Source organism: Oncorhynchus tshawytscha, linkage group LG01, assembly GCF_018296145.1.
Source record: "Oncorhynchus tshawytscha isolate Ot180627B linkage group LG01, Otsh_v2.0, whole genome shotgun sequence".
Taxonomy (NCBI): Eukaryota; Metazoa; Chordata; class Actinopteri; order Salmoniformes; family Salmonidae; genus Oncorhynchus; species Oncorhynchus tshawytscha.
Window position 1 is genome coordinate 80,768,639 of NC_056429.1, and position 72,089 is coordinate 80,840,727.

Here is a 72,089-nt window from a genome sequence, read left to right on the forward strand (position 1 = left end):
TTGAGGATCTGATCAAATTCAGTATAAAAAATATGCTAAAGTAGAGAAAATTAGAAAGGGGGAAAATACTTTTTCACAGCACTATAGCTATATAAAGTTTAATATAGCAGCCAGAGAAAACATGCTGATCATTTATCACACATAGCCATACTCAGATACCGCAGTAAAGTAATACAATGCTGTAATACAGTATGCATAATTACATAATTGACTACAGTTCCCACAATCCTTTCGCCCAAGCAGTTAGAACGTTTGTAAAACAGGCCAATGGTTCTTGATATCGGGAATCCTTGTGACGTCACTACCCCCCTTTGAAGTTGGCATTTAAATGGTTAAAGTAAGGATTAAGTTTAAGCAATGGTTAGGGTAGGGACGTCCCAATGATCCCCCATAGCACAAACCACAGGCCAATGGCTCACACCAAAGATGGTGGACAAATGAAGATAGTTCACTCAGGCATTTTACCATTGAAAAAAACTGTCAGTGCCGGTCTACATAACATGGTGCGTCTCAGCTGGGTCTGGTCTACTTAGTTCATCGACTTTCATTGAACAAAAAAAAAACAGCGAGTGGTATGTCTCGCTTCCTCTTCCGTCGCTGGCTCGCACTGTCTGATCGAAATTAGTAGCTTTCAGCTGCCAGCCGTAGCCCATTATTTAAGTGCCGCTGAGAATTCTTTGCAATACAATTGCAAAATTACCAATTTCCAGACCGTTTTGCAAGGTGTGCAATTGTAATATTGCTCTTTGCACGGACACACACGGTTCAAACGCAAAAAGGCTCCAAGTGCATAAAGATCGCTGCTTGTATTTTGCGTCTTTATTGCAAAGCAAGCCGCTGAAGCAAGCTCCCGTGCGAGGGCGATGGAGGGAGGGAGTGAGAAAGAAGGCAAAGTCTTTTGTGCTTCCCCTCCCCCCGATCAAAGTAAAGGGGAAATGTCTCAGCCAAAGGGAGGTAAGAATATTACATGCGATCTGTGCAAAAATACTGATATGCAATCAGCTCTGCATTGTCTGCAGGTTGGATATATAGTCAATGCATTTTAAAGTTTGATACGTTAAAAGGGTCAGCATTTCCTGTTTAGATATTTTCTTTTGCAGAGTTCCTGGTAAGACGATGCTGTCTAACAATCATTGCTAATTTTTACGGTATTTGCAGTCCTCTTGTACCAGAGATGTTATAGCTTAGATATAACTGTCATAGTCAGCAACATGTCATAGTCAGCAACACACTGCAGACTTAACATTGCAACGCCTTTAAATCATGCACTATCCATACACATTTCGACGAGATGTTGCATGTGCAAGGTAATGCATCAAATACATGTATTGCACTGCATTTGCACTTTCACACAAGGTGCATCCATTAACTGCGAACTGTGCGTACAGTATTGTGCATGCGTTGTAGCCAGGTCAAGTTCAGTTCAAACGGATTTTTGAAAATCACACAAGTTACTCTGACCATTTTCTTCTTGTTGCGGTTTTGTTTTCACTGTCAGTGGTGCGCAATGGCAAATTATTGGGACGCCTCGTCCTAGTGACTGAGCTTTGTTCCTGCAGTAATAAATTATGTAGACATTTCAACAAATAAAAAGCTAAATTTAGATCTGCTGTGTGAACGTCTACTGATGCAAACAGCCAAAGGAACAGGGCAATATGCTATTAAAATACGAGTCTCCAAGCAAAAATGTCCTTGTCACAGTCAGTAAGTAGCTAGTAGAATATTTTATGTCAGCTCTAACAGCTTTCCCTTACGAAAACAGATTGCATTATGCTGCAAATACTGCTTCCAAAATACGTTTTTTGTTATTGCAGTAATTTTACAGTGTTACGCCATAGCAACAATTACTGTGTCCAAAATATCAGTTGACTGCAGTTACTGCACTTTTACTAGTTTCAAAACAGCTCTTTTTTTGTAAGGGAATTCTCTCAAGACCACTGCACAAGAGTATGCCTAGAGACAATAATCAGAACCAACTTCTATAACCCTCTGGAATGCATTTCTACTGACCTAATGAATCCACAGGTGTCAAATGTATTCAATGGAGGGATGAGTGTCTGCAGGTGTGCGCTGCTCCCTTGTACTTGGTTAATGAATGATTACTGATTTAATGATTACTGGTCACTGATTAATTAGGAGTTCCCCTCACCTGGTTGTCTTGGTCTCCATTGGACACACATTAAAAGAGAAACCAGCAGACTCTGGGCACTCCATGGAATTAGTTTTACACCCCTGATCTAATCTTTTCAGACAGCATTTGCATCTTTGAAAGTCTTGGAGTGTTTTCACACCACATGCCTAATTGTTTTATTACTTCTATAAATCCAGAAGTTTTTATGAGTCGGCCTTCCCTCATTAGCCTCCACTGCTGGGGTGAACAATGAATTTTGATATGAACCAAATAAGATTAGCATAGCCAGGAGTACAATTATCCGATGTGTCACAAAGGGCACCATATTCCTTCTAGTTAGGGCCATTACATTTTTCTGGGGGGACCAGTATTTCCAGCATTATTCACTAGGTTTGCTGCAGGTAGAAATTCCTGGGAGATGTTATTTAACTTCTTTGGGACAGGGGGCAGTATTTTCACTTCCGGATGAAAAGCGTGTCCAAAGTAAACGGCCTGCTACTCTGGCTCAGAAGCCAGGATATGCATATTATTAGTAGATTTGGATCGAAAACACCCTCAAGTTTCTAAAACTGTTTGAATGTTGTCTGTGAGTATAACACAACTTATTTGGCACTCTTTTCAATGAGGTTTCATTGGGAATCTAGAATTCTAAGGCAGGGGCTTGCAGTTCCCATCGCTTCCACTGGATGTCAACAGTCTTTAGAAATTGGTTGAGGTTTTTCCTTTGTGTAATGAGGAAGTACGGCCATCCAGAACGAGGGTAACTTGAAGTGTACTGTTAGATAGAGGCGCGTGACCAGAAATGCTCGCTACACTTTGTTATCATCTTGTATTGAACGTTGTTTATCCCGTCTTCAATTTTATCGATTATTTACATAAAAAAATACCTAAAGTTGATTTACAAAAGTAGTGTTAGGGAAGATTCAGAATTTGTTGGTAACATTTGTAAGATGTTTAATATTCATCAAATGTGTGTAAGTTACTTCTCATCAGAATGGTATTTTTGATAATACTGTGGCGAGGTTGCAGTTATCTGTTCTATGTCAAGACTAAGTTGCATGGGCCGCTGAGAGGGGAGAGGTCAAAGTGTCATCATGTGTAAACATGTCTTTCACTCCCTACCCTTTTCTAGTGGAGAAAGGAGGGTGGCAGTGTCTGGAATCATTCTATGCTCCCTCTAATGTTGTTTCTATCTTAACCTATAGCCTCATTCTCCTCTCCGTGAGTTTGTCCAGGAATTTGTATTTAGAGTGGGTTGTATCTAAATGACAATTTGATATATGCCTGTTGATTTGGAGGATTGGTTTATGGTTTGGGAAAGGAGACAAAGCTGAACGATGAATTATGTCTAAAAATCAAATTCAAATTGCTGTCTGACTGTGTGATCTTTGCTATAAAGGATCCCATTTTGCCATTGTGTGGGGACTCTCAACTTTTCATTTAGAGTTACTGAACTGTTGAAAGTCAAAATGCTATAGAGCTTATATGATTAAAGATGGACTTTTATAACTAACTCTGACTTGTGTGTGTGGTCTGCTCCCATGATTTGGTAAATGGAGGAAATTTCCACGACAGTAGTTTGAAATGTTTGGACAATGCTTACAGGTAACTTTTGAGATATTTTGTAGTCACGTTGCGCAAGTTGGATCAAACGCGCCAAATAAATGTACATTTTGGATATATATCGACATAATTAATTGAACAAAAGGACCATTTGTGATGTTTAACGATGCAGTTGAGGAAGCCAATAGCTGAAGTGGTGTACTCCTCAATGCCATCGGAGGAAACCTGGAAGATATTAGAGTCTGTGATAGTGAAACAGTCCTGTAGCTTAGCATCTGCTTCATCTGACCACTTTTTTTATTGATCTAGTCACTGATGCTTCCTGCTTTATTTTTTTGCTTGTAAGCCGGAATCAGGAGGATAGAATTATGGTCAGATTTAGCAAATGGAGGGCGAGGGAGAGGTATGTTTGCGTCTCTGTGTGTGCAGTAAAGGTGGAGTTTTTTCCCTCTGATTGCACATTTAACACGCTGATAGAAATTTGGTAAAACGGATTTATGTTTCCCTACATTTAAAGTCCCCTGCTTCTAGGAGCGCCGCCTCTGGGTGAGTGTTTTCTTGCTTGCTTATGGCAGAATACAGCTCATTCAATGCTGTCTTAGTGCCAACCTCTGACTATGGTGGTATGTAAACAGCTACGAAGAACACAGATGAAAACTCTCTAGGTAGATAGTGTGGTCTACAGCTTATCATGAGATACTCTACCTCTGGTGAGCAATAGCTCGAGACTTCCTTAGATATCGTGCACCAGCTGTTGTTTACAAAAATACATAGACCGCCACCCCTTGTCTTACCAGATGTCGCTGTTCTATCCTGCCGGTACATCATATAACCAGCCAACTGTATGTTGATGTTGTCGTCGTCCATCAGTTTTAATGTCCTGTTGGTAGTTTAATCTTCCGCGTAACTTGTCGATTTTATTGTCCAAAGATTGCAGGTTTGCTAGCAGAATGGAGGGAAGTGGGGGTTTATTCGATCGCCTACGAATTCTCAGAAGGCAGCCCGACCTTCGCCCTTCTTTCTCTGCCTCTTCACGCAGATCTTGGGGATCGGGGCCTGTTCCCGAGGAAGCAGTGTATCCTTCATGTCGGGCTCGTCAAAGTCATGAAAGGAGAAAGAGGATTCTGCTAGTCCGTAGTGAGTAATCGCAGTCCTGATGCCTAGAAGTTATTTTTCAGTCATAAAAGACAGTACCCGCAACATTATGTACAAAATAAGTTACAAACAACGCAAATGAACAAACAAAAAAATACAACCGGTTGGGGACACGTAAAACGTCAGCCTTCATCTGCTGCGCCATTTTAATGATATACAGGATAATGTTGATAATTTAATAATGAGGAATCACTTTTGCGAGGCGCATTAATGGCCAAAGCTGGAGGAGAAAATGAGCTCACTAAACTTCTAAATGTTTAAAAAACCATTTGATTTTGCGATGGGGGTGGAATCCAAACTTCTGCTATATATTCATTGCAACAAAAAAAACAGGCTACATTGCACCCCCCCCCCTGCCTACCTTATTCACACAAACACACACACATAGTACTTACACCCTAGACATGCAGAATTTACACTCATACATACAGAAGTCAGCTCAGACAGATCCAGTTCAGAGGCCCAGCTCATGAACTTCATCGGCAGCAGATTTGATTTTAATTTAGAATGGAAAATTAATGTGTTTATGCATTGAATGTTAGTGTATCATATCACATTGAACAGAATCGCATAGATTCATTCTCTAATCAAACGGAATCATTTCAAACTTAAAGGTTTTGTTCCTATATCAGAGCTAGGGTTGCACATTTTGGGGAAAATTCAGAAGTGGAAACTTTCTGTGGGAATTATCAGAAATATATGCAAATTAATATTGATAGCGTTTAAATGTAGATGTTTTTTAATTGGATATATTTACCATATATGGAGACAGAAACATTTTACCCTATCATAAATAGACATAACTGCAAATGATTCAATCCTTCCAATATAAATAAAAAACTAAACAATTTAGTTCCAAATTTAACTTGAATTAAATGAGTTGACCCTTCACATGGGATGATTTCACTGAACAACAAAAGGGAATATGATCCATCGCATCTCCCAAAAATGTTTTCAACATACATCTGTAAAAGTATAGTCTAGAAACTAAAGCTTTGGTTGGCTTCCATGTCTTCTCCCTGGACCTCCTCAATATCCACGTCTTGAACATCAGACTGAGGCCTCATCTTCACTGTCACTTTCCAACCTTGTTGAGGATGGCTTGTTGTCAGGCTCAAAAAGCCTCAGATTTGCCCAGATGGCCACCAATATTTCAACCCTTGTATTGGTCAGCCTGTTTTGTACTTTGGTGTGTGTGTGTTTTCCCAAACAGGAACCAGTTGGCTCTGAGGCGGCTGATGTTGGTGGGATTTGGAGGATGATGGATGCAACAGGGGAAAGAGCCTCAGATCCACAAAGTCCCTTCCACCAGGTGGCTGATGACATTTTTTGGCACGATTGCCATATTGCATCTCCATCCCAAAGCCCTTGCTTGGAAGTGTACTTTGCCAGACTGCCAAGAACCTTGCCCTCATCCAGGCGAAGGTAGCGAGACACAGTAGTGATGACACCATAGGCCTTGTTGATCTCTGCACCAGACAGGATGCTCTTGCCAGCATACTTGGGGTCCAACATGCACGCTGCAGTGTGTATGGGCTTCAGACAGAAGTCTTCACGCTTTTTGATATATTTCAGAACTGCAGTTTCCTCTGCTTGGAGAAACAGTGAAGTGGGCAGGGCAGTACGGACTTCTTCTCTTACATCTGCAAGCAGAGTCTGAAAATCAGACAGCATGACATAGTCTCCCTAAATCCGTGCATGCAATGGCTACCACTAGATGTTTCAGGCTGCTTACCACTCTCCCAAAATACATAATTCAGGAGGATCCTCTTGATGGGGCTGTCCATATCGGCAGACTGTGATATGGCCATTTCTTGGAGAGACTCCTTCCCCTCCAGGAGACTGTCAAACATGATGACAACACCACCCTAATGGGTGTTGCTGGGCAGCTTCAATGTGGTGCTCTTATTCTTTTCACTTTAATTGGTGAGAACTTGATGACCCTTCACATACCTAACCATTTCCTTGGCTCTCTTGTAGAGTGTATCCATTGTTTTCAGTGCCATGATGTCATTGAGGAGCAGATTCAATGCATGAGCAGCACAGACAATGGGTGTGATGTGAGGGTCGGACTCCTCCACTTTAGACCAAGCAGCCTTCATGTTCGCAGCATTGTCTGTCATAAGTGCAAATATCTTCTGTGGTCCAAGGTCATTGATGACTACCTTCAGCTCATCTGCAATGTGGAGACCGGTGTGTCTTTTGTCCCTTGTGTCTGTGCTCTTGTAGAGTACTGGTTGAGGGGTGGAGATGATGTAGTTAATTATTCCTTGCCCACGAACATTCGACCACCCATCAGAGATGATTGCAATACAGTCTGCATTCTCTATGATATGCTTGACGTTCACTTGAAAGCTGTTAAACTGGAGGATGACCCTTTGCAACCCTACCCGCAACATAATTTTTTGGGGTGGACCCGAACAAGCACACCTGATTCTACTTGTCAACTAATCATCAAGCCCTTGACAAATTGAATCGGGTGTTTTTGCCCGGGGGTCCAACAAAAATGTGTGCTGTTGGGGGTAGGGCTGTGACATAATGGTATTTCGGACGATGTAATTGGCCAGCTAAATGATCGCGGTGTCATTTTCTCCGCTCCTGTGAATGTACAGCCATTGGTGGACTTTCAGCCATTGCAAGTGTACCCATAGGTGCAAAGCATGAAATAAAACCAGGTAGTAGTAAAAGCAGGAAGTGTACCCATCAACATGTGCTGTGATTTGTTGATTCAACTGATCAATAACAACAAAAACATTCCACTGCATGAGCCACATCTGAGATGCGTTCAACAAGGGAAAAGTTTGCGAACCCTAGCTAACATATAAAAAAGTTTGCGAACCCTAGCTAACATATAAAAAAGTTTGCGAACCCTAGCTAACATATAAAAAAGTTTGCGAACCCTAGCTAACATATAAAAAAGTTTGCGAACCCTAGCTAACATAAAAAAGTTTGCGAACCCTAGCTAACATATAAAAAAAGTTTGAAAAGGTAGTGTGTGGCAAATTAAAATGTAGAAGATGAAGAACAGCGGAAGCACTATGGGTGAGTAAAGGCACTATTTGTCAATTAACTTGCAATTGAACAAATGTTGAACTTTGTTAATTTACTTTATTTGTTTTTAGCAGTGTAACTAGCTTGGTTACTTAGCTAACTAGAAACTCAAGCAGCCTCGTCTTAGCAAGTTTAGCTGGCTAACATTAGCTAGCTTACTCACTAACCTTTAGCTAGGCAAACTGTTGAAGTTTGTTTTGTTCTATTTCAGGATTTAACTAGACCTACTCATCTGTAATGCTTCTGATCAATACATGAGAGCCCCGTTACCAAGAAGAGTGAGGCCTGGGAAAATTGTAGCTCTAATGCTTCAAGAGAAGAATTTATACTGTGACATAGGAGACGTGCGATGCGAAGTGTGTGTGTTGTTATGTAGCTACCTCTTTGTCTTTGTCTTCTTTCTTTCCTTTTGCTAGCTTGTTCTCTCACTTTCAGAGAGAGAGAGAGACTGCCTTAGTGTGGCTCAGTTGGTAGCGTTGCAACACATTCCCACGGGGGACCAGTATATAAATGTATGCTCCCTTTTGACTGAAATGGAAATGTTGTTGATGTTCACTCATGATGCCAAAATATTGTGTCACACAGGTACAAGGCCATCATTGATGGACATCAGAAGACTGGTCAGGGGAGAAGAAAGTGGGAGTTCTAGTTCATGGAGGATGCTGTGACCCCCTGCAGTCATTATATCATCTTTTCCCACACGGTCACCCACAGTAGCACACCTACGGTCACCCACACCTACAGTAGCACTGACACCCTGTCACCCTCTCTCTCTAATACAACACCTTATAAACCTCATACCAACACCACTCCCTACAAACAATCCAAAAATAATACCAGAAGAGATGCTCGAGGGCAAAACTGGACAGTATCATTGCACTTCAAGAAACAAAACAAACACTTCAAGCACAGAGTGAGAGAAACTATTTTCTTAAACAATTTACCGCTGCTCTCCAGAATTTCAAAGAACAGTAGCCTGAATGTATTTATTTATTGTTTATTTGTCAACTAATAACATTCTCCTGAGATTTTCCTTGATTGTATGTTTAACTGAAATTGTTAATAACTCATTGTTTTGGAACATGTTTTATTAAAATGGAAACATAAATAACTGGCTTTGTTAATTAACTTGTGCTTACACACAAACACACACAAAAAATTCTCATGAAATCCAATAATAATTTAAGAGGAATATAGTGTCAAAATAAACTGGTGTGAGTGTAAATGTGTTTTGGAGCTTAGTTCTCCTTCTTCAGCTAGGCTAGTTCGGGATCTCTCTCTTCAGATAGGCTAGTTCGGGATCTCTCTCTTCAGATAGGCTAGTTCGGGATCTCTCTCTTCAGATAGGCTAGTTCGGGATCTCTCTCTTCAAGTGCAGCCGCCTCCTCCACTTGAGTAGCCCAAACGCCCTCTCAATGTGTCAAAATGTGGACCTGATTTTGAAACGCTTTTGTTCATCTTGAAGGTGGCAGCTGTTTCTGAATGGGACAATTAAGTCCACACTCAGGGTATGCAAACTCCCTGAGCAGATGATAGTGCTCGGGTAGTGGGTTGTTCTCCAGGTGGGTCTTGAGTTCGCTGGTCATGTACATTCTGGCATCGTGCACTGAACCAGCATTCGCTGTGTAGATGTTTGTTAACATGAGCTGGCTGTTGCATACTTCCTGGAGTTGAAAGGTGGAATGGCCATTTCTGTTTATGTAGTCATCTCTATTGTTGAAAGGTCCCCTGATGGTAATATGGGTGGCATCTATACACCCAATCACCCCAGGGAACCTTGTCTTTTTCTCGAACGCGGTCTGCACTGCTGATAGTTGCTATACAGAAGACCACTTCACAGTCAAGCACCAGCTGTGTGAGGCCTGTGACCACTTGAACGAGGTGGTGATGCAATGTTCCTTTGTTGAGATTGAACTGGTCTGCCACTCCCCTGAAACTTTCCTGGTTGGACATCAGCCAAAGGGAGGCCAACACCCTATTTTTAATGAGTCTACCTCTGATGCACCATAGCAGCCAGGTCCTCGCACAGTATCTGGAACAAAACAAAATAACAATCTGTTAGCTCTGTCTTTGAGCTAAAAACACTCAATGTTGAGTAATCTGTTACTCATTGTTGCATTACTGCAAAGTCTGCCAGTAGCCTATTGATAGGCAGCTTACATAGGTTTACAGTACAGAGTACTTTAATAGTATAACTTATGAGGATGGTGTTACTAAATTAATTAATTAGGCCTATTAAATTATTGGTAAATCATTAGCCTACTTTTTACATACAGTGGGGAGAACAGGTATTTGATACACTGCAGATTTTGCAGGTTTTCCTACTTACAAAGCATGTAGAGGTCTTCAATTTTTTTATCATAGGTTCACTTCAACTGTGAGAGACGGAATCTAAAACAAAAATCCAGAAAATCACATTTGTATGATTTTTAAGTAATTAATTTGCATTTTATTGCATGACATAAGTATTTGATCACCTACCAACCAGTAAGAATTCCGGCTCTCACAGACCTGTTAGTTTTTCTTTAAGAAGCCCTCCTGTTCTCCACTCATTAACTGCACCTGTTTGAACTCGTTACCTGTATAAAAGACACCTGTCCACACACTCAATCAAACAGACTCCAACCTCTCCACAATGGCCAAGACCAGAGAGCTGTGTAAGGACATCAGGGCTAAAATTGTAGACCTGCACAAGGCTGGTATGGGCTACAGGACAATAGACAAGCAGCTTGGTGAGAAGGCAACAACTGTTGGAGCAATTATTAGAAAATGGAAGAAGTTCAAGATGACGGTCAGTCACCCTCGGTCTGGGGCTCCATGCAAGACCTTACCTCGTGGGGCATCAATGATCATGAGGAAGGTGAGGGATCAGCCCAGAACTACACGGCAGGATCTGGTCAATGACCTGAAGAGAGCTGGGACCACAGTCTCAAAGAAAACCATTAGTAACACACTACGACGTCATGGATTAAAATCCTGCAGCGCACGCAAGGTCCTCCTGCTCATGCCAGCGCATGTCCAGGCCCGTCTGAAGTTTGCCAATGACCATCTGGATGATCCAGAGGAGGAATTGGTGAAGGTCATGTGGTCTGATGAGACAAAAATAGAGCTTTTTGGTCTAAACTCCACTCGCTGTGTTTGTTTGGAAGAAGGATACAACCCCAAGAACACCATCTCAACCGTGAAGCTTGGAGGTGGAAACATCATTCTTTGGGGATGCTTTTCTGCAAAGGGGAGAGGACGACTTCACCGTATTGAGGGGAGGATGGATGGGGCCATGTATTGCGAGATCTTGGCTTCCCTCAGTAAGAGCATTGGGTCGTGGCTGGGTCTTCCAGCATGACAACGACCCGAAACGCACAGCCAGGGCAATTATGTTAGCAAAACACCAGTCTCAACGTCGAAAGTGAAGAGGCGACTCCGGGATGCTGACATTCTAGGCAGAGTTGCAAAGAGAAAGCCATATCTCAGACTGGCCAATAAAAATACAAGATTAAGATGTGCAAAGGAGGAAAGACACTGGACAGAGGAACTCTGCCTAGAAGATTGGGAGAATGTCATTTGGTCAGATGAAACCAAAATATAACTTTTTGGTAAAAACTCAACTCGTTGTGTTTGGAGGACAAAGAATGTTGAGTTGCATCCAAAGAACACCATACCTACTGTGAAGCATGGGGGTGGAAACATCATGCTTTGGGGCTGTTTTTCTGCAATGGGACCAGAACGACAGATCCGTGTAAAGGAAAGAATGAATGGGGCCATGTATCGTGAGCTTTTGAGTGAAAACCTCCTTCCATCAGCAAGGGCATTGAAGATGAAACGTGGCTGGGTCTTTCTGCATGACAATGATCCCAAACACACCGCCCGGGCAACGAAGGAGTGGCTTCGTAAGAAGCATTTCAAGGTCCTGGAGTGGCCTAGAAGTCTCCAGATCTCAACCCCATAGGAAATCTTTGGAGGGAGTTGAAAGTCCGTGTTGCCCAGCAACAGCCCCAAAACATCACTGCTCTAGAGGAGATCTGCATGGAGGAATGGGCCAAAATACCAGCAACAGTGTGTGAAAACCTTGTGAAGACTTACAGAAAACGTTTGACCTCTGTCATCGCCAACAAAGGGTATATAACAAAGTATTGAGAAACTTTTGTTATCGACAAAATACTTATTTTCCACCATAATTTGCAAATAAATTCATTAAAAATCCTACATTGAGATTTTCTGGATTTTTTTTGTGCTCATTTTGTCTGTCATAGTTGAAGTGTACCTATGCTGAAAGTGACATGCCTCTCTCATCTTTTTAAGTGGGAGAACTTGCACAATTGGTGGCTGACTAAATACTTTGTTTGCCCCACTGTATATGTATATTTAATCACATTTTACTTAAGTATTCAGGCCCTTTACACAGTACTTTGTTGAAGCACATTGAGTCTTCTTGGGTATGACCATACAAGCTTGGCACACCTGTATTTGGGGAGTTTCTCCCATTCTGCTCTGCAGATTCTCTCAAGCTCTGTCAGGTTGGATGGGGAGCGTCGCTGCACAGGTATTTTCAGGTCTCTCCAGAGAAATCCGGGCTCTGGCTGGGCCACTCAAGGACATTCAGATACTTGTCCCGAAGCCACTCCTGCGTTGTCTTGGCTGTGTGCTTATGGTCGTTGTCCTTTTGGAAGGCGAACCTTCACCCCAGTCTGAGGTCCTGAGCGCTCTGGAGCAGGTTTTTTCAGGGATCTCTCTGTACTTTGCTTCGTTCATCTTTCCTTCGATCCTGACTAGTCTCCCAGTCCCTGCCGCTGAAAAACATCCTCACAGCATGATGCTGCCACCACCATGTTTCACCGTAGGGATGGTCCAGGTTTCCTCAACGTTATGCTTGGCATTCAGGCCAAAGGGTTCAGTCTTGGTTTTATCAGACCAGACAGACCAATCTTGTTTCTCATGGTCTGAGATTCCTTTAGGTGCCTTTTGCAAACTCCAAGTGGGCTGTCATACATTTTACTGAGGAGTGGCTTCCGTCTGGCCACTCTACCATATAAAGGCCTGATTGTTGGAGTGCTGCAGAGATGGGTGTCCTTCTGGAAGGTTTTCCCATCTCCACAGAGTACCTCTTCATTTCTGTCAGAGTGATCATCGGGTTCTTGGCCACCTCCCTGACCAAGGCCCTTCTCCTCCTTTTGCTCAGTTTGGAAGATTATTGGGTGGTTTCTAACTTCTTCCATTTAAGAATGACGGAGGCCGCTGTGTTCTTGGGGACCTTCAATGCTAAAGACATTTTTTTGTTCCCTTTTCCCGTTCTGTGCCTCAACACAATCCTGTTTCGGAACTTTACGGGCAATTCCTTTCGACATAATAACTTGGTTTTTGCTCTGACATGAACTGGCAACTGTGGGATGTTATATAGACAGGCGCATGCCTTTCCAAATCATGTCCAATGAATTTACCACAGGTGGACTCCAATCAAGGATGATCAATGGAAATAGGATGCACCTGAGCTCAATTTTGAGTCACACAGCAAAGTGTCTGAATACTTATACGTTTAAAAAAAAAACATTTGCAAACATTTCTTAACAATTTTTTCGCTTTGTCATTATGGGGTGTTATGTGTAGATTGATGAGCAATTGTTTTTTATTTAATCCATTTTAGAATAAGGCTGTAATGTCACAATGTGGACAAAGTGAAGGTCTGAATACTTTCCGAATGCACTGCAGAATTATAAATTTTTCTGCTTTTAATTCTGTTGCATGAGATGCAATACTAGATAATTGAGACTGGGCTTGTTTTATTATTATTGATTTTATTAAGGAATTTGGACAGCGTTCAGATGTTATTGAAGAGGGGCACATATCATACGTAATACATCCGATACATTATGCAATTTACCTGGAAGGTCTCCCAACCCATTCCGAAAGTGAGCCCGAAAGGAGAGGTCACTGTATGTCGGGATCACTTCATCTTCAATCCCATCAATGGCGACTGCGAGTAGGGGAAGCAGTGCTTCAAAAAAATCGGGACCAAAATAAAAATAATCATCCACAATTGCTATAGCTGCAGCAAGCATATCTACTATTCTTGTTGCATCCATTTTTTGTTTTGCCAAAAACTAACAAATGGAACATGTTTGTTACAAACGTTCAACAAACTGTTTAAAATAAACAGTTTGCCACGAGCGTTGTTTGCTGCTACTGCATTCCGGGTGGCGTTGCTCAGGCAACTTAGGACTTGTTTGCTACAGCACCTTGCTTGTTTCAGCAAGGAGCAACAAAGTTTCATCACATTGTTAAGAGTCAATATTGCCGCAGAAATGTACTCAAGCGCATGAATGCCCGGCCATCCCGTCTTCAGTCAGCTGTTCGTCCCTCCCCAAGTTAAATAAACGGTTATGACTACATCCATAACTGTAATTTATATGGTATTTGTGCCAGCCAGGGTTTCCTTTATGAAAATGTGGCGCCGAACATTTGACCGGCAGCATTTGAATTTACTGGACCCATGTCCATTGGGTGTGCAACCTGATTGGGGCGTCCACCCACGGTGCTCAGAATGACAGAAAGCACTTTTCGATTAGTGTAATTAATCCTAACCTAACATGTAAGTCGAGGATGCAATGACCTGTGTCCTTACCGCACACTTTGTAGATGGCGTCTGAGGAAAGGTAAATATTATGCTAACAAGACGCGTTTCAAGTTTGGGGAAGAACATTTTCAGCATAAAAATTCACCTATATAATAAAGCATTCCATGCATCATCATTTGCAGACTTATGTAAGATAGCCTACTATTCATAATGTGATGAGTAGATTGAATAGTCATACTGCTAGCCTAAATTATAACTCAATCACTGTTAGCAAAAAAGCCTGTTCAATGCATAACTGAACGCCTATAGTGTAGAGACCTGGGCTATAGGCTATATCACATATGTTTCTTCTTTCTTTTCACGGGAAAAATACATTTTATGCATTTTTGCTAAACTTGACATGACTGGTGACATTGGCACAATCTTTTTTAATAAGACAAATGACAGGGTAGCCTACTCTGCTGACAGTGACAAACGGATCAGTAAAAATGACGTTTATAATAAGCCTCTGAGAAGGGGAAACACACATTGAATGTCACGTCCATCTAAACTGGAGAAGGAAATTATTATCCAAAAACAAACTTGTGGCACTGACCCAACAATGATAAGAGTGAATATGCGCAGTGCGCACTCACTGTGGATATGGCCTATGCTCTCCACTGGTACCAATAAGATTGTCTATATGCCTACTGTTGTTGTCTAAATTAAGTTGAGAATTTTATAACTAAAAGACAGATTAAGAGTATTTTCAGTGTCTTCTCTTTACAGCAAAAGCCATTTGCTTTCCAAACTAGGTTTTCCTGTGATTATATTTAGAAATTTTGCGATATTCCTGGCTGGGCCTCTACTTTTCACTGACAGTCACAACTCAACAATCATGTATTTAGTATTTGCAGCGTGCGCTGCCCAAATTGCACATTTTGCCTTTCCTTCCGAATGTAGGCAATGCAATTTAAAACAATCCACAATATTTTTTTTGAAGACTAGAGGAAACTAATGATCCTCTGTGGTCAAATCATGCTTTAGTAGCCTATTTTGAATCATTTTATTTATTTATGTAAAGACCGGAGTAGGCTAATTAGGCTATATCATTCAATTTACTTAGGGAAAGCGTCCCCTAGTCTAATGAACATGCCCCCTATGCACCCAAGTCAATCTACTACCCCCCATGGTAGAAAAGTTAACTATTTCTATTGGTCAGCTTGTCGAGAAAGAAATAGCCCAAACAGACTCTAGGACAGTTGTGGGACGATAGATCCCAAATTCATACAACCAGTAGGCCTAGGCTAAATAAAATATATATTTTTAAATATTAATCTGATGCAACAGATCAGAACGTTTTGCTTAAAATGTTGATAAACTATTATTTCTTAACATTATCAGCGCACAAGGCAGTAGGCTACCCACGAATGTTCATTTGGCTACCGGACAATGAAAGAAAGTTGAGACCAATCAAATATGAGAGAAATAGGCTACTGGTTTCAATGGCATATGGTTGTCTTTATATAATAATTGCCTCCAGGGATATGGTCGGATTTTGCCTTGGCTGCTTTGAAGCAATGTAAAACATGCCTCATAATATGTAGTAAAATGTTCAAGTTTCAAACAATTAAGTAGCTAAATGTTTTCAAAATGCATACAGCCTCCAGCTCATTGCAAAGTGGTGTGTGACACGCTGATGTAGCCTTCCTTTCGTTACCTATGCATTTGAAGGGCGAATGGGAAGCGTGCTTCAATTACCAGTTGAGAAATAAAAAATAAATAAATAAAAAGCTATTTTTAAACGTGGCCCAAAAAGATTTTTGTTTTACACACAATTGCATTTCAAATAATTTAACAATGATATGGTTTATAAAAGCGCTGTCTGACAGATTTTGCGCTCAAAGGCTCTGTATCTGTATGAAATTCCATGAAACTATGCAAATTAACCCATGGTCCGATAAGCATGACTGGTCAAATATATTTACATCAACTGGTATTTCTATCAATGAATAGGCTAAAAAGCATTATTTTGCTATGGGATTTTATTTATTCTCCTGGACAATTGGCCGGTGCCAATTGAATTTTTGGGCTTTTCAACAAAAGAAAATGGCCAAAAGCCGGCTATTAGCGGCTAACGGAAAACCCTGGTGCCAGCCCTAGTTGGGGGTCCTCGAGCACCGGAGTTGGGAAACACTGCTCTACAGTGCATGTTTGCAGGAATAGTTCAGATTAATATCCATACATTACAACATAATAAGACCACCAACCAAGCCATCTGTGTATTGAGCTTGATGCATCAGTACAATAGTTGGGTGCATTGGGTTTGATGCATCAGGACAATAGTTGGGTGCATTGAGCTTGATGCATCAGGACAATAGTTGGGTGCATTGGGTTTGATGCATCAGGACAATAGTTGGGTGCATTGGGTTTGATGCATCAGGACAATAGTTGGGTGCATTGGGTTTGATGCATCATTACAATAGTTTGATGTATTATGAGGACAGTAGTCATCAAATAAATGAACACAGTCACAAAGTACAACATAATCAGTTTAGATAACAGACCACCACAGTAGGGCTGGGAATTGCCAGGGACCTCACGATACAATATTATCACGATACTTAGGTGTAGATACGATATGTATTGCAATTCGAAACTGTGATTTTATTGCTATTTGATGTTCAAAACATATTGCTCACCATGTCTTCTGTGGAGAGATGAGAGAGAGCAAGGGAGCCTGAATTTAGATCAGACATGGAAATAAAAGTGCTGAAAACACGTTGGCTCACTAATTAAAAACAAGACTGGGAACAAGCTATAGGATGAATAATACAAGAGTTATTTTTAAATCTAAAAATCAATACTTGGAGTCAAAGTATCGATATGATATTGGCCAAAATAATATTGTGTTTCGTAACTATTGATTCCCACCCATCATTAGTAACCTTTCTGTGCATTGAGCTTGATACATCAGGACAGTAAGCGTCACGACAGTTAGGCCTAACATGACACATTCATCTGAACAAGCTTTGAGGTCTCTGTGTGCTGGAGCTCTGTGTGAAGTAGAGTGTGTGCCGTGCAGCTGAAAATGAGAGGAGCATAAATTCAGGCTTGTTTCACCCTCCGAGGAGTAACCGCCCTGCGATGCATGCCATCACAGCAGATCTCGAACACCGTTTTCTCCTTCCCTGCTCTCAAAGGGCAAGGGAAGGAGGGCATCTTAAATGCCACCCTATTCCCTATAATAGTGCACTACTTTTGACCAGGGCCCATAGAGAATAGGCTGCCATTTGGGATGCAACGGGCCTCTGCTCAGTAGCGCAGTCCTCCTAGTGCATGTCAAGCACGCCAAAATAATAAAATCAATGGATCACAGCTGACTCTTAACGATGATCTTGAAGTTTCCTGAGTAAGCAATCAATGTTTTCAATACACATCATTGGCGGGGTTGACGCCTTTTGCAATGCTTTTCTCTTTGTATAAGCTCCCTCCCTGCAACCATCCTATTTTTGTAAATTATTTTTTATTCAGTGTTTATTTGACAGGAGGACCGTTTTTAGTAAATCCATGTCATGTATCTAATGAAATTACAGGCCGACCAATTCTAGTCTTTTGCCCAATTATTGGAAAAAGATCTGATCGAACAAAATAACATTTAGTGGAAAAAGATTGGCCTGCCTGTGTAAACGCAGCTTGTCAGGATAGAGGGTGAACTTTGGCTGCCCGGCTCAGCTGGAGGCAAAACAGCACTTGTCATCATGGCTGGATTAAATGTGCACTTAGCTGTCCCCTGTCTGATTACCAGTTACATAAAACCTCCAGCTAGCACACGGAGGAAAGGAAAACATGTCATGCCGCTCCTCTTGCAAATTACTGCACTCTGGTTCCCACCGAGAGAGTGCATCGCATTGCATGGCATGCTATTTGACAGTGGCTACATCCCAAATGGCACCCTATTTCCTACATAGTGCATTACTTTTGACTAGAACCCTATAGGCCCTTTTCAAAAGTAGTGCACTATGTAGGGAATATGGTGCCATTTGGGACACACAGTGACAGTCCTCTGGATGTGTGACAGACAGACTGTCTGGAGGTAAATACACTTGAATTAATTCCAGATAGACATTTTGTTCCATATTTAAGTACTGCTTATTAGGAAAGTTAGTTTAGCTACTCTTGCAATTTGTTCTTCCTAAATTTTGAATGAAAAGTGCTTGAATTATGTGAAACCCAGCTAAGAGGAATCGTGGATTTTATTTTAGCAACACACCTGTTAGGGTTTTGTAAACAGATCTCTCTCCTGTGTGTGTGTGTGTGTGTGTGTGTGTGTTGAATAAAACGTAGCAGGTCACCTGGTCCCAGCAGTCAATAATATTTCATCTAATCTCGGGGGCCAATTTTATTTTTTCCTTCTTTCTGTTCTGTAACAGCCTCTCACCTCCAGCCAAATCTCCAGGCCGAAGCCTGGCCAAATCAAACAGCCCGGTAGGCCTACATCCTGTGAAAATCTGCTATGAGAGAGTTAGCAGGCTGCCACGCTTGGACTCGTAAATAATGCTAGCTCATGTTAGGCTGCTACCAGACCAGCAACTGTTATGGCTGCTTGTTACGAATACAAGTATCCTGAGTGTGTATCCTGTGTGTATTTATTTTCTATCCTTCTCCCCTCACAGGTGACAATCATCATTCCCCAATCAGTCGCTAATCAGAAGACACCTGCTCCTTTTCTCTTACCCTATCACATCCCCTTTCCCTTGGTTTATAAACCCAGTCAGTTGTATTCTCTGGAGATTGATCTCTTTGTGTTTTAATCTCTGTGTCTCAATCTCTCGCAATATTGCTCTCACTCGTTATTGAGTTATTTTTTTGTTTTTGTTCCTACATGTCACATTTGCCCGGAATTATGTGAATATGTATTGTTGTGCTTCATGGCTATTTGTTTGTTGGTGGGAAAAGGGGGTATCAAGACAAGTCGCCCATGGGCATACACTACCCGTAGGTAAACTTTGTCTAAATACCATAGTTAGAACTGGGCGGACCACCCACTGTATTTTTGGTTGGTTAGTTAGCTGTATTGAAGCAGGCTAGTCTATCTTAGGGGTGTTTTTGGATATTTGTTTATTTCCTTGGGTCCAGCTCAGCCCTTTTTCCCGCCCCCCTTTACCGTGTGTTTAGAAATAAACCATGAGTGTTTGACGGTAATTTAGTTGTCTGTGGTTTTTCCGTTCTCACTGTTTTTCGCTATTATACTTGGCATGAGTTATGTTACGGGTCTCGTTACCATCCCCTCCTAGACTGCCGGGCCAAAGGGATTCGTAACGCTGCTCAAGACAAGTGCTTCCCTTAATTTCTAAGTTATCGACTTAATCTTACTATGCCTTGGGCCATTGTTGCACTCCTTTATTTAACCAGGTAGGCAAGTTGAGAACAAGTTCTCAATAAGCCAATATTCAGATATGGCTAGGACATCTGGGTTAGTGTGCTAAAGCAGTGAATAAAACAAACTTAGGGGGAGGCTTCTAATGTTAACATGCATGAAACCAAGGCTATTACAGTTACAGAAGTCATCAAAAGAGAGCACCTGGGGAATAGGAGTGGAGCTAGGCACTGCAGGGCCTGGATTCACCTCTACATCACCAGAGGAGGAGTAGGATAAGGGTACGGCTAAAAGCTATGAGAATTGGTTGTCTAGGACATCCGGAACAGAGAGAAAGGAGGTTTCTTGGGGTGATAAAATAGCTTGAAAGCATAATGTACAGACAAAGTTATGGTAGGATGTGGAGGTAAACCTAGGCATTGAGTGATGAGAGAGATATTGTCTCCAGAAACATCATTGAAACCAGGTGATGTCATCACAGGTGTGGGTGGTGGAACTGAAAGGTTGGATAAGGTATAATGAGCAGGGCTAGAGGCTCTACAGTGAAATAAGCCAATAAACACTAACCAGAACCGCAATGGACAAGACATGTTGACTTTAAGGAGAGGCATGCATAGCCGAGTGATCATAAGGATCCAGTGAGTAGTGAGGTTGGTTGGGGTTACTGTGATTCAGACAGCTAGCCGGGTCATCGGTAGCAAGCTGGCAGAGGATGGAGGTCTGATTTTAGCCACCTCGTGCGTTTCCGTCGGTATATTAGTGGGGTTCCGTCTGGTAGAGGGGGACCAATGCAATTGGCAAAATAGTTATAGTGATCCAAGAAAATTGTCCAATAGACCTATTCAGATAGCAGCCGATAAGACAGCTAACGATTAGCGGTCCGCAGATGGGCGTTCAGGTAACGTCGCAACGGAGGGGCCAGTTGGATAACTCCCTCGGGCAGATAACGTCGGTAGTCCAGTCGTGAAGGCCCGGTGGGGCACCGCATCGGCAGTAAAACGGGTCCGGATAGGTGATTGTAGCCCAGGAGTGGCTGATGGAACTCTTCAGCTGGCTAGCTCCGGAATAATTGATGTTTGCTCCGGGACCGACGTACGTCAATAGTCACTCGGATAGCAGCTAGCTAGCTGCAAGATCCAGATGTAAATGTCCAGAGCTTGCGTTAGAAATCTGGGGATATGGAGAGAAAATAGGTCCGGTATGCTCTGGTCTGAGTCGCGTTGTACAAAACTGGCGATAGCTTTTCGAGCTAAAGGATAGCTGATGACCACCAACCGTGGTTAGCTGAATACTAACGTTAGGCTAGCTTTTATTGTGGATTTCAGATTTGAGGTGAATAATACTTGTATTTTAATTTTAAATTGGTGGGTTGCAGGAGAGTTTTGAAGTTGAGTTTTTAGAAAATAAAATATAGGAAAAGATGTAAATATATATACACGGGACACGACAAGACGAGGACAAAGGACGTCTGACTGCTATGCCATCTTGGTTTAAACGTGATAAGGGCTAAAAACAGGTGTCCTAAATACGACATGAAGATCACATGTATTGGTCGGTCCCCCCATAGTTGAACAGTGATCTTATGTTGTAGTCATCGTGGTGAAGTTAACCACTACTTAAGCAGGACTGTGACCTGAAGCTGATACACTTACGCACAGACAACACCGCCGAGAGTATCGTTAGGTAAACCTCAACCATCTAAGAAGCCTTGTGGTGACGAAATGGTTCCCAGTGGAGCTTCGCAACATGACAGCTGTAACCCAAAGGATATATACTGAACAAAAATATAAATAAAAAAATGACTTAGTTACAATTCGTATCAGGAAATTGAAATAAATAAATTGGGCCCTGCCGGTTGGACGCACTGCCAAATTCTATAAAACGATGTTGGAGGCGGCTTATATGGTTGAGAAATTAATATTAAATTCTCTGGCAACAGCTCTGGTGGACATTCCTGCAGTCGGCATGCTAATTGCACGCTCCCCCAAAACTTGAGACACCAGTGGCATTGTGTTGTGACAAAACTGCACATTTTACAGTGGACATTTATTGTCCCCACAGCACAAGCTGCACCTGTGTAATGATCATGCTGTTAAATAAGCTTATTGATATGCCACACTTGTCAGGTGGATTGATTATCTTGGCAAAGGAGAAATGCTTACTAACAGGGATGTAAACAAATTTGTGCACAACATTTTAGAGAAATATGCTTTTTGTGCGTATGGCACATTTCTGGGCTCATTTCCTTCTGCACAAAAAACATGGGACCAACGCTTAACATGTTGCGTCTTATATTTTTGTTCAGTGTAGAATGCCTAGTATGCTCACAACTGCGTTGCGGTATAGATATTGCTAGCTGTTGTGTGTGTGTATATATGTAATTGTATTATTTATTTTTTACAACTGTACTGACAAATGACTAAATGATTTCAGCTGCATCAAACCATTAAAGTGTTGACTTCAACTGGTTGATCAATTCATTGTGATATTCATGAAATGTATTTGGATAAACTAGCTTCAGTCTTACTGCTGAAACAAATGATGCAGGTAGTTGGTTTATCATTTAAACTTTAATTTGTTGCCAAGTAAACATGTTTTAATTAAACGGTAGATTAGTCTGTCAATATAGAAAATAAGTAGACATGACTTGTATTTGCTCTAGAGACTGAGGTGAGTTTACACAGCAGCATGCAGGAACAGTTATCCCTGAACTTGAGACATCTGTGGCATTGTGTTACAAAACCATACATTTTAGGGGCCAAGCTGTTTAATCAGCTTCTTGATATGCCACACCTGTCAGGTGGATTGATTATCTTGGCAAAGGAGAAATGCTCACTAACAGGGGTTCTAAACAAAACATTTTTGAGAAATTAGCTTTTTGTGCGTATGGAACATTTCTGGGATCTTTTACTTCAGCTCATGAAACATGGGACCAACACTTTGGAAGTGTAGGGTATCTCTCAGACTGCCTGGGTGGCCAGTAGGGGCGTAACAGCCGCAGGCTCAGGATATGTTATTTTCATCCCGCTCTCTCTGTCGGTCTCTGCTCTGGCCTGCCCCCCCCTCCCATTTCTATTTCCCTCCGTCCATCCCTCATGCCGATGTCTTATTCATATCTTCCTCTGGGTCTCTGGAATTTAATTGAGGACCTCTTGAGATTGTTGGGATTCCGGGCCGTGTGGGTTTGGAAGAGGAAGAATAAGCGGGCTGATTGGTTCTGCCTGCTATGAATGCCAATCTGGGTTTATTATCTGCAGTGTGAGGCATGGGCCTGTCTGGCTGCACAAAGATTTAGCTCTAAATTCACAGTGCTCGAAGCACTGTCTCTGGCAGCCTTGGTTTCAGCAAAGATCGCTCTGGCAGAGGTCACTGGCTGTTTTCTTCGCCATTTCTTTGGCTTCAGTACTACTGCTTTTAATTACATGCTGACTACACCGGGCATGCACGTGTGTGCGCTATTGTGTGCATGCTGATTTTGTCTATCCACACCAGATGCGATCAGAACATGCAAGTGTAAATAAAAAATAACTCTGAACCAACTATATTCATTTGGGGACAGGTCGAAACACATGAAACATTCATGGACATTTAGCTAGCTTGCTGTTACTAGCTAATTTGCCATTGAATATAAACATTAGGTTGTTGTTTTACCTGAAATGTACAAGGTCTTTTTTTCTTTTTGCTGTATCTTTGAAGTATATCGACCCATTTTGAGTCACACAATCGTGTGTTCTCTACTCAGAATGTATCCACAGATAAAAGGGGAAACCTTGTTAGTTTCCAGTAATCTCTCCTAGTTGTCTTCTGTGGTTTTTATATGGCGTTGGCAATCAACTAAGGTGCATTACTGCAACCAACTGGAGTGGTGTGTGGTCCTCATTCGTCTCTGTCACCCGAGTGGGTACATTCTCCTAAAACCAATGAGGATATGGGAGAGGCTGGACTTGCAGTAACTCAAGCGTCTAAAATAGAACCAAGTTCTAATAGAACCAAGTTCTATTTTAGCGCCTGGCTACTCAGATGCATGCAAGCAGTTTGGATGAAATTATTCATTAACAGAGTACCAGTCAAAAGTTTGGACACCTACTTATTCAAGGGTTTTTCTTTATTTGTACTATGTTCTACATTGTAGGGTAATAGTGAAGATATCAAAACTATGAAATAACACAAATGGAATCATGTAATCAAAGTGTTAAACAAAAAAATATATATTTTAGATTATTCAAAGTAGCCACCCTTTCTTTACCTTGACAGCTTTGCATGCTCTTGGCATTCTGTCAACCAGCTTCATGAAGTTGTCACCTGGAATGCTTTTCCAACAGTCTTGAAAAAGTTCCCACATATGCTAAGATATGATATGATATTATTAGTAGATTTGGATAGAAAACACTCTGAAGTTTCAAAAACTGTTTGAATCATGTCTGAGTATAACATAACTTATTTAGCATGCGAGTGGTTATTATGCCAAAATTCTCACAGATGTGAAAATATATGAGCAGAATTGTAGTCTTAGGAAGAGCTTTTTTTGAAGGCCTGTTTTTGAAACTAACCATATTTTATTAGCTCAGGACAGACAATGCAGCATATTAGCTTATTCTTTCCCTGTACACTGTAAATTATATAATCTATTGATCCTATACCTTTCTCTCTTTTGTTCTGAGTAACGATCACTGGACATTTGTTCTAGCTCAACTGCATGTTCCATTTGTTGTGATTTTCCTCTCTGGAGAGATCTGATAGAATCCTAATGTTTAAACAGGCCTGCCATAGGGCTGCGTCCCAAATGGCACCTGTATTAGACTACTTTTGACCAGGGTCCATAGTGCACTATATATTGAATAGGGTGCCATTTGGGAAGTACACTAGGTCTGCTCCAATCACTTCGCCACATCTTGACTATGCGTGCCTGATTGAGCTATATTCAAATGTTTCTCTACTCATGTAATTCCCTGGCATGTATGTCAGTGCGTGCACTGTCTTTTTGTATCGTTACGAGTTACTTCCGTTTGCGCACATGTATGTATCTCCCATGCATGCAAATCTGTGAATGAATGTAAAGCAAGCCTATATGCTACATATTAAATCAGCGTGCATTCAGCAGGGAGTGGTGTCTGGCTACGTTGTGATGATTTGCATGTTTGGCCTCTGGACTTGAGATGAAAGTTTTGAAAGCTCTTCTTGATGGAGCAGAGCGTGCTGCGTCTTGTCCTATCCCATTGAGCCTGAGACTGTGAGGCTGAGGCTTATTTCTGTGGAGTTTTGCTGAATCGCCTAGCAGCATGGCATGCCATGCACAATCATTGTGAAAGCCTGGTAAAGTTGGTGCCGGTGCTCAACCAAAACCACTAACCAGATATTATTTTTGGCCGAAGTTTGGGTTATGAAAATGCATTTTTTGAGGTAGTGAGGAGGCAGAGGACCAAAGAGAGAATGCCAGAAGTATACTTTGCCAGCCTGGCATGCAAAGTTGTTGAGAAAGCTTGGGGAAGCTGGTGCCTGGTACATAATAACCACTCACAAATTCATTGTTTTGGCACAGAGAGCAGTGAGAGTTGCCAGCAGCTTGTCCAAAGGATGTGTAACGTTGCATAACATACTGTTAGCAATGTATCGTTTAGAACAGATATGATTGTCAGATTCATTCTATTTCTATCTACAATGTTCAGAACATTTCAGGCTGGCAGGGTATGTTATAGGAAGGCTCTCTGTTCGGACCTCAGCCGCCCAAGTTTCACTGAACACACACGCCAGGTGTTGAATAGAGCAGGGAATATTTTGACAGTCTGAAACCTGCAGATAGAACAAAAACTGTTGGTCCAAATGTAGACTTATTAGAAGACTATAGTGTCGGTTTTCATTTAGGCTACTATTGTTGTCTGTGTAAATGCGTGTGGGAGGGACCCAAAGTGACATTTTGGTGCAACAAAGCTGCTTTGGAAAGTGGAAGCCATGAGGTATGCAGTGAGAGGTGGTGGGGGTGGCACACCGTGGGCTGTGGTTTCAACAAACCAGGACACCCTGTGTTTGGGTGTTTTATTTATATTTGTGAGGTTTCAGTTAGTATGGATGGTATCGTGGATTGTATGATCGTTTTCCTCACAATACTTGAGTGAAACTTTTTCAACCAAAAAAATTCTAGTCATTGACTGAGTAGGCACTGTTAACAGTGAGCATTAGCCTACAACATCATAGCACAGACTTTGCATTGTCAGGTGGGTTTACCTGACAATGCAAAATACCGCTGTGGGATTCTCCCAAGTACTTGTCTTCAGTTACTTTTAAATGTTCTCACGTTCGAAAACTATGCCTCCTGGTGCAAGTCAAATCACTGCGCTCAAAGCCAGGTGGTGGCATCACCTGTTTACAGTGTGTGACATGGATGTGTGGCCCAGCCCTGCTGTGTGAGCAGACCTGGATTTAAACATTATTTGAAATCGTTCAAATATTTTCAGCGTTTGCTTTAGTCTGCCTGGACTGCCAGGTGGGCGAGGTTTCCAATTCTGGGACTTTTAATATTGGTTCTGTTGCAACAGGCAAGCTAAATGACATGCAATTATTTCAAATGGTAGTTAAACCCAGGTCTGTGTGTGGAAGCACTAGCTTCCTCATCCAGTCAGGGGAGGTGTGAACCAGATGCTTGCGTGCACGCTCACACATACACACACTTTGTCGGCGATGGCAACCTGTCACTCATGCCCCAGTCACACCATCAGGAGTGTCAGTAATGCCCTGTTACTATGGCGTTGTGCCATTTAAACCCTCTGCCCGCTCAGTGCAGTACCACCAGATGGCAAGAGCTCTAACCCACCTGGCTCCACCACTGCAGACATATCTCCTCTCGCTGCTCGCAGTCTAACCCACCTGGCTCCACCACTGCAGACATATCTCCTCTCGATGCTCGCAGTCTAACCCACCTGGCTCCACCACTGCAGACATATCTCCTCTCGATGCTCGCAGTCTAACCCACCTGGCTCCACCACTGCAGACATATCTCTCCTCTCGCTGCTCACAGTCTAACCCACCTGGCTCCACCACTGCAGACATATCTCCTCTCGCTGCTCGCATGCTAACCCACCTGGCTCCACCACTGCAGACATATCTCCTCTCTAACTAACCCACCTGGCTCCACCACTGCAAACATATCTCCTCTCGCTGCTCGCAGTCTAACCCACCTGGCTCCACCACTGCAGACATATCTCCTCTCGCTGCTCGCAGTCTAACCCACCTGGCTCCACCACTGCAGACATATCTCCTCGCTGCTCGCAGTCTAACCCACCTGGCTCCACCACTGCAGACATATCTCCTCTCGCTGCTCGCAGTCTAACCCACCTGGCTCCACCACTGCAGACATTTCTCCTCTCGCTGCTCGCAGTCTAACCCACCTGGCTCCACCACTGCAGACATATCTCCTCTCGCTGCTCGCTGTCTAACCCACCTGGCTCCACCACTGCAGACATATCTCCTCTCGCTGCTCGCAGTCTAACCCACCTGGCTCCACCACTGCAGACATATCTCCTCTCGCTGCTCGCAGTCTAACCCACCTGGCTCCACCACTGCAGACATTTCTCCTCTCGCTGCTCGCAGTCTAACCCACCTGGCTCCACCACTGCAGACATATCTCCTCTCGCTGCTCGCTGTCTAACCCACCTGGCTCCACCACTGCAGACATATCTCCTCTCGCTGCTCGCTGTCTAACCCACCTGGTTCCACCACTGCAGACATATCTCCTCTCGCTGCTCGCTGTCTAACCCACCTGGCTCCACCACTGCAGACATATCTCCTCTCGCTGCTCGCAGTCTAACCCACCTGGCTCCACCACTGCAGACATATCTCCTCTCGCTGCTCGCAGTCTAACCCACCTGGCTCCACCACTGCAGACATATCTCCTCTCGCTGCTCGCAGTCTAACCCACCTGGCTCCACCACTGCAGACATATCTCCTCTCGCTGTCACAGGGCTTGTTGTGTTCAATTAGGATCTGGAGTCACTCACTGCATCCAACCGTAAGTGTCTGACTGGCTGTCGGGTGTTGGGCTTGGGCTCTGGAAGGGAAAATACACAACGATGGGACATCTGAGATGACTAAAAGGAACATTTTTAGAAACTCCAGTTTACAATTGATTGTGGTCATCCAAACTGCTGTTGTAACTTTGTTGAATGTGATTTGCTGTCTTCAGGTGCGTATAATTGTATTGTTCTACAAGTTGTTTATTGCTGTCCTTTCTGTCTCCCAGGTAAGAGGAAGCCGGTGCTCTCGCTCTCCAAGGACGTGTTTGAGCAGCCTCCTGCTGCTGCCGCGTAAGGCTTTCAGTCTTTATCTGCTTTATGACAACTCTTTGTGTATTCCAACACTGTTATTCCCCTTGTGTAATTACAAAAAACACTCACTATGCAATTAAAATGTGGTTACTAAAGTAGCCTAATAGTACCAAAATTGTATTACCATGTTGTTACTAGGGTAATTACAATGTTACTTGAGTACAAAAGTACAAGAGCAACTTAATATATTAATATAATGTGTTCCCCTGTTTTTTATGATACATGATAATATGAATGTCTTGTTTTGCACACTTTGTACAAAATAATAAAATGCAGGACGACAGGATCTTTATAAAACGTAGTTATACTTTATTAACTAAACTCTGGTGTAACAGATGTGATTGTATTCTCTTTTGCGTTGTGTAATACGTAAAAGGTCATGTATTGGTCCCAGTTGCTCTGTCATAGAATGAGCACAAGATGTGTGACATGCACCAAGATGACTGCTGTAGCATAGATCGCCTGCACAGAATTATCAGGCTGGGGAAAAATCACTAATATACTCTACCGGTCAAAAGTTTTAGAACACCTACTCATTGAAGGGTTATTCTTTATTTTTACTATTTTCTACATTGTAGAATGTGAAGACATAAAAACTATGACATAACACATGGATTCATGTAGTAAATATGTTTTATATTTGAGATTCTTCAAATAGCCACCCTTTGCCTTAATGACAGCTTTGCACACTCTTGGCATTCTCTCAACCAGCTTCATGAGGTAGTCACCTGGAATGCATTTCAATTAACAGGTGTGCCTTTTTAAAAGTTAATTTATGGAATTTTCTTGCAAATCAGTTGTGTTGTGACAAGGTAGGGGGGTATACAGAAGAGAGCCCTCTTTGGTAAAAGACCAAGTCCATATTATGGCAAGAACAGCTCAAATAAGTAAACTGAAACAGTCCATTACTTTAAGACATGAAGGTCAGTTAATCCGGAACATTTCAAGAACTTTTAATGTTTTTTCAAGTGCAGTCACAAAAACCAAGCGCTATGATGAAACTGGCTCTCAGGAGGACCGCCACAGGAATGGAAGGCCCAGAGTTACCTCTGCTGCATAGGATAAGTTCATAAGAGTTACCAGTGTCAGAAATTGCCGCCTAAATAAACGATTCACAGAGTTCAAGTAACAAACACATCTCAACATCAACTGTTCAGAGGAGACTGTGTGAATCAGAAACCACTACTAAAGGACACCAGTAAGAAGAGATTTGCTTGGACCAAGAAAACCGAAATTTGTCCTTTGGTCTGGAGTTCAAATTGGAGATTTTTGGTTCCAACCGCCGTGTCTGTGAACGAATTACCTCTGCATGTGTCTTTTCCACCGTAAAGCATGATGGTAATATGGTGTGGGGGTGCTTTGCTGGTGACACTGATTTTATTTACAATTCAAGACACACTTAACCAACATGGCTACCACAGCATTTTGCAGCGATACACCATCCCATCTGGTTTGGGCTATCTTCAAGACTGTTGGAAAAGCATTCCAGTTGAAGCTGGTTGAGAGAATACCAAGATTGTGCAAATCTGTCATCAAGGCAAAGGGAATCATGATTCCATTTGTTATTTCATAGTTTTGATGTGTTCACTATTCTACAATGTGTAAAATATTAACCAAAAGGTGTTCTAAAACCAAGAACGTGTTAAATCAAAATATATTTTACATTCGAGAATCTTCAAATAGCCAGATTTGCACACTCTTGGCATTGTGTGTAAAATATTAACCAAAAGGTGTTCTAAAACTTTTGACCAGTTTGACCAGTAGTGTAACTATAAAAATACAGATGTGACATGCACCAAGATGGCTGCTGTAACATGGATTTTTTTAACCTTTATTTAACTAGGCAAGTCAGTTAAGAACAAATTCTTATTTTCAATGACGGCCTAGGAACAGTGGGTTAACTGCAGGTTCAGAGACAGAACAACAGATTTGTACCTTGTCAGCTCGGGGGTTTGAACTTGCAACCTACCGGTTACTAGTCCAACGCTCTAACCACTAGGCTACCCTGCTGCTCCATCTGACATGCACCAAGATGGCTGCTGTAGCATGGATCTGACATGCACCAAGATTCCTTCAGTAACATGGATCTGACATGCACCAAGATTGCTGCAGTAACATGGATCTGCTGCAGTAACATGGATCTGACATGCACCAAGATTGCTGCACTAACATGGATCTGCTGCAGTAACATGGATCTGACATGCACCGAGACGGTTGCTGTAGCGTGGAACTGCAGCAAGAAGAAACCACGATGTATGAATCATGAGCTAAATACTACCACCATGACTTCAACAGAGCATGCTAGCTAATCGCTCATACAGCAATCATGTCAAAATGCATGGCTGGAATGACGTCAAACTGTATATTATGCACGTGTTGAACTCGTAAACATCGTAAATATGAAAACAGAACACAGCACTTCAGAACATAACCTACTGCCTACACAGAATTATCGGGCTGGAAATAATTTGTTTGAGATCTCCCCATATCTGTAAGCGCAGCCAATGACATTACACCTTATTGACGTCTGACTTGAACCTACCAAGTGAAATACATAAACATTAAATACACATTTTTGCAGTGGCAAGTTGAACCATAAATATCCACTTTACACTGGTATGTTCGTGTCTCCGTCCATGATGAACTGCAATAACCTCAGGACCTGGTTGGTGTTAACCAATCATAGCACAGTATGATATGACAGCAGAATGCAACCTATATTTTTGAATTAAGTATGTTTCACATGAATATTACAGGATACAATGCTGCTAAATCAACTTAATGATCCTAAAGATGTCACTGACGACTGTTTCCTCCCATGACTAATGAGGATAGAGGAGGCTAGTTAGAGATGACCTTTTGGATGCGTTCACATACTGTTATATATTTGGCGCAATGCCCCAGTGAATATTGTTGATGGAGCACATTTTCACTGTCAAAGAGAAGATAACTCTGGACTAATGCTCAGTTATATTAACATTTAGGCTACATGCAGTTATTCACATGAAATGTGTAAATCATAATGAAATCATACCAGGGTTGGGGTCCATTCTGAATTGAGTTGCAAATTGCTCTAATTTCAATTAAATGATTGAATTAGAATATCATTGGAATTTGTTTTAAAGAAAGTAGAATTTATTTCAATGAAATCCAAATGTCTTATTTATTCTACACGCCACCAAATGAATGTTTATTTTGACATATGGTCAGCAATGCCATGCAGCATAAGGTTGAAACGTTTCATTTTTAAAACTCAATTTAAACCATTTAAAATTTGATGTCTGGAAACATTCCAGGATCATGTTTTGGGTTGTCCATAATAATGAATAATTCCTTTAACATTTTTAAATATCAGAAGATGGAAAAAAATCCCAGAATGCATTAGATCGAACACTGCAGTATGCAAGGGAACAATCTTAACATCTCTTGACAAAGAAGAAAAATACACTGACATCTGAATTACAATCAAATTAATATTTGAAATGGTATGTGTATTTTTTGCATTAAGTGGCATATCCTTTCGATAAACTATTTGTCAAGTGAATGAGACTTTCATGGTTCACCTCTCAGTTGAATTGGTTGAAATTATTTACATTTTACTTCAATTCAAATGTTCTGCATCTTGTGGGGTGTGGCCAATTCATTGTCTGAATTAAATAAAATAAATATATTAATTTAATTCAGAAATTCCAAATGTACCCCAACTCTGATGAATACAGAACATGATGTACATGAACTGTTTTTTTTTTTATCCTAACAACTGTCTACCTTACAGACCCCCAAGAGATTTGGATTCGAAAGCTTGTGTGACCATCGGAGAGAAGGTACCTCATCTAGTTAATGATCAGTATGCTATCTCTTACTGTCTCTTACATTCTTACCTTTCGTCTACCACTGTTCTTTCCCACACATGTTCCTTTGACAAAACCTTCATATAAAACTGAAGAACTTACATAAACATATGTTTTTACATCTGTGTATAGTTGTTCAAACCCCTGTATACTTTAGGTTGAGTTAGGTCCTCTGTCTGTGGTCTGGATGCAGAAAGCTGAAAGCTTGGCTCAATTAAGGGTTTGTGAGCCGTAAAGAACGGCCTAACAAACATTATGACCCAGATTGAACACTTCTGATTGTAGGCAGACTGGAATGTGCTTTACTGCCTGACGGGCAGTAAACATATTTATTTTAAACTCATCAAATAAGTGGAATTTTCCATTGGCAAAGATGCAAGGTTTTTTTGTCTTACAATATAGCCTGAAGTCAAAGTCAGGGCAGCAATTTATTTTTTGGTTCTTGTATAAAGTGTAAGAAAACAAATGGTCCCATGATTTACGTAAACTTTTCTTTCAGATGAAAAGGGGCATTTGTGGTGTCTTTGGACTCAACCCATCAACCCCTTAGAAGAGACTATATACAGTATTTAGTGTTTCAATGTTCAAAGCTTTCCATGTTGATAAAAAACTGGTTGGAGTAGATGTTTAAACAAAGATGTAGCTCAGAGCAAAGCAGCTTAAAATGACCCCGTATGTTGGTAGATTAGGATTTAGTCTTTCTTTTCGTGTTTGTCGCTCTCTGTTTCTGTTTGTTTGCACAAGATGAGGATTGGGTACCAAAAACCCCAATGACCTCTTGTGACTTAATATTTGTATCCCTCTTTTTGTATTCAATGATTACTTCAAGTATGGGAGAAGTAAGGGAAGGAAGGGAGATTTTTACCCAGTCTTGCTCTCTCTCATTACACCACCGTGTTTTAATCCAGCCTGACATGGCACTCTCCCCTGTCTGTCCTGTGCAGAACTTTGTGGTGAATGCCGATGACCTGGAGCAGATCGACGAGCTGGGAAGAGGGGCGTATGGTGTGGTGGACAAGATGAGGCACATGCCCAGTGGCTTGATCATGGCAGTGAAGGTATGTGAGATTTGATGATGTAATTGATGTTCACTTTCAGGAGATCTAGGTCAGGTTACTATATAGCAAAAGCACTTATACAGGCAGCCTAATTCTGGTATTTTGTACCAATCAGGTCAGTTATTTTGCCAATAATTGGGCAAAAGATCAGAATTGGGCTGCCTTTGTTAAAGCAGCCATAGTGACAGCTGTTGATGTAATAAGTTTGTTGGATGGATGGATGGATGGATAGACTTGATTGATTTCTGATGTCCTTTCGCTCCCACCCTAGAGGATCCGTGCCACAGTGAACACCCAGGAACAGAAGAGACTGCTGATGGACCTGGACATCTCAATGAGGACAGTAGACTGCTTCTACACAGTCACCTTCTACGGCGCACTCTTCAGAGAGGTAACTAGCTACTTTATAACAATAATACTTAGACATTATAGGGTGTTTTTCTAAACAAATAAACAAATAAATAAAATGAGGATTCCTCAAGGGTTCTATGCTAAGGGGGATTGTTCTATGTAGTGCAATAATGATTCAAATAACCCTTTGAACTCTTTAATGGTTCTTTGCAATTCAGAAAAGTGTTGTTTCATCTTTGAGTTATAATTCAAATGTGGCTCATTTAGAGTATTTTGAGGCTTGCTTTGCTCACAGTTCTTTTTGAGCAACCATGAGTGAGTGTCATTCCAGTTGATCTAATATCTCGTGTTATGTCATTACATGTTAAATGATGGTCCGTTGTCTTGTGAATGTTTTAAATCAGTGGTTCTCAATTCTTTCATCAGGGATCACCAGCTGTGTTTATTTTATTTGACCTTTATTTAACTAGGCAAGTCAGTTAAGAACAAATTCTTATTTGCAATGATGGCCTACCCCGGCCAAACCCGGTCAACACTGAGCCAATTGTGCGCCGCCTTGTGGGACTCCCAATTACGGCCGCATGTGATACAACCTGTAATCGAACCAGGGTCTGTAGTGAGACACCTATAGCACTGAGATGCAGTAGTGCCTTAGACCGCTGCGCCACTCGGAAGCCTGAGTGCTCTGCCGTACCAGATCTAGTACACATCATTCAACCTGTGAATTAACTAAATAATAACGCCTATGCAATTCTAACAATTAAATATGGCTAACAATTATATATCCCTGTGTGCTTCTCCAAAGGGTTATTTGTAGATTATTTGAGATTGAGAAAGGTTCTACAAAGAACCAGTAAAAAGGGGTCTATAGGTCGATATCAATAAAACGTCACAATACAGTGCAGAGCGTTCCATATAGCTGCTGGGGGGCAAGGAGACCTCCAGCTCCCGCTAAAACCATTGACAACTATGTGCTGTTTTCAAGTGATTGTTAAATAAGAGTTATAACTATTTGGTTTTAATATCATTACCTCTTGAAGAGCATAGTCAGAACTACACATTTCCAATGATTCCACATTTATCTCTATCGTCAGAGTTATACAGCAAGTAACTGTTTAGCTCTATCATCAGAGCTATACAGCAAGTAACTGCATGCTTATCATGATCACTAAACCTCCCTACGCCTTGCCGATGACAAGCATACCGTAGCATGATGCAGCCACCACCATGCTTGAAAATATGAAGAGTGGTACTCAGTAAATTGTTTGCCAATTTGTTTTTTCAATATTACTTAAGTGACTTGTTGTAAACAGAATGCATGTTTTGGATACAAAAAAATGTAATCTGTAATTTAGGTTAATATTGTGGAATAACTACAATGTTGTTGATCCGTCCTCAGTTTTTTCATATCACAACCATTAAACTCTGTTTTAAAATCACCATTGGCCTCATGGTGAAATCCCTGAGCAGTTTCCTTCCTCTCCGGAAACTGAGTTATGAAGAGAACCTGTATCTTTGTAGTGACTGGGTGTATTGATACACCATCCAAAGCCTAATTAATAACTTCAACATGCTCAAAGGGATATTCAACATCTGATTTTGATTTTTTTTACACATCTACCAATCCATGCTCTTTGTGTGACACATTGAAAAACCTCGCCGGTCTTTGAAGTTGAATCTCTGCTTGAAATTCACTGCTCGATTGAGGGACCTTCCTCACCATTTTAGATAAGCATGCTCCGTTCAAAAAATGCAGAACTAAGAACAGATATAGCCCTTGGTTCACTCCAGACCTGACTGCCCTCGACCAGCACAAAAACATCCTGTGGCGGACTGCAATAGCATCGAATAGTCCCCGCGATATGCAACTGTTCAGGGAAGTCAGGAACCAATACACGCAGTCAGTCAGGAAAGCTAAGACCAGCTTCTTCAGGCAGAAATTTGCATCCTGTAGCTCCAACTCCAAAAAGTTCTGGGACACTGTGAAGTCCATTGAGAACAAGAGCACCTCCTCCCAGCTGCCCACTGCACTGAGGCTAGGTAACACGGTCACCACTGATAAATCCATGAATATCAAAAACTTCAACAAGCATTTCTCAACGGCTGGCCATGCCTTCCGCCTGGCTACTCCAACCCCGGCCAACAGCTCCCCCCGCAGCTACTCGCCCAAGCCTCTCCAGTTTCTCCTCTACCCAAATCCAGATAGCAGATGTTCTGAAAGAGCTGCAAAACCTGGACCCGTACAAATCAGCTGGGCTTGACAATCTGGACCCTCTATTTCTGAAACTATCCGCCGCCATTGTCGCAACCCCTATTACCAGCCTGTTCAACCTCTCTTTCATATCGTCTGAGATCCCCAAGGATTGGAAAGCTGCCGCAGTCATCCCCCTCTTCAAAGGGGGAGACACCCTGGACCCAAACTGTTACAGACCTATATCCATCCTGCCCTGCCTATCTAAGGTCTTCGAAAGCCAAGTCAACAAACGGATCACTGACCATCTTGAATCCCACCGTACCTTCTCCGCTGTGCAATCTGGTTTCCAAGCCGGTCACGGGTGCACCTCAGCCATGCTCAAGGTACTAAACGATATCATAACCGCCACCGCCAGTACTGTGCAGCCGTCTTCATCGACCTTGCCAAGGCTTTCGACTCTGTCAATCACCATATTCTTATCGGCCCTCGGTTTTTCGGATGACTGCCTTGCCTGGTTCACCAACTACTTTGCAGACAGAGTTCATTGTGTCAAATCGAAGGGCTTGCTGTCCGGTCCTCTGGCAGTCTCTATGGGGGTGCCACAGGGTTCAACCCTCGGGCCGACTCTTTTCTCTGTATATATCAATGATGTTGCTCTTGCTGCGGGCGATTCCCTGATCCACCTCTACGCAGACGACACCATTCTATATACTTCCGGCCCGTCTTTGAACACTGTGCTATCTAACCTCCAAGCGAGCTTCAATGCCATACAACACTCCTTCCGTGGCCTCCAACTACTCTTAAACGCTAGTAAAACCAAATGCATGCTTTTCAACCGTTCACTGCCTGCACCCGCATGCCTGACCAGCATCACCACCCTGGATGGTTCCGACCTTGAATATGTGGACATCTATAAGTGCCTAGGTGTCTGGCTAGACTGTAAACTCTCCTTCCAGACTCATATCAAACATCTCCAATCGAAAATCAAATCTAGAGTCGGCTTTCTATTCCGCAACAAAGCCTCCTTCACTCACGCCGCCAAACTTACCCTAGTAAAACTGACTATCCTACCGATCCTCGACTTCGGCGATGTCATCTACAAAATTGCTTCCAACACTCTACTCAGCAAACTGGATGCAGTTTATCACAGTGCCATCTGTTTGTCACTAAAGCACCTTATTCCACCCACCACTGTGACCTGTATGCTCTAGTCGGCTGGCCCTCGCTACATATTCGTCGCCAGACCCACTGGCTCCAGGTCATCTACAAGTCCATGCTAGGTAAAGCTCCGCCTTATCTCAGTTCACTGGTCACGATGGCAACACCCACCCGTAGCACGCGCTCTAGCAGGTGTATCTCACTGATCATCCCTAAAGCCAACACCTCATTTGGCCGCCTTTCGTTCCAGTTCTCTGCTGCCTGTGACTGGAACAAATTGCAAAAATCGCTGAAGTTGGAGACTTTTATCTCCCTCACCAACTTCAAACATCTGCTATCTGAGCAGCTAACCGATCGCTGCAGCTGTACATAGTCTATCGGTAAATAGCCCACCCATTTTTACCTACCTCATCCCCATACTGTTTTTATTTATTTACTTTTCTGCTATTTTGCACACCAATATCTCTACCTGTACATGACCATCTGATCATTTATCACTCCAGTGTTAATCTGCAAAATTTTAATTATTCGCCTACCTCCTCATGCCTTTTGCACACAATGTATATAGACCCCCTATATCCCCTTTTTTTCTACTGTGTTATTGACTTGTTCATTGTTTACTCCATGTGTAACTCTGTGTTGTCTGTTCACACTGCTATGCTTTATCTTGGCCAGGTCGCAGTTGCAAATGAGAACTTGTTCTCAACTAGCCTACCTGGTTAAATAAAGGTGAAATAAAAAATAAAATAAAGAGATGGGGTAATAATTCAAAAATCATGTTAAACACTATTATTGAACACGGATTGAGTCCATGCAACTTATTATGCGGTTTGTTAAGCACATTTTTACTGTCTTGACTCAAGATATTTCAGCTTTTCATTTTTAATTTCTAACATTTTCTACAAACACTATTCCAGTTCACATTGTTATGTTGTGTGTGTGTGTGTATCAGTGACAAACTCAATTTAATACACTTTAAATTCAGGCTGTAACAGAGAAAAATATAGAAAAAGTAAAGGCATGTAAATGCTTAGCTTTTTATGTTGTAGTCAACATAAACAAATAAGAATTCCAGATTTTTCTGGATGTAGTTGCCTTCCTCCTGAAGAGAAGAGCGTTCCACAGGATATCCCTCCACAGCAGAGCACATTGGAAAAAGCTCTTTCCTGTTAGTCGAACCGTGTGTCAGGAATATGGTCCGACTCTGTTGTGTTTTTCCAATCCCTCCCTCAACCGCTTTCTCCATCTTTCTGTCTTCCCCTCTTTCCATTTCTTTTTCTCTCTATCGCCAATCTCTCTACCCCTCTATCCATCTCCCCCTTTCGACTCCCTCCATCTGTACATCATACTGTATCCTCCACTATATGAAAGATTGCCCCTTGTTATGTAATCAGGGTGATGTGTGGATCTGTATGGAGCTGATGGACACTTCTCTGGATAAATTCTACAAGCAGGTGATAGATAAAGGCATGACCATCCCCGAGGACATACTGGGAAAGATGGCTGTCTCGGTGAGTAGGACTAGGGCGCAGGGGACGATTTGGATTGGGCCCATGTACAATCATACTGGTAGAAGTTTCACCATATTGCTTATACCAATCAAATCCTCTCAGATCTCCACAAATGCATAGGGCATAGAGTGTAGGTGATGATTTGGGATGATTTGGTAAAAGCATGCGTTTTCTTTATGTTCCATATTTGAAATGCCATACATTGAGAGAGGATTCTAGGTGTAATTTAGATGTTGTCCACAAGCACTGTGCGCAAAGTTTCCGACTGATCCAGTGAAGAATTACATCACAACACAATATTTTGTATCAATATAAATTCTGTGAATTGTTCAAGTACATAACTATAGAGAACATACAAAAATGCTATGGTAATAAACAATTGAAGATTACACACTCCCAGGAATGTCATACATGATGGATCATTAGTATCCCTACAGAATACACACTAACCTTCACACATCTAGATGGTTGCTCGGGGTGGGTGTGGAGCCAGAGACAACAGTGGGGTCAAACTGTGGAACCCAGTTCCTACATTTGAATATACAAAACTATGCTACATTTTATCTCTGGGACCCTCAGGATGACAAATCAGAGCAAGATTACTGACTTTAAGTACATTATTTACCTTCAGAGTTGAATGTATCAAACCATTTTCCGTGAGAAGTGTTTTGTTGCGTTCTATCCTCAAACAACCATTTTTTTGCTGTAATAGCTACTGTAAATTAGATACTGCAGTTAGATTAATGAGAATTTAAGCTTTCTGCCCATATAAGACATGTCTATGTCCCTGAAAGTTGGCAGTTTTTTACAATGTCACATTATTGCATATTGAGCAACAACTGTCCCGGTTTAGGGACACCAGTCACGTAGAGGTTAATTCATATGAGTAGGACTAAAGTTATCAGTCAGCCTAGAGACCAAGATGAATAATACATGGGTTGGTTATGTGTAGGAATATACAGTATATTATGAACGTATTGTTGTCAGATCAGTCAGTCTCTAGACAAAGAGGAATAGCCTATTACTGTACGTGGGTATACATGTAGTTGACTAAATGTGTTAATTCATGCTAGATGCTTAATATAATAAGAATTAATAAATAATAGATGCAACCATATGGATTCCCCAATCTCCTCTTTCTGCTGGTGTTCTGTTCTTATGTTCTAATCTCCCTGGTTATAGGTAGTGAAGGCTCTGGAACATCTGCACAGTAACCTGTCGGTGATCCACCGAGGTAACATCAGAGTTAAATAAAACGTTTTATATTAAAATATGTATATGTTACTGCCAGAAATAAAGGAAACACTTGAGTAAATGATGGATACAAAGTATGTTGTGGTTCCTGAGTTAATTAAGCAATTAACATCCCATCCTGCTTAGGGTCACGTTTAAAGGGTATGTGAATGTGTGTCTCAGTCCCCAGATCTCAACCCAATTGAACACATAGGGAGATTCTGGAGCAGCGCTTGAATGTTTTCCACCATCATCAAAACACTAAATTATGGAACTTCTCGTGGAAAAATGGTGTCGCATCCCTCCGATAGAGTTTCAGACACTTGCAGAATCTATGCCACGGTGCATTGAAGCTGTTCTGGCGGCTTGTGGTGACCCAATGCCCTAATAAGACACGATGTTGGTGTTTCCTTTATTTTGGCAGTTACCTGTATTATGCATATCTATGGGGTACACCTTAAAACAGTTGGACTAGTGTCCATCCTTTAAAACCATGTCTTACCAAAGGTCAAAGACTCTATTTCTTGTGTCTAAAACCTCAATGTTCCATGCGTCTGTTTCTGTATTAACATTGCATGTAGTAATTTAAGATGATTGCAGGTTACTAAAATAAAGTGAAAACTGTGCCTAGCCAGCAACCACAGTCCTGCTGCAAATGTGTTTTGAGGGCTGTGTGTTTGAGACTGTTATCTGCTTCCCAGTTCTGTCACTGTGGCTAACTGACTCGGCAGATTAAATCAGAGATGACCCTTTTTCTCTTTCACTTCCGTCACACTTCTCTGTCTCTTCCATATCTCTTTCCTTCCCTCTCTCTCTCTCTCTCTCTCTCTCTCTCCTCTATATCCTTCCATCTCCTCTTTTTCTCCCCTCTCTCTCTCTCTCTCCTCTATATCCTTCCATCTCCTCTTTTTCTCCCCCCCTCTCTCTCTCTCCTCTATATCCTTCCATCTCCTCTTTTTCTCCCTCTCTCTCTCTCTCTCTCCTCTATATCCTTCCATCTCCTATTTTTCTCCCATCCCTCTCTCTCTCTCTCTCTCTCCTCTATATCCTTCCATCTCCTATTTTTCTCCCCTCCCTCTCTCTCTCTCTCCTCTATATCCTTCCATCTCCTCTTTTTCTCCCCTCCCTCTCTCTCTCTCTCCTCTATATCCTTCCATCTCCTCTTTTTCTCCCCTCTCTCTCTCTCTCTCTCCTCTATCCTTCCATCTCCTCTTTTTCTCCCCTCCCCCTCTCTCTCTCTCTCTCTCTCTCTCTCTCCTCTATATCCTTCCATCTCCTCTTTTTCTCCCTCTCCTCTCTCTCTCTCTCTCTCCCTATCTCCTCTATATCCTTCCATCTACTCTTTTCTCCTCTCTCTCTCTCTCTCTCTCTCTCTCTCTCTCTCTCTCTCTCTCTCTCTCTCTCTCTCTCTCTCTCCTCTATATCCTTCCATCTCCTCTTTTCTCCCCTCTCTCTCTCTCTCTCTCCTCTATATCCTTCCATCTCCTCTTTTTCTCTCTCTCTCTCTCTCTCTCTCTCTCTCTCTCCTCTATATCCTTCCATCTCCTCTTTCTCTCTCTCTTTTCTCTCTCTCTCCTCTATCCTTCCATCTCCTCTTTTTCTCTCTCTCTCTCTCTCTCTCTCTCCTCTATATCCTTCCATCTCCTCTTTTTCTCCCCTCTCTCTCTCTCTCTCTCTCTCTCTCCTCTATATCCTTCCATCTCCTCTTTTTCTCCTCTCTCTCTCTCTCTCTCTCTCCTCTATATCCTTCCATCTCCTCTTTTTTCTCCCCTCTCTCTCTCTCTCTCTCTCTCTCTCTCTCTCCTCTATATCCTTCCATCTCCTCTTTTTTCCCTCTCTCTCTCTCTCTCTCTCTCTCTCTCCTCTTCCATATCCTTCCATCTCTCTCTCTTTTCCTCTATATCCTTCCATCTCCTCTCTCCCTCTCTCGCTCTCTCTCTCTCTCTCTCTATATCCTTCCATCTCTCTTTTTCTCTCTCTCTCTCTCTCTCCCTCTATATCCTTCCATCTCCTCTTTTTCTCCCTCTCTCTCGCTCTCTCTCTCTCTCTCTCTATATCCTTCCTCTCCTCCTTCCATCTCCTCTTTTTCTCCCCTCTCTCTCTTTCTCTCTCTCCTCTATATCCTTCCATCTCTCTCTTTTTCTCCCCCTCTCTCTCTCTCTCTCTCTCTATATCCTTCCATCTCCTCTTTTTATCCTTCCATCTACTCTTTTTTCTCCTCTATATCCTTCCATCTCTCTCTCTCTCTTTCTCTCTCTCCTCTATATCCTTCCATCTACTCTTTTTCTCCCCTCTCTCTCTCTCTCTCTTTCTCTCTCTCCTCTATATCCTTCCATCTCCTCTTTTTCTCCCCTCTCTCTCCCTCAGATGTGAAGCCATCCAACGTATTGATCAACACCCAGGGCCAGGTGAAGATGTGTGACTTTGGGATCAGTGGTTACCTGGTGGACTCCGTGGCCAAGACCATAGACGCCGGCTGCAAGCCCTACATGGCGGTAAGTGGGTGTGTGGTAGGAGAGGTATAGGGGTTTTGAAAGATATACAAAATAGATGTCTACTCAGTGAAATCAAACTATTAAGGATTTAGGCTTAAAGATGCTCATGAGCCAAAGCAGGTCCCCAAAACTGTTGGACAGCTGTGTACGTCATCCAATTCCTATGATATGTTATGTCCTGCAAAAATAGTATGAAAATATATACATTTCCTACAATTCACATGACCTATTACGAATTCCAATTCATACAATATGTTACTTTTTTTAAAATATTTTTTTATACATTTAACCTTTATTTAACTAGGCAAGTCAGTTAAGAAGAAATTCTTATTTACAATGACGGCCTACACCGGTCAAACCCGGACGACGCTGGGCCAATTGTGCACCACCCTATGGGCCTCCCAATCACGGCCGGTTGTGATACAGCCTGGAATCGATCCAGGGTGTCTAGGGATGCCTCAAGCACTGAGATGCAGTGCCTTAGACCACTGCGTCACTCAGTGCCTTAGACCACTGTGTCACTCAGTGCCTTAGACCACTGTGTCACTCAGTGCCTTAGACCACTGTGTCACTCAGTGCCTTAGACCACTGTGTCACTCAGTGCCTTAGACCACTGCGTCACTCAGTGCCTTAGACCACTGCGTCACTCAGTGCCTTAGACCACTGCGTCACTCAGTGCCTTAGACCACTGTGTCACTCAGTGCCTTAGACCACTGTGTCACTCAGTGCCTTAGACCACTGTGTCACTCAGTGCCTTAGACCACTGTGTCACTCAGTGCCTTAGACCACTGTGTCACTCAGTGCCTTAGACCACTGTGTCACTCAGTGCCTTAGACCACTGTGTCACTCAGTGCCTTAGACCACTGCGTCACTCAGTGCCTTAGACCACTGTGTCACTCAGTGCCTTAGACCACTGTGTCACTCAGTGCCTTAGACCACTGCGTCACTCAGTGCCTTAGACCACTGCGTCACTCAGTGCCTTAGACCACTGCGTCACTCAGTGCCTTAGACCACTGCGTCACTCAGTGCCTTAGACCACTGCGGAGCCCAAATGCTGGCTCAGTGAATAACTGTTTACAGAACAGAGATATGATACATGATGTTAATGAATTATTGTACAAGTTTGACTGAGCTGACTGCTTGCTGCCTGTATGTTTAAGTGCTACAGGTCTCTATGTTATGTCATTAGCCATGCCCTTTAATAACCACGGTTAGCTTTTAAATGCTGTGTGTCCACAGAGCCTTTGATTGGCTGAGCAATTTAAGGCCTGGTAGCACTCCGAGAACATAATGGGTTGTGTGTGTTTGAGGTACAGATGATGGGGGGGTTGAGTCGTCTAGGACAACTAATGTTAGTTTGCAATACTAAAGTGATATTATCTGGGTCTCGTGTGTGTGTGTGTGTGTGTGTGTGTGTTTGTGCGCGGTTCTGTTCTGTCCCCCAGCCAGAGAGGATCAACCCAGAGATTAATCAGAAAGGCTACAACGTCAAGTCTGACATTTGGAGTTTAGGAATCACTATGGTGAGTCTCTATTCAAATTTTTACTTATGCAGATTATTCATTTATAATTATAAAAAAAGTGATTATTACACTAGTAGGCCTATATTATATTTATTAATGCTACAGTAACCACAGATTAAATGTTTTACTTTAGTTTTCCTGGGTGACATTTTGTACATTGCTGGTAATAGTCATAAGTGGAGAAAAAAAAGTTATATTGAATTTAAAATAATTATTGTGCTAATAGAACATGTTTTTCATGTTCAAGAAAAGCTTTGTCTTTCAGTGAGACATAATGACCCTCTTCTGCTCTGCTCCAGGAGAGCTGTTACATATTCCTCTCTCTCATTTGCACATCCTAAATTCTATCACACCCAATAACAGTTTGGTGTCAAAATAACGTGATGATCCTCCAGCTGCCAATGGTAGTTCTCAGAAATGTAACTGTCTAGGGTAGGGGTATTCAACTCCTAACCTCCGGAGACTGCTGGTTTTCTCTTCTACCTGATAATTAACTGCACCCGCCTGGTGTCCAAGGTCTAAACCGGTGCCGATTAGAGGAGAACAATGAAAAACAGTGGAACTGTATTCAAGGTCCAGAGTTGAATTTGAGGGGTCTAATGTCACAAATCACCCAATTTCTGGCATTTAACGACAGAATCTTTAGCTTAGTGCATTTTATGTACAACAATACAATGCTGCATTTTATGTACAACAATACAATGCTGCATTCCTGCATTGTTCCTCCATTACTAGGTCGCGTCATACCATTGTTTTGAATGTTCTAAAGCCACCCTCTACCGGTGACGCAATACTGGTGCCCTAAAGTCGTGATAATCCAAGTCATTCTGGGCGGAGGCTAACGACTGTTTAGTGTAAATTACACTACAGTGCCTGGAAATACGATTATATTGCTAAAGTAGTCAAATGTTTAGTAGGAAACAACTTTGCCAGCATTATCATGTTGTCAAATTTACTTTCGACATACGGAAATGTTGTCATTAGCCAGCAAAGTTCCTCAAAAATAGCTAGCAATGCTAACGTTAGCTATCTTAAATCAGGTGACCTCTCGATCTTAGCTAACTAGCTACCGTTATACTGCATCTAAAGTCAATCTGGCGACATCAAAATGATGACAAAAGGTTTTACCACAAATTATTTGCCTCCTTTTCCAAGCCACTGTAATGCACTTGTGATGAAATGCTCATCAGCGCTCATTGACGATGCATTGAGTAGAATGCTCAGTTGCTCATCAGCGCTCATTGACGATGCATTGAGTAGAATGCTCAGTTGCTCATCAGTATAAAACAAACGTTCAAAATAATATTGTGACGAAACATGCAACCCATGAATAGCCTGCCCTCTAGCAGTGCACTGTGATATCCTGTGCCCTGTCATCTCATTCCCTGTCATATCCTGTGCCCCCCTCTTCAGATTGAGCTGGCCATCTTGCGTTTTCCCTATGACTCGTGGGGCACCCCTTTCCAGCAGCTGAAGCAGGTGGTGGAGGAACCATCCCCCCAGCTTCCTGCTGACCAGTTCTCCCCTGAGTTTGTTGACTTCACCTCCCTGTGGTACGTTCTCCTCTCCTGTAAAGCTAGCCTGGTCCCAGATCTGTTTGGGCTGTCTTTCCAAGTCTATGGTCGTTGTTATGTTTGTCATGACAGCGACAATTGGATTTGGCAAGACATCAGAAGCAGATCTGGGACCAGGCTTACCTGTACATAATTTAGGCCCTACAAAAGTGTTGTCAATGTCAGTTATGTCAGTATTTTCTTTCTGTACTTTGCCTCGTCTAATTCCACTCAAGGTCTTTGGCTATTGTATGAGTCCTACTGAGACTCACAAGTGAATTTCTCTTGACAATTTTTCCAGTTGTTGTTGTAATAGCCACAAGTACTTTATGACCAGGACAGAATGTGATGCATGTGCCTGGGTTCCAGAGACTAGGCCACCCTCTGTGGAATGTGTCTAAATGTGCATTCTCACCAGCCTGTTATGTCTACCGCGTACTGTTAGGTCTCCACACCAATTATTTAATATCTACTCATGCCGTTTTTCCCTTCACACAACCCTAAAAGGTTTTACATTTGTTTTACATGTAGGCCTACAGTACAGAAGATAAATGACGTTTTTCCCTTCACACAACCCTAAAAGGTTTTACATTTGTTTTACATGTAGACCTACAGTACAGAAGATAAATGACGTTTTTCCCTTCACACAACCCTAAAAGGTTTTATATTTGTTTTACATGTAGGCCTACAGTACAGAAGATAAATGACGTTTTTCCCTTCACACAACCCTAAAAGGTTTTACATTTGTTTTACATGTAGGCCTACAGTACAGAAGATAAATGACCCTAAAAGGTTTTACATTTGTTTTACCCTTCACACAACCCTAAAAGGTTTTACATTTGTTTTACATGTAGGCCTACAGTACAGAAGATAAATGCCGTTTTTCCCTTCACACAACCCTAAAAGGTTTTACATTTGTTTTACATGTAGACCTACAGTACAGAAGATAAATGACGTTTTTCCCTTCACACAACCCTAAAAGGTTTTACATTTGTTTTACATGTAGGCCTACAGTACAGAAGATAAATGCCGTTTTTCCCTTCACACAACCCTAAAAGGTTTTACATTTGTTTTACATGTAGGCCTACAGTACAGAAGACAAATGACGTTTTTCCCTTCACACAACCCTAAAAGGTTTTACATTTGTTTTACATGTAGGCCTACAGTACAGAAGATAAATGACGTTTTTCCCACCATAAAACCTTGCTAATGGTCATCTTGGTCTGTTGTGTTGTACAATAGAGGCCCTAGTTTTTCAGTTTTCTGGCTGTCCGAAATAGGAATGTATTACCTACAGCAGGGATGGATGAGCAACTTTGATCTGGGTGGGGGCCACACAATCTGAACTAATCATGAGGGGCTGGCACTAGCCCTTTGGGAGCCCCCACCTTGCGAGCAAAAGATTTTAGCAGCCTCCCTCTTGACAGCGGAGAGAAAAAATGTAAGCTTTAAAGTTAAGTTCCTGCATTTAGACATGGGGCATAGAGAAAATGTTGCCATTTTAAAGCAAGTTTGCTGCAATTCTACACATTTTGCCATGGGGCAGAGAAGATTTTGGATTTTTATAACTAATTTCATATGTTTCTACTCATCGTGCCATGGGGCAATGATAATTTGTTTCAGTTTTACCGCTAATTTCCTGCAATTCTACTAATTTTGCCATACTGCTATAAATGTTTGCCGTTTTGAATATGAAATCTGTATGAGAATGATTAACAAAATCAATGCCCCCCCCGATCAATAATTTGACCATGATTACTAGAAGTTCAGTTAGCTGGCTAGATGAATTTACCAATCTTTGGGTTTTTACTCCGTTGACAGGTCCATGTCCGCTTGCAGCTGATTCAATCTGGAGTAGAGTGGAGTGGGAGACACATTACCAGATATGAGTCATCTAACAGTATCTCTATATGAATCATAGACATTGCAGTTGTAATCCTTTCTCTCATTGCCCTTTTCATTCCCAGCTTAAAGAAAAATTCCAAAGAGCGGCCAAACTACCCAGAACTCATGGTGAGTGTGTTTTGAACTTTTTATTATTTAGTTACACACTTTATTTTCAACTCTAAGAAATGTTCAATACAAAGTGAATGTGAGCATGTCCTCTTCCATTACTAACAGTTGACCACTAGATGGCAGACTTAATCCAGTAATAATTTGTTTTGTAATAATCTCCCCACTTAATTTATATCCAATCAATGCTATTGATTATATATCAAACTTTTGTTGAGTATATTATTTTTATACTTTATTTGATTTTACATGAATCACTTAAATTGTCTCATTTATTTTCTTATCTTTTCTTCACTTCATCCCAGCAACACCCTTTTTTCATCTCCCACGAATCCAAAGAGACTGACGTGGCTTGCTTTGTCAAGGTCATCCTCGGGCACTGATCTAAGACAACGCTCTGACCAATTGCCACAGGGGGAGGCGGGCCTTTAAAAAAAAGCACCAATCGCAAACCCTGTTACCTGCGGGACTCCACAACGCCTCCCCAGTTCCCGACCCCTCCCTCTGGCACAGATACAAATGGACAGTAGAGGAACTCCGAGGAGATGAATGATGCCCAACCATGTTGGAGGAATGAGGAGTTAGCCTTAAGGCCTCAAGGCCCTCACATATTAGATATAGGCAGTGGGGCAACGTGTAATTTACTGTTGCTTTGAGGATTGGAGGGCCGGGCCATGTGTAATCTGGATTAATTTAACTGTATGAAATGCGACTCCCGCCGACTATAATTTTGTCCCACCCTTGTTACTGTACTAGACCCACTGCTCAAACAGTGATTTGGATGTTAGTGAATTTAGGAACGTGTGGATTATGCCCTGTGCTATTGGTCAATCTCTAATATATTTTTAAACCTGGTGTGAAAACATAAAACAGAGTTTTAAAAACAACTAAAAGTGATAAATATACATATGTATAATCTAAATGTTTGTATTATACTCAAAGAAAGTTGCATTGGTTTACTAATAGACTGCACATGTACAGAACATATCTACTATATAATGAGTGGGTTTCAGTCCCCTTAGATCAACAGAGAGATTCAAATTCTATGACTGTCCAATGGTTGAGCTGTAGACCACTAGACAGGCTGGAGGCCTCAGTCAGAACTGCAATGGGTTCTTCAAAGTATGTTACTGCAGTTTGCTCTCAACTGCTCTCTAATGTTGTGGGCTGTGTGTTTGGGTGGGTGGGTGGAAGCCTTCCATGCATGTGTTGTGAGATATATGTGGGCGATGTCATTGTTGTGGGAGGGGTGCATCTAATCCTTCCTAGTCACTTCCTGAATATTCTTCTGTTCAACTCGAATAGAACTGGAGATAAGTTATACAGTTATTATTTTAAAGATATATAGCTTTTATTTATACTGATGAGATACAGTATATTCCAGTGTGCTTATTTATTAACTGCTGTTTTTTTTCCTTTTGAAAACTTTACATTAACAATAGAGAACTTTCTTATTTTACTGTTTGTGTGTATTTATTGTGTGTCGCACTTGACAGGTAATGCTGTACTGAAACAGTTACTCATAACGCAAGCCTTATACACTGACTATACATTAAGGACACCTGCTGTTTCCATGACATAGACTGACCAGGTGAAAGCTATGATCCCTTATTGATGCCACTTGTTAAATCCACTTCAATCAGTGTAGATGAGACAATTGAGACATGGATTGTCAGAGGGTGAAAGGGCCAGACAAAAGTTAAGTGCCTTTGAACGGGTTATGGTAGTAGGTGCCCGGGGGCGCACCGGTTTGTGTCAAGAACTACAATGCTGCTGGGTTTATCAAGCGCAGCAGTTTCCCGTGTGTATCAAGAATGGTCCAACACCCCCGCACCACACACAAAACAAATCCAGCCAACTTGACACCACTGTGAGAGGCATTGGAGTCAACATCGCCACAGCATCCCTGTGGAACGCTTTTGACACCTTGTACGGTCCATGACCCGACGAATTGAGGCAGTTCTGAGGGTAAACGGGATATTAGGAAAATGTTCCTAATGTTTAGTATACACGGTGTATGTACTGCTCTAAAAAGTCCAACAAAAACTGTATTGGTGGTCTCATCTTTATTTACTCAGCATGTGTCCCTTTCTGTCCAATTGGGTAATTTCTGAACAATATTTAGGGGACCCCTTTTGGCTCAAGCGCACCACAAGAAGCAAACAATGTATAGTCTCTTTTGTGCAGTGTCAGCCCCTCCACATTTCTCTACATTATCAAGTGTACTATATTGGCTTAAACACTGCAGGATTATATAGATTCAACATTAGCTTGCATAGGTTACATAATTAGTTTTCTGCGCTTAACCTCTCCCCCACACTTACCAAAACCCAGAATACTTTATAGTAACCCAGGCTACTTAATAACTAATAGGGTCAGCCCATCCACATTTTTATATACCATCAAATGTACAGTACCTTCAGAATGTATTCATTCACACCCCTTGACTTTTACAGCTCGAGTTTAAATTGGATTGAATTAAGATGTTTTTTTGTAACTGGTCTACACACAATACCCCGTAATGTCAAAGTGGAATTGTGTTTTCCCAAATTTGTACAAATTAAAAACTAAAATGTCTTGAGGTAAGTTTTCAACACCTTTGTTATGGCAAGCCTGCATAAGTTCAGGAGTAAAAATGTGCTTAATTTTGATTTGACTCATTCTGTGTGCAATAGTAGCTTTTAACATTTTTTTAATGACTCATCTCTACCCCACACATACAATTATCTGTAAGGTCAGTCAGCAGCCTCCACTGCTTTCAGCATGACGATGACCTAAAACACAAAGCCAAATCTACACTGGAGTTGCTTACTAAGAAGACAGTGAATGTTCCTGAGTGGCTGAGTTACAGTTTTGACTGAAATCTACTTGAACATTTTATGGTAAAACTTGAAAATGGTTGTCTAGCAATGATCAACAACCAATTTGACAGAACATTTTAAATAGAATAATGGGCAAATGTTGCATAATCCAGGTGTTGAAAACTCTTAGACTTGCCCAGAAAGACTTCCAGCTAACATGTATTGACTCAGGGGTGTGAATACTTGTGCAAATTAGATATTTTATTTTTAATACATTTGCTAAAATGTATACATATGTTTTCACTTTGTCATTTTGGGGTACTGTGTATATATGAACAAAATGCAATAATCCATTTTGAATTCAGGCTGTAACATTAATAGCCTACATCAATGCAAATGCAATCGAAAATCACATCAAGTAGTATCATGCTTTAAAAACTCGCCTCACTGTGATTGATCAGTTTGAAGAAAGAAGTTCAACAAACTGTGGAATAAGTCAAGGGGTATGAATAGTTTCTGAAGGCACTGTACCTACTTGGACTGCAGTATCATTAACTCGCCACTTGCTTGCATAAATTGCAAATGTAGCTGTTAATGCACTTACCCTCTCAAGCCCAGTCAACTAGATTGGGAAAGGGGGATACCTAGTCAATTCAATGCATGCAACTGAAATGTGTCTGCCATAACCAACATCCACAGCACCCAGGGGACAGTGGGTTGACTGCCTTGCTCAGAACAGAGTTTTAAGTCTGGCGTTCACTAGTGGCTTGATGCTGTGGCAAAAACCATACAACTAATTTACGTGAGTTTTCAAAAACAACAGCATTTCTGAAACTAGACTAGTTTGATGGAATCCTTGGTTGTTGCATTTTGTTCTTGTGGTGGCTGATATTGCTTTCGTAGAGTGACTGGCAGGATGGATGATGCTTTTGAGTCTCTTTGCCATTACGCAAGTACTCATGTCATCAATATGAAAACTTGAATAGTTATGATCCAGCAGAATGGGAAGGCAGGATCTTACTATGGCTGTTGTGGTAACCGTATTACTGCCACACCGGCAGTCATGAGTCATGACCGCAGTGAAATTCCATGTCACCATTGAGCCACAGTAATCTCTGGACATGCACTCTGGACATGCGTTGGTAGTACACAATTTGCTAACCACGCTAATGGCCTGGTACTCAGCGCTCTGTTGTCCCTCTAACCCAGTGGTGTCAAACGGATTCCATGGAGGGCCTAGTATCTGCTGGTTTTTGGCCTTTCAAGACCTAGACAACCACGTGAGGGGAATTCCTTACTAATTAGTGACCTTAATTCAACAATCAAGTACAAGGGAGGAGTGAAAACCGACAGTCACTCGGCCCTCCATGGAATGAGTTTGACACGTGCTCTAACCACTGACATCAATGCAAATGCAATCAAATCAAATGTTCTAATCATCGTATGTGTCATGTGACGAATACAACAGTGAAATGCTTACTTACAAGCCCTTTTAACCAACAATGCAGTTAAGAAAATAACTATACATTTTTTTTTTTAAGTATGAGATAAGAATAACATAATTAAAGAGCAGCAGTAAATAACAATAGTGGGGCTATATACAGGGGGAACTGGTAGAGGGTCAATGTGCGGGGGCACCGGTGTCGAGGTAATTGATGTACTTATGTACATGTAGGTAGATCAAACACATCAAAATAGTTTCATGCTTTTAAAACGATCACTGTGATCGATCAATTTGAAGAAAGAAGTTCAACAACAGGTTGAAACTGAGTGGAAAACATGGTCGTTGTGGATGTTGTTTCAAAACCTAACACAACAAAATGGAGAACGCTTTCTAAGGTGATGATTCATTCAAAACACCCCTATTATTGGAGCTTATGCACACGCATAGGCCTATATATGAAACCAAGTCTGTGAGAAAAAAACTGGTTAATTGGACTGATTGATTGTGCAGGGCGGCTAACATTTAGCCTACAATTATAGTGAATTTGATTTAGAGTGGCCTTTTCATAATAAATAGGCTGATACATTGCTTTAGCTACAGAATATCTCACTACTGTATGTTTCCATCTCCTTTCTCATCTTCATTACTCTCGAGCTGTCACGTTGTTTGTAATAATGATGGTCGGATCAAGGCGCAGAGTACTTCGAGTTCCACATATTTTAATGAAAGTGAAACTTAAGCTAATACAAAACAAAATAAAGAATAAACGAACCGTGATGACAATGCAGTGCGAACAGGCAACTAAACATAAACAATATCCCATAACCCACAGGTGGAAAAAATGCTACTTAAGTATGATCCCCAATTAGAGACAACGATAACCAGCTGCCTCTAATTGGGAATCATACAAATCATCAACATAGAAAATCAAACCTAGAACCCCACATAGAAAATATAAAGTAGAACAGAAAAAAACTCCCCCCAAAGGTGCGGACTCCGACCGCAAAACCTGAAACAAAAAGGGAGGGTTAGGGGGAGTGTCTAGTGTCGGCTCTGGTGCGGGACGAAGTCCCCGCTCATCCGCCCGCATCGGGGGCGGCTCTGGTGCGGGACGAAGTACCCGCTCATCCGCCCGCATCGGGGGCGGCTCTGGTGCGGGACGAAGTACCCGCTCATCCGCCCGCATCTGGGGCGGCTCTGGTGCGGGGCGAAGTACCCGCTCATCCGCCCGCATCGGGGGCGGCTCTGGTGCGGGACGAAGTACCTGCTCATCCGCCCGCATCGGGGGCTGCTCTGGTGCGGGGCGAAGTACCTGCTCATCCGCCCGCATCGGGGGCGGCTCTGGTGCGGGACGAAGTACCCGCTCATCCAGCCATGGACCTTGAAGTTCCGGACCGTTTACCGTCGCAAGAGGTTCCGGACCGTGGTCCGTCTCAGGAGGTTCCGGACCGTGGAACCTCTCAGGAGGTTCCGGACCGGGGGCCGTCGCCAGAGGCTCCGGACCGGGAACCGTCGCCGGAAGCTCCGGACCGGGAACCGTCATCAGAAGCTCTGGACTGGGGATCTTCGCAGGAAGCCTGGTGCTTGGGGCCGGCACTGGTGGTACCGGGCTAGTGACACGCACCTCAGGGCGAGCGTGAGGAGCAGGCACAGGATGTACTGGACTGGGGAGGCGCACTGGAGGCCTGATGCGTGGGGCCGGTACAGGTGGCACCGGACTCGTGACACGCACTTCAGGGCGAGTGCGGGGAGGAGGCACAGGACGTACTGGACTGGGGACACGCACTTCAGGGAAAGTGCAAGGAGCAGGCACAGGACGCACCTGACTGGGAAGACCCACTTGAGGGAGAGTGCGAGGAGCAGGCACAGGAGCAAATGACTGGGAAAGCGCCCTTGAGGGAGAGTGGGAGGAGCAGGAACAGGACGCACCTGACTGGGAAAGCGCACTTGAGGGAGAGTGCGAGGAGCAGGCACAGGACGTACTGGAGACCTGGTGCGTATAGCTGGCTTTAAGATTCAAACCTCCCACTCCGTTATAAAACCGGAGTAGCTTAAGTGCATATGGGTGATGTCTTTTTTCCCCTGCCCCTGTTCCTGCCCGTTTGATAATGGGCCAATCTAAACTAATATGACATTTTAGTAAAGACAAGATTACATTGAGGATAGTCTGATAAGTGAAAATATAATCACTTGATGATAAAACAGGGTGTGCAGCCTGAGCCAAGGAACAGATCACAAGCTTTTTTTTTTGCGACTTTCTCAAATCATCAATAGCCTATAGTTGCGTCATGCAGCCCACATATACTTTGATTTCTAAAGTTTCCAAAATAACTCTAAATCTAGCATATATGACCTGTTTAAAATGATCACTATTACACTGAACATAGCAACTTCATATGCGCACTCGCATATAAAATCATAGAATATATTTTTTTTAAAGGCACAGGATTTATAAGTATATCTTGTCTGCTAAATGAACTATCCTATAGTCTATGGCATGGCGCACAGCCAGATAACATACAGTAGGCCAATTCATAATCTACTCTTCTGAAATACATTTTCTTCATAACATAATGCATCTTTAGACATGCCTAAAACAAATAACGGATGTATTGTGATGGTGTAAATGAAATAGATTTATTTGACTTGTTTAAATGTAGATGTTCCAAGGGTGTGCATCAGCAACTTGTATGTGTAGAGGCCTGGAGATACTAAACTTGTGTATGTTAATTAACGATCAATTGCAGTGAGACTGGCAGTAATTTGCATGACAGTAATCGGCTGACAAAATGTCATGACAGCAACAGCCCTAGGTATTATCGCATTTCAATAATGAAATACACAGTTCTCTGTCAACACATTGTTACCAGGTTGTCAGTTTGTGCTTTTTTTAAATGTATTTTTTATTTCACCTTTATTTAACCAGGTAGACTTGTTGAGAACAAGTTCTCATTAACAACTGCGACCTGGCCAAGATAAAGCAAAGCAGTGCGACACAAACAACAACACAGAGTTACAAATGGAATTAACAAACATACAGTCAATAATACAATAGAGAAAGTCTATATACAGTGTGTGCAAATGAGGTAGGATAAGGGGGGTGAGGCAATAAATAGGCCATATTGGCGAAATTATTACAGTATGTCAAATGAAACACTGGGGTGATAGATGTGCAAAAGTTGAGTGTGAAAGTAGCGGCACTGGGGTGCAAAGGAGCAAAATAAATAACAATATGGTGATGAGGTAGTTGGATGGGCTATTTACAGATGGGTTATGTACAGGTGCAGTGAGCTGCTCAGACAGCTAGCTGGTGCTTAACATGCATGAAACCAAGGCTTTTAAGGTTACAGAAGTCAACAAAATGAGAGCGCCTGGGGAATGGGAGTGGTGCTAGGCACTGCAGGGCCTGGATTAACCTCCACATCACCAGATGAACAGAGTAGGATAAGGGTACGGCTAAAGGCTAAAAGAACTGGTCATCTAGTATGTTCGGAACAGAGAGTAAAAGGAGCAGATTTCTGGGAACGGTGGAATAGATTCAAGGCATAATATACAGATAAGTGTATGGTAGGATATGAATACAGTGGGGGTAAACCTGTGCATACAGTGACGATGAAAGAAATATTGTCTCTAGAAATATCATTTAAACCAGGTGATGTCATCACGTGTGGGAGGTGGAACTAAAGTGTTAACTAAGGCGTATTGAGCAGGGCTAGAGGCTCAAGAGTGAAATAAGGCAGTCATTTCTTACCATAACATCTATGGACAAGGCATATTGACATTAGGGAGAGGCATGCAAAGCCAAGTGATCATAGGAGTCCAGTGAGTGGCTTCAGGCAGCTAGTGGGCCGGGGCTAACAAGGTAGCAGAAAGGCCTTTGAGGGAAGTCGCGAAGGAAGAAAGTCTGTTGTGGCCCCCTCGTGCTGTTACGTCGGCAACCCCTACGGATCAGCAACCCCTATGGCTCCGTGTGGTAAACCAGGCGAATTGGCAATAGTATAGATAGGTATAGCTGCCAAAGAATTTGTCCGATGGGCCTCTTAAGCTAACAGTCCAATGTGCTCTAGACATCGAGCAGGCCGCGGCTAGCAGGCTAGCGGATGGGCATTCAGGGGACGTCGCGATGGAGGAGCCAGTTGAGAGACCCCTTGGGCGAATCACGTCGGTAGTTCAGTCGTGATGGGTCGGTGGGGGTCCACGCCAGTCGGCAAAATAGGTATTGAAGCCCAAGGAGTGGCTGATGGACCTCTATGGCTAGCCGGAATATGGGCCTAGCAAGGCTAGCTCCAGGCTTATTGGTTCTTGCTTTGGGACAGAGACGTTAGCCAGGAGTGGCCACTCGGATAGCAGCTAGCTAGCTGTGATGATCTAGGTGAAAAAAGGAGTGTGTCCCTGCTTTTGAAACTTCCAACAGTCCTTTAAGTAAAATAGTTATATTATTTAAATATTGCTTAACGAGATTACAAAGATACAGAATTACAAACTGCATACATTCATACCTGTATTCCTGTCTCAAAGACCCAGATTTGAGCATGTGGTAAATTAGTGTTAAAGACAGCTGTGTTCTCTGCGCCACTTTGGTGTTTAGTCCCACTTTTCTCTTTTATCTTATTGTGAAGTAGCGTGTTCTCTTCTATAAACTATACAAACATCCATGCATTGATGTCCTCCACTTGTCTGTAGAGGCAGTCAGCCCTGGGCTATAAAACCTTTCCTGTCCTTCATATCTGTTGCGGCACCTTTCTTTCAGCTCTCTAACTTTGCCGATAACTTCTTCATTGAGGAAAATGTACTTACTACGATTGTGATATGTGGTTGTCTCGCCTAGCTATTTTAAGATGAATGCACTAACTGTAGGTCGCTCTGGATAAGAGCATCTGCTAAATGACTAAAATGTAAATGTCTCACTACAATCACAGACTCCATACCTTTCATTACCAGACCCCCTGCATCCCAGAGTAGTGGACCTATTGTCCTTCGCCTCTTGGCATGACAGGTGCTGTGCCATCAACAAATATGATTGCTAGGGTTTGCTCACCCACAATGTGGCACTGATTTTATTCCAGCACTGTTCAAAAGAATGTCTCTTTTGAATGGTGTTCCACTGTTAGCAACTTAAAGCCCATCCTCTTCCGTAACTGTTACTGTAAGACGGACAATGTTTTATTATATTAAATTAGACTAAAGATGGATTATAGGACCACAAGATATAGATCATACTTTTTATATAGCACAGACATAAATACTTATTTTGTAATGGACAGGCAGTCCAATTCTGATATTTTTTCACTAATTGCTCTTTTGACCAATCAGATCGGCTCTGAAAAAGATCTGATGTGAAAAGATCTGATGTGATTGGTCAAATACGAATTAGTGGAAAAAATATCAGAATTGGGCTGCTGATCTAAACGAAGCCTAGGTGTGTCCAGTAATCTCCACCCATCTCCTCCAATTCTGAAATAGTCCCATCATTCCAGCTTGCTATTTTTTAAAGTATAGCTTTTAACTCTACACGCACGAAAGCATGCACACACACACTCCTTATCTCTCTCATACACACACACTGACCACTGTGAGTCTTGTGACCACCCACTGATGTCCTGGCTGGGTCCCTTTAGTTGCATTTAGACAGGCAACCCAATTCTGATCTTTTTTTCCACTAATTGGTCTTTTGACCAATCACATCAGATCTTTTCACTTCAGATCTTTTTTTAGAGCTGATCTGATTGGTCAAAAGACCAATTAGTGGAAAAAAAGATCAGAATTGGGATGCCGGTCTAAACGCAGCTTAATAGGCCCAGTCTCCTCTCTATTCATCACACACACACTCTTTATCACTCTGATTAAATTAACCAGTGGGTCATAGAGCTGATTTGTAAAGCCAGGGAACACGTGAGTTCAGGCTGAGGACAGGAAATCTAAGTCGGGGACATTTTGTCTGTGGCCACCTATTATTTTGGGATAGACACATAACATCAAATCAAACAGCTGGTCAGCGCCCACACAGGATGGGGAATATTTGGTTCTGTTCCAAGATTAGTGTCCTGATTCGGTGATTAAGGGCTTGTAATAGAATGCAGGCAGTTAGTAATTACGTCCCCATCTGCTAGTCTCTTTTACAGTGGCGATTTTAGCATGTAAATCTTGGTGGGTCAAAGCCAGCAAAGCCACAACACTAAAGAATACATTAATTGCACTATAACAAATGGTGCCCTGTGACAAATGGTTCCCACAAACTGTTAGGGCCTACATAAAGCTGTCCCAACAGCAGAGCTTTCTTAGACTGAAGATGGACAATGGAATGAATCCTTACCACTGCTACACCTGGCCATCAACGGAGCCTTGTCTGGTGGCGAAACAGTTCATTCAGCCTCATTTACTCCCTTTTTTTTTAAACGAACTAATATGGCTGACTTGCTTAAACAAATGTGGTTTATACTGACAATTGAGATGTACAAACTATTGCATTAGGAAACAACAAGCGGATAAGAGGCAATCAGTAATTTCAATTAACACATTCATGAGCAAGCTAGGATGGATGTAGTCAATATAACATTTCTTTCAGCACTTTTGAAATGTACAGCAACATAATTCAGAACATGGGCTGTTCTTACAGTATTCTCCCTGTACACCAAGTCAAAACCATAATATAAATGAAAGGTGACATATAAGCAGACAATGAAAGCTCTTAAAATATTTTATGATTACATTTCTCTAAAACAGGCTATAGGCTACATGAGCACCACCAAGTAAGAACAGTAGGCTAAGTTATGAGGGGGAAAGGGACCAAATAATTAGGGTGAGGCACATGGGCTACTAACAGCTTACTAAACAACATAAACTTCGTATTACTTTCTTAGCTACAGTATACATATCTCCCTGGCATGTTAAATAATTTATGCAGCAGCATACAATACATGTTTGGACCTGGTGCGACGGTCCTTCTTGTGGACAGATTTTGTCATCAAACTTTGTCATCAAAGTCTGGCATTCTTTGGATTTATAGTGCTTTCAAAACAACTGGAACTTGGGGGAAAAATAAGGGTGAATCATGATGTTACTGATCTTCAGGTTGGAGCTCTAGAAAGAGTCCAGAGTTCCCGACTTGGTTTTCCGAGTTGGATGAACGTTCAAAACATATTTTGACAGTCGGAGCTAGTTTGTTTCAGTTCTCAGTTGTTTTGAATCAAATCAAATCAAATGTATTTATATAGCCCTTCGTACATCAGCTGATATCTCAAAGTGCTGTACAGAAACCCAGCCTAAAACCCCAAACAGCAAGCAATGCAGGTGTAGAAGCACGGTGGCTAGGAAAAACTCCCTAGAAAGGCCAAAACCTAGGAAGAAACCTAGAGAGGAACCAGGCTATGTGGGGTGGCCAGTCCTCTTCTGGCTGTGCCGGGTGGAGATTATAACAGAACATGGCCAAGATGTTCAAATGTTCATAAATGACCAGCATGGTCAAATCATAATAATCACAAGCAGAACAGTTGAAACTGGAGCAGCAGCACGGCCAGTTGGACTGGGGACAGCAAGGAGTCATCATGTCAGGTAGTCCTGAGGCATGATCCTAGGGCTCAGGTCCTCCGAGAGAGAGAAAGAAAGAAAGAGAGAAAGAGAGAATTAGAGAGAGCATGCTTAAATTCACACAGGACACCGGATAGGACAGGAGAAGTACTCCAGATATAACAAACTGACCCTAGCCCCCCGACACAAACTACTGCAGCATAAATACTGGAGGAACTCACTGAAGTCTGAGATTTCCCAGTTCCAAGTTTCCAATTGTTTTGAACGGGGCAGAAGTCATGCTGGATTGGCAGCGTGGGCAATGTATTCAAATTTCTCTGACCCATGGTGTGTTGCGAGTAAATGTTTATCCTTTTTTAAGCTTGGAAAAGAAACCCTTAAACCCAGACTCGGAGCACACACCCACTCCACTGAATAGCAGGCTAGTGAATGCTTTGCAAAGCTTGCAGTAAGCCACTGATTCCTTCCTAACTTCTCATTGTTGAATTTGCAATTTCCAACGTGTTGTGTAAAGTTTATGTCGATGAGGATGACTGCTTTCAAGCTTGCTAGCTAAGATTTTGAAAGTATGATGTTGACTTGATCAGTCCAATCAAAGCTTTGGTAGATATAACGTGATTTGATGTAATTTTGTCTTTGGAGAATGACATTGAGACGTCTTGGATGGGTACTTCTCATGTACATCTATAGCAGCACCTTGGTGGCTTACATTTTTGAGCTCTCACCATAGATTTTTCAGTGATGTAGTGTCCTCATGAGGTACAGAACACTCAGGCAATCACGGCGCAACTACCAACCCCTACGCTCCATATTTTCCGCTGGCTACCCCACCACCACAGAAAGCACTGAGCTAGGCTGAAACATCTGCATTTTGGAGCTGCCTTACTCAAGAAAGCAAAAAAGACACCATGTTTGTATGTGGCTTTATTATTATTATTATTGTTTATTTTTTTAACCTTTGAAACATTTTGAAACAGGCAATAACAACAAAAAATCAGAAGTTTGAATACACCTTAGGCAAATAAGTCCTGAGATTTAATCCATCCACTCCCTGTCTTAGGTCAGTTTTAAGAATATTAAATGTCAGAATAATAGTAGAGAGTAATGATTTATTTCAGCTTTTATTTCTTTCATCACATTCCCAGTGGGTCAGAAGTGTACATACACCCAATTAGTATTTGGCCAGGTCTCAGTTGTAAATGAGAACTTGTTCTCAACTGGCCTACCTGGTTAAATAAAGGTGACATAAAAAATACAAAATAATTAAATATGACTTTTTCTTTGCAACTTTGCAACTCTGCCTAGAAGGCCAGCCTCCCAGAGTCGCCTCTTCACTGTTGACATTGAGACGGGTGTTTTGCAGGTATATATATATTTATATTTTATGTTTTAATTATTCTTTTTATTTTGTTTGCTAAACAGGTGGGGCTCCAAACAAGTGGAGCTATGCCTGAATGATTGGTCATCATTGCACTTTTAGCTGGCCAGTGCACTTGAAATTTGGTTCTGGTTTCTGAGATTGGTTGACAACCACGTGAAAACAAATGGGACTCTTCACTCATGTTGCATTTGTTTCTTATATCTCGTCAAATACCATTCTATGTCAAGAAATCTATGCTTGATGCTGTTTATCTTTTAACTTAATCGTCGAACGCTGAAAAGCTTTAATATCTTTAGCATCATATAGCTTGCATTTGGTGAAAGGACGTTTCAGCTCAGCCAATGTTAGGGGCAGTTTGTGTGGTTACTGTTTGAATTTACTATTTATATAGTTTCAAGTGGCGCTGTTGAAGTTGATTTGAAATTACATATGTTATTTATGTGCATAAGAGGTTGCGGACAGTTTTTTTGTCATATTTAAATGTCTTGTGGATTGTCAAATGAGAGGAGAGTGCTCCGTTTTGTTCTGACCGTATAGATTCTATAATGTCAATTCTGGCTTTTGTCGGACAGTTGCGTTGTCAGACAATTGCGTTGTACTCTACGTATGCTGTGACTGAATATGTGTGGGGAGGAGGGGTAGTGCTATCTTTATCACCACTGTTCCTGCACTGAGCTGTATTTTACTGTAAGATATCACCAGTCACATGTCTGACACACACACACACACGCACACACACACACACACACACACAGGAGTGTCCGTGCGTGTGTGTTCACATCTGTGTGTGTGTGTGTGTGTCTCAGTTCACGTGTGTGATTCTATTTGTGTGCTGGTTAGTAGTACCCACATGCCGTTGAAATTGCCACCCTGTGTTTGTCCTTGTGGCAGGATGTCACAGTGGAAAATATGTCCATTTGATTATATGTCCTCGTTATCATTTCCCACTGTCTGATGATTCTTCCTGGTTTCTGACTGAGAGTTTTTTCCAGCTGTATATTTTGGGACTTTGTGTTTGGTAAAATGTGAATTCTCCTTACGGGATTTGGAGGGTTGGTTATTAGTGAAAAAGGGTTGAGGTCACCGATCAGATAGGTAGAGATGAGTCGTTCTGAATGGTCAGAAAATAAGAATCATAGGAAGTAGTATTTGTCATCATCTTCCTCACCCTCTTCCTCCTCATAAAACCGGTGACATGATGACATCCCATTCACAAACTGGAAATGAAATGCTTTCGTCAGTCTGTAGTTTCCCCCATTGTTTATGTTGGTCTCTATGGAATAAATAATGTATCTGTCAAGGAGAAGAAGCTGTTGTCTTCTCTATACACTTAAAGCCCTTTCTTCAGAAGCTGTAAATCAGTCGTGAGCAACATCATGGTGTAATGTTCTGTTATGCATTTGCCAGACAATATCAAGTGTAAATCGGTCGTGTGTCTGAGAAGTGTGTGATTTCATGGAAACGGATGCTTGAATACTATGCTTTTGTTTTCACACATTATTGCACAAAACTTTTGCTTGCATGTCCCGCGTTAAGGTGAGCTGTGTAGCCATCAGATTCACTGTGTTGTAATATAGAAACTTGTGTAACTTTGGAGCTTACCATCTCTCTGAGGCCGATGGATACCTGTATGCAGGTGTGGCCGATGTGAAATGGCTTGCTAGTTAACGGTGGTGCGTGCTAATAGTGTTTCAGTCGGTGACGTCACTCGCTCTGAGACCTAGAAGTAGTTGTTCCCTTTGCTCTGCAAGAGCTGCGGCTTTTGTGGAGCGATGGGTAATGATGCTCCGTGAGTGACTGTGGTTGATGTGTGCAGAGGGTCCCTGGTTCGAGCCCAGGTTGGGGCGAGGAGAGGGATTGAAGCTATACTGTTACATTGATGCTCTTGACCCGGATCACTAGTTGCTGCAGAAAAGGAGGAGGTCAAAAGGGGGGTGAGTGTGGCCGATGTGAAATGGCTAGCTCATTTGCGGTGGTTCGCGCTAATAGTGTTTCAGTCACTTGATGCTTCGAGGGTGACTGTTGATGTTTGCAGAGGGTCCCTGGTTTGAGCCCAGGTTGGGGCGAGGAGAGGGACGGAAGCTATACTGTTACACAGGTACATGCAGCTGTGCTTGTCTTATAACGTCGCTGTGTTGAGCTCTTTTGTGGGGAATTCAATTCAAGCCATGATATAAGGGCACAAGGTGAGACCCAAATACAGACACAGGAGGCAGATGGTAGAGCTCCAATATTTATTATAACAAAGGGAGTAGGAAAAGGCAGGTCGGGGACAGGCGAGAGTTCATAAACCAGGTCAGTCCAGACGATAGTACCAGACGATAGATAGTCTCGAGTTCAGGCCAGGCAGGGGTCAGAAACCAGATCAGAGTCCAAAACAGTACAAGGGAATAGGCAGACTGGTAGTTAGAACAGGCAAAGTGGTCAGGCAGGTGGGTTTGGAGTCAGGAAGGGCAAGGGTCAAAACCAGGAGGGCTATAAATAATCAGAGACTGGGAAAAATAGGTGCAAGGAAAAACGCTGGTTAACTTGGCAAACAAGACGAACTGGCACAGAGGGACAGGAAACACAGGGATATATACAACAGGGATAATAAGCGACACCTCGAGGGGGTGGAGACAATCACAAGGACAAGTGAACCAGATCAGGGTGTGACACAAGATTGTGTTGGTGAGAGTGAGACTAAGGGTGGGTGGACAGGTCCTTATTGTCAATGCTGACTGGTCTCAGAAAATATATTTTGCAGAGATGGTTGCAAATGCAACTGTAAGTAAGGAAGTGTGGAGGGGGCATATATTTGATTGTTTTGTTGCATGATGGGCGGGTGGGCAGGAGTTAACGTGGCAACAGATGCCTCCGGTAAGACAAAGCGTGGCAGCATGTGTCTATTTGCAAATAACAGCTGGTGCACAAAATCTAATTCTAAGGAAGTCTCGAGGTAGAGTATCTCATGATAAGCTGTAGACCACACTATTTACCAAGAGAGTTTTCATCTACATCAACAAGCTGTATAAATCCATAAGCAAACAAGAAAATGCTCATCCAGAGACTGCTCTCCTAGTGGCCGGGGACTTTAATGCAGGGAAACTAAAATACGTTTTACCTAATTTCTACCAGCATGTTAAATGCGCAACCAGAGGGACAAAAAAACTAGATCACTATTTACTCCACACAAAGAGATGCGTACAAGGCTCTCCCTCGCCCTCCATTTGTCAAATCTGTCCATAACTCTATCCTCCTGATTCCTGCTCACAAGCAAAAATGAAAGCAGGTGACTCGCTCAATAAGAAAGTGGTCAGATGACGAAGATGCTAAGCTACAGGACTGTTTCAGTCTGCTAGCACAGACTGGAATAAGGAAGGCCCAAAAATGTGCCACCCTAGTCATAGACTGTTCTCTCTGCTACAGCATGGCAAGCGATACCGGAGTGCCAAGTCTAGGTCCAAAAGGCTTCTTAACAGCTTCTACCCCCAAGCCATAAGACTCCTGAACAGCTAATCAAATGGCTACCTGGACTATTTGCATTGCCCCCACCCCACCCCTCATTTTTATGCTGATGCCACTCTCTGTTTATTATCCATGCATAGTCCCTTTACGTCAACCTACATGTACATATTACCTCAATTACCTTGACTAACCGGTGCCACCGCATGTTGACTCTGTACCGGTACCCCCTGTAAATAGCCTCGCTACTGTTATTTTATTGTTGCTCCTTAATTATTTCAAATTTTTCTATTTTTATTATTTGTATTTTATACTTTAGTTTATTTAGTAAATACTTTGTAACTTTTTTTCTTAAAATTGCATTGTTGGTTAATGGCTTGTAAGTAAACATTCAACTATTCAGCGCATGTGTAGCGGTTTTCCTCCTCTTCTGGGGAGGAGTAGGAAGGATCGGACCAATATGCAGCGTGGTACATGTCCATGTTAATATTTATTTAAACTGAACACAAAACAAAATAACAAGAGAACGAACGAAAACAGCTGCCTCTGATTGGGAACCAGGCCAAACGCAAAAATACAAAAACATAGAATGCCCACCCCAACTCACGCCCTGACCAAACTAAAATAGAGACATAAAAAAGGAATTAAGGTCAGGACGTGACAGCATGTGACAAATACAATTTCATTTGATTTTCCAACAATGCAGAGATAAAGATAAAAAACATGAAATAGTGACGCAGTGAATAACAAATAATAATAATGAGTAAAAATAACATGGCTATAATTTATTTATTTTTTATTTAACCTTTATTTAACTAGGCAAGTCAGTTAAGAACAAATTCTTATTTACAATGACGGCCTACCAAAAGGCCTCCTGTTGGGACGGGGGCCTGGGATTAAAATAAATAAATACAATATTAATATAGGACAAAACACACATCACAACAAGAGAGACAACACTACATAAAGTGAGACCTAATACAACAACATAGCAAGGCAGCAACACATGACAACACAGCATGGTAGCAACTCAAAATAACAACAACAGCAACATGGTAGCAGCACAAAACATGGGCACAGTCAACAGCACAAAGGTCAAGAAGGTAGAGACAACAATACATCACATAAAGCAGCCACAACTGTCAGTAAGAGTGTCCATGATTGAGTCTTTGAATGAAGGGATTGAGATAAAACTGTCCAGTTTGAATGTTTGTTGCAGCTCATTCCAGTCGCTAGCTGCAGCGAACTGAAAAGAGGAGCGACCCAGGGATGTGTGTGCTTTGGGACCTTTAACAGAATGTGACTGGCAGAACGGGTGTTGTATGTGTAGGATGAGGGCTGCAGTAGATATCTCAAATAGGGGGGAGTGAGGGCAAAGAGGGTTTTATTAATAAGCATCAACCAGTGGGTCTTGCGACAGGTACAGTATATAGAGATGACCAGTTTAAAAAAGAGTATAGAGTGCAGTGATGTGTCCCATATAGAGCGTTGGTGGCAAATCTGATGGCCGAATTGGAAAGAACATCTAGCCGCTCGAGAGCACCTGTTACCTGCAGATCTGTAAATGTCTCCATAATCTAGCATGGGTAGGATGGTCATCTGAATCAAGGTTAGTTTGGCAGCTGGGGTGAAAGAGGAGTGATTACGATAGAGGAAACCAAGTCCAGATTGAACTGCAGCTTTGATATGTGTCGAGAGAAGGACAATGCACCATCTAGCTATACTCCCAAGTACTTGTATGAGTTGACTACCTCAAGCTCTAAACCATCAGTGGTAGTAATAACACCTGTAGGAAGAAGGGCATTCTTCTTACCAAACCACATGATCTTTATTTTGGAGGTGTTCAGAAGAAGGTTAAGGGTAGAGAAAGCTTGTTGGACACTAAGAAAGCTTTGTTGTAGAGCATTTAACACAAAATCCAGGGAGGAGCCAGCTGAGTATAAGACTGTATCATGTATCATCTGCATATAAATGGATGAGAGAGCTTCCTACTGCCTGAGCTATGTTGTTGATGTAAAATGAGAAGAGCATGGGGCCTAGGCTTGAGACTTGGGGTACTCCCTTGGTGACAGGCAGTGGCTGAGACAGCAGATTTTCTGACTTTACACACTGCACTCTGAGAGAGGTAGTTAGTAAACCAGGCCAAAGACCCCTCAGAGACACCAATACTCCTTAGCCGGCCTACAAGAATGGAATGATCTACAGTATCAAAAGGATTGGCCAAGTCAATAAAAATAGCAGCACAATATTGCTTTACAAGGGCAATGGTGACATCATTGAGGACCTTTAATTATTAAGGTTGCAGTGACACATTCATAACCTGAACAGAAAGGTATAAATCTGTTGTTCTGCCCCTGAAGAAGTCAGTTAACCCATTGTTTCTAGGCTGTCATTGTAAATATGAATTTGTTCATAACTGACTTGCCTAGTTAAATAAAGGTAAAAAATATATATATAAGTATTTTGCTTACTGGCCCAATGCTCTAACCACTAGGCTACCTGTGGCATCAGTGGGCGTATGTACTGTATGCTTTGGGGTGTCAGTGTACTCTAAGTGTGTGTGAGTGTGTGGTAGAGTCCAGTGTTTGTGCATAGAGATTCGATGCAAGAGAGTTAGTGCAAAAAAGGGTCAACACAGATAGTCCGGGAAGCCGTTTGATTAGCAATTTAGCAGTCTTGTGGCTTGGTGGGGTAGAAGCTGTTCAGGGTCCTGTTGGTTCCAGACTGGACCGCATGTCGTGCAGTAGCAGAGAGAACAGTCTATGGCTTGGGTGGCTGGAATCTTTGAAAATTTGTTGGGCCTTCCTCTGACACCACCTGGCATAGAGGTTCTGGATGACAGCACGCTTGGCCCCAGTGATGTACTGGGATGTTCGCACTACCCTCTGTAGTGCCTTGCGGTTGGAGGCCGAGCAGTTGCCATACAAGGCAGTGATGCAACCAGTCAGGATTATCTCGATGGTGCAGCTATAAAACCTTTTGAGGATCTGAGGACCCATGCCAAATCTTTAGGTTTTGTCGTGCCCTCTTCATGACTGTCTTGGTGTGTTTGGACCATGATAGTTTGTTGGTGATGTGGACACTAAGGAACTTGAAGCTCTCAACCTGCTCCACTGCAGCCCTTTTGATGAAAGTAGGGGTGTGCTCGGTTCTCTTTTTCCTGTAGTCCACAATCATCTCCTCATGTTGAGGGAGAGGTTGTTGTCCTGGCAGGTCTCTGACCTCCTCCCTTATAGGCTGGCTGTGCAGTCTTAAGTGAACAGGGAGTACATGAGGGGACTGAGCACGCACCCCTGAAGGGCCCTTGTGTTGAGGATCAGCGTGGCGGATGTGTTGTTACCTACCCTTACCACCTGGGGGCGGCCCGTCAGAAAGTCCAGCATCCAGTTGCAGAGGGAGGTGTTTAGTCCCAGGGTGGTGATGATGTGAGCCATGACCAGCCTTTCAAAGCACTTCATGGCTACAGATGTGAGTGCTACGGGTCGGTAGTCATTTAGGCAGGTTACCTTTATGTTCTTGGGCACTGGCACTATGGTGGTCTGCTTAAAACATGTTGGTATTACAGACTCGGACAGGGAGAAGTTGAAAATGTCAGTGAAGACACTTGCCAGTTGGTCAGCGCATGCTTGCAGTACACGTCCTGGTAATCCGTCTGGCCCTGCGGCCTTGTGAATGTTAAAGGTCTTACTCACATCGGCCTCGGAGAGCGTGTTCACACAGTCTTCTGGAGCAGCTGTTTCTCTCATGCATATTTCAGTGTTATTTGCCTTGAAGTAGTTTAGCTCGTCTAGTAGGCTCGTGTCACTGGGCAGTTCTTGGTTGTGCTTCCCTTTGTAGTCTGTAATGGTTTGCAAGCATTGCCACATCCAACGAGCATTAGAGCTGGTGTAGTATGATTCGATCTTAGTCCTGTATTGACTCTTTGCCTGTTTGATAGTTTGTCGGAGGGCATAGTGGGATTTCTTATCAGCTTCCGGGTTAGAGTCCCACTCCTTGAAAGCGGCAGCTCTAGCCATCAGTGCGGATGTTGCCTGTAATCCATGGCTTCTGGTTGGGGTATGTACGTATGGTCACTGTGGAGACAACGTCATCGATGCAATTATTGATGAAGCCTATAACTGATGTGGTGCACTCCTCAATGCCATCAGAGGAACCTCTGTGGCATATTCCAGTCTGTGCTAGCAAAACAGTTCTGCAGCTTAGCATCAGCTTCATCTGACCATTAGTCACTGGTGCTTCCTGCTTTAATTTTTGCTTGTAAGCAGGAATCAGGAGGATTGAGTTATGGTCAGATTTGACAAATGGAGAGTGAGGGAGAGCTTTGAATGAGTCTCTGTGTGTGTGCAGTAAAGGTGGTCCAGATGTTTTTTCTCTCTGGTTGCACATTTAACATGCTGATAGAAATGAGGTAAATGTATTTAAGTTTCCCTGCATTAAAGTCCTTGCAACTAGGAGCGCCGCCTCTGGTGAGCATTTTCCTGTTTGCTTATGGTGGAATACAGATCATTCAGTGCTGTCTTAGTGACAGCCTCTGCCTGTGGTGGTATGTAAACAGCTACGAAGAATACAGATGAAAATTCTCGAGGTAGATAGTGTGGTCTACAGCTTATCATGAGATTACTCTACCTCAGGCGAGCAATAGCTGGGGACTTCCTTAGATATTGTGCACCAGTAGTTATTTACGAAAATACATAGTCTGCCGCCCCTTGTCTTACCAGACGCCGCTGTTCTATCCTGCCGGTGCAGCGTATAACCAGCCAGCTGTATTTTGATAGTGTCGTAGTGTCCGCGTAGGTCATCTATTTTATTGTCCAAAGAATGCATGTTTGCTAGCAGAATGGAAGGAAGTGGGGCCTATTCAATAGCCTACGAATTCTCAGAAGGCAGCCGGCCCCTTTTTCTTCGCCTCTTCACGCAAATCACGGGGACCTGGGCCTGTTCCCGAGAAACCAGTATATCGTTCGCGTTGGACTCGTTAAAGGAAAAAAGGATTCTGCCAGTCAGTGGTGATTAATCACAGTCCTGATGTCTAGAAGTTATTTTTCGGTCATAAGAGACGGTAGCGGCAACATTATGTACAAAATAGATTTTTAAAAAGTTACAAACAATGCAAATAAACGAACAAAAACACAATCGTTTGAGGGCACGTAAAACGTCTGCCTTCTTCTCCGGCGCCATTTTCATTTTGTCCTGTGCCATTATTTGCCTGTTTGCGGCCCGCCTCTTAGCTTGCACGATTCTTGCCATTCTCCTTCGACCTCTCATCAACAAGCTGATTTTTGCCCACAGGACGGCCGCTGACGGGATGTTTTTTGATGGTTTTTGTCAAACCATTCTCTGTAAACCCTAGAATCTCTCATGCATGAGAAGCCCAGAAGGCCTGATGTTTCTGAGATACTGGAACCGGCACGCCTGGCACTGACGATCATACCACTGTCAAAGTCGCTACCATAATTGGAATTAATGAATGAATGAAATTCATTGAGGGGAGCTGTTTGTATTTCACAGTATTTAATTGTAATTACAATAGGTTGGTGCAAGGAGGTTGGCCGCTAGGTATTATGTTTACACATTACAGCATATTAATGAATATTTTGTTATATCACTTCTAGAGGCCTAAACAAAGGCTTCCAAACTGGCAGCGACTACAGGGCAAAACAGGCCAAAAGGACATGGCAAAATTCTCAATCATTTAAGGTGTAAGACTAGCTGCCACTCCAAACTGTCCTCTTTATATTTTAAATTGATGGCGCACATAACCACTTGGAGTTAAATTGGTACAGCATTCTCACTCTCAAGTGCAACAAATCTAGTCTCTTACAAGGCAAAATGTGTTAATGAGCCAGAAACAATACCATGCACCCACTAGTGGTCAAAAGGGTTTTGGCACTCCAAAGACACAGTTAGGTACTGTATTCTGTGGGGTTGAATTAGAGTATCATTCGGAAATACAGCAGCTCTTTCCCCACCCACAACATTTTCCCACTATGCACCATAATTTACAGTTTGATGCAGTAAAATGTTTCAGAGTATTTTACTATTGATGATACCGACAATTACCACATAAATGACAGTTTTCTGCTCAGAAAAATGGATTTGCTCATTGTTTTGAACAAGAGAAGAATGAGGTAGGACATTATTGATGGCACCCCATAGGCAGTGACTGACTGTCAGTCTGTGTCCTCTGACCTGACCCTAATAGTCTGTCATTGACACACCACCTTGGAAGGCTGAGGTCTAACCGTGTCCCCAATGTCCAGCTCCAACCTTTTGGATATCCACTTTCATTGGAATGAGAATATACAGTAGCTAACCAAAATGTATTTTTAACAGCCCTTACATTTTCTGTGTGCCAACAAAGATGTTTTTCCTCCTTGGCATAGTCAGACGTCATTTGCTTCCTCTCTCACCTCAGAGTTTGGTCAATATACTCATAGACAATCTAGGAATGATGCCTTTCTTTTAGCTTTGGGCATGAGGGTTGGGTTAACGCATTGTTATTGTCTCATACAATACTTGTTTTGCCCAATAGTTGACCCCTGACCTTTGGCTTAATACAATAACAGCCTCACCTGTTGATGCAATAATCAGATCTGGGTGAATGATAACTCTGAGATCTGCGCCAACCAAAATGTAAAAATTTGATGACTCATTCTATTGAAGAAAAAAATTATGTTTGTCACGTGCATATTGTATGTCCACTCACTCTAGGTAATGTCCCAGTATTAATGCTTCTGTATGGCCCAGCAGGGTCCTGGGTTGCATGAGTACTAGCTTGCTTTCTCTGTGCACTGGTTTGAATTTCACAATATAAGCGACTCACTTCCCATACTGACAGTTGATGATGTCATGGAAACTATTCTTTCTGAGTGCACTTAAAAATAATAATTTGTAATGAAACGCAGGCTCTCTCTCTCTTTTTGGGGTGGGGGTAGGCAGATTGGTTGAGGGTGGAGGTGGAGTTGGAGGGGGGGGTTCTGTTAGATTATATTTATTGAACGTGAATCTATGTAACCACGAGCAGCCCTTACGTCCTCCCTGGTCAAAGGCAAGAATTCCTCCTCCCCCACCTCCGATATTTGAAAAAGAAGAGGAAACAACGCCTGCTCTTAATGCCCTATTTTTTTTTACGGCCCCGTACCGGCCAAAGTTTTTGAACGCTCTCACTGTAATTATATCACAGAACAAAGGCTTACTTGACTTCATTCTGCAGCCCCACTCTTTCTGCAACAAAGCCCCAGCACTCACTACTCATGCAGCGCCCATTGAATATAATGGAGCGCCACTTAGGGATTTGGGTTAGTAGCTGTGTGATGTGACAACTGACGTGACTGGGAGCAGTGGATATTTGTATTCCAGCTGGGGCAGAAAAAAAGGCCCAACTAAAGCATAAGGTCTTACATAAAGATGAAATGTAATTCTAAATCAAAGTCAGGAACTCTTTACAGAACCTTCTTTGACCCGTGTCTTACATGACGTCCCAAATTCACAGAGGTCGGTAATGGACCGAGAGATCCCAAAAGTAACTTTGCTGGATAACAATGGATGGTTTTGTAAGGGGAGAAAATATGGTGTGTGTGCGTGTGCATGCGTGTATGTGTGTATGTGTGTGTGTGTCTGTCCATTGGAGAGAGAGTGAACAAGTGAGAGTTGAAGCAGGCTACATGTTCTCAAACGGGAACAGGGAAAGAGTTGAACTTGTTCGGGTGGGGGTTTTCAAAGGAAAGAGGGGGTTCATGGAGGTTAGAGGAGGGCTTGTGCACCTGCGTTAAAGTAGCTTCTTGGGAAAGGGAAGAAAACAGGACGTGAAACTCAAACAACATCCTGTTGCTTCCCCTGCCTCCCCTCCTCCCTCCCTGCCTGCCTGCCTTCCTCCCCCTTCTCTCCCTCCCTGCCTCCCCCTCTTCCATCTGTGTCTCTCCCTCCTCTCCCTCCCTGCTTCCCCCTCCTCCCTCCCCACTCCCACTCTTGCCTCCCCCTCCTCCATCCCTACCTTCCCCTTCTCCCTCCCTCCCTCCCTGCCTGCCCTCCTCTCCCTCCCTGCGTAGCCCCACCCCAAATCCCTATGCTGTTTGTACTCATGCTATTCTTGCCTCCTGTGTAGATAATTGGAAAGGGATGAATCAGGGGTGGAGAATGGGGGTGAGGAGGGGCTCTTCCTGTTTTCTGGCCTATGCTCATCTCCACTATATTCACTGGCTTGACTGGACTGACTGACACACTCACAAACTCTTTCCTATTCATCTTTTTTATTCAAATCTGGGTTCGCAGATCCTGTTGTGAATGTGGGAAATGTGATTCCTTGCCCGTGTATGTTTGTGTCAACTCACGTATGTGATTCTCTTTCCGGGTTAGGTTAGTGTGAGTGAGAGGAAGAGCACGTCCTTATCTGTAAATATAGCTGAAG

At 42.4% G+C, this 72,089-nt stretch overlaps 1 protein-coding gene across 2 annotated transcripts; it reads left to right on the forward strand.

Annotated features, from left to right (window-relative positions):
- Nucleotides 1-380: 380 nt before the first annotated feature.
- Nucleotides 381-48,544, forward strand: map2k6 (mitogen-activated protein kinase kinase 6). 2 transcript variants are annotated; one of them, XR_006083992.1, is made up of 12 exons: nt 381-954; nt 28,061-28,124; nt 31,921-31,969; nt 32,941-33,054; nt 33,326-33,445; nt 38,152-38,268; nt 39,451-39,502; nt 41,869-41,996; nt 43,442-43,519; nt 44,933-45,072; nt 46,894-47,085; nt 47,391-47,492. XR_006083992.1 is itself a non-coding variant. In XM_042326339.1 (12 exons), the coding sequence occupies exons 1-12, from the start codon at nt 864-866 to the stop codon at nt 47,466-47,468; spliced, it is 1,077 nt and encodes a 358-aa protein (XP_042182273.1). In that variant the 5' UTR covers nt 381-863; the 3' UTR covers nt 47,469-48,544. The 2 variants fall into 2 exon arrangements, 1 of the variants encoding a protein (XP_042182273.1); XM_042326339.1 differs by having other exon boundaries at nt 47,040-47,085; nt 47,391-48,544.
- The last annotated feature ends 23,545 nt before the right edge of the window (nt 48,545-72,089 follow it).

Bases quoted from the DNA above. Each gene is read 5' to 3' on its own strand.
- map2k6 (XM_042326339.1), top strand. From the start codon at position 864: ATGGAGGGAGGGAGTGAGAAAGAAGGCAAAGTCTTTTGTGCTTCCCCT. The intron at 33,446-38,151 runs GTAACTAGCTAC...TTATGTAATCAG, and splicing joins ACGGCGCACTCTTCAGAGAG to GGTGATGTGTGGATCTGTAT. The intron at 39,503-41,868 runs GTAACATCAGAG...TCTCTCCCTCAG, and splicing joins CCTGTCGGTGATCCACCGAG to ATGTGAAGCCATCCAACGTA.